This window comes from Alligator mississippiensis, chromosome 6 (genome assembly GCF_030867095.1).
Source record: "Alligator mississippiensis isolate rAllMis1 chromosome 6, rAllMis1, whole genome shotgun sequence".
Classification (NCBI taxonomy): Eukaryota; Metazoa; Chordata; order Crocodylia; family Alligatoridae; genus Alligator; species Alligator mississippiensis.
Genome location: NC_081829.1, coordinates 56,508,625 through 56,580,713, shown reverse-complemented (window position 1 = coordinate 56,580,713; position 72,089 = coordinate 56,508,625). Strand labels below are relative to the sequence as shown.

At 44.0% G+C, this 72,089-nt stretch overlaps 1 protein-coding gene across 4 annotated transcripts; it reads left to right on the top strand.

The window, feature by feature from the left end:
* The first annotated feature begins 23,606 nt into the window (after positions 1-23,606).
* CHST3 (carbohydrate sulfotransferase 3) lies at positions 23,607-70,105 on the top strand. Of its 4 annotated transcripts, none has more exons than XM_019484363.2 (3): positions 23,607-23,697; positions 55,990-56,283; positions 58,834-70,105. In XM_019484363.2, the coding sequence occupies exons 2-3, from the start codon at positions 56,147-56,149 to the stop codon at positions 60,080-60,082; spliced, it is 1,386 nt and encodes a 461-aa protein (XP_019339908.1). In that variant the 5' UTR covers positions 23,607-23,697; positions 55,990-56,146; the 3' UTR covers positions 60,083-70,105. The 4 variants fall into 4 exon arrangements, with proteins under 4 accessions (XP_019339908.1, XP_059585880.1, XP_059585879.1 ...); XM_059729897.1 differs by lacking the exon at positions 23,607-23,697 and adding an exon at positions 23,916-24,308; XM_059729896.1 differs by lacking the exon at positions 23,607-23,697 and adding an exon at positions 23,916-24,313.
* The last annotated feature ends 1,984 nt before the right edge of the window (positions 70,106-72,089 follow it).

The following is a 72,089-nucleotide window of genomic DNA, read 5'->3' as shown; positions in this document are numbered from 1 at the left end:
AGGTGATCTCTTATCCAAGCTCTAGCAAGGCCCGGGAGAGTTGAGATGAGGTAAGTGTGGGTACATTCTGTCAAGCATGGCCATTAAACCACATGTGGAGTTATTCCCTATGTGGAGTTATTCCCTCTGGACTGAGCCAACAGCAAAAACCTGAGAATCTGTTGCACTGAGAGGACATCAGGCTTCTAACTTTTCCTTGTGAAGGTGTTGCCTGGAGAAAGAAAGAAGAACCTATGGGCAGCTATAGCACAGCAACAGGAGGTTAAATTGACAGCTGGAGACATACTCTTCTGCCCCAATCTCTCTAACTGTGGGCTGCTGCCATACAGGTTACTAAGTGGAACACAGATGTGTCTGCAACACTGAAAACTCCCATGCAGACATGTGTTTGCTGGGTAACTTACCACAATGCTCTACCATAAGTAAAACATGCTAAACTAAATGCTGGCCCCAAAATATGATACAGGCCTGCAGACACACTGGAAAGCAATCCAATGTGTACAGCAAGAAGACTAAATAGCAGTGACATATAGCCATGGTGGCTGGAGTGCTGTAGCAATGATAGTGCTTCAAAGGAGGAGAGATGGAGACTGGCATACACCACTATGATGCTTTCCCAAGTATAAGAGGTGACAAAGCTGCTGGCATGGAGTCAGCGAATGGGGTATTTAAGAAAGAAACTTAGGCAGAACACAGGGGTAGGGAAGTATAAGATGAAAGGAAGGTGCAATGGTACTTACCTAGCTTTATCACCTTCAGGTTTTTCTATGCCAGCTGTGAACATTCATAAGCACTGAAGAAAGATAAAATCCCAGAAACACATAGGCCTGAGCAGAATTAGTGAAATGAGGAAGAGGTTCCAGAACAAAACAGAAAAAGACAAAGTAGGAATTATCCAGGGGTGGAGGTGACATGGTCAAGAGGCCAGGAGGCTTATCCCCAAATCCAAGAGGAGGAGGAGGCAGGAGGAGACCTGGAAAAAACAATGCAAATTTTATGTCCTATGGAGCTTGTAAGGCATCACAGGAATCAAGCTAGAGATATTGGGAATCAGGATTGATGTGAATGACTGTCTATATTTTGGGGACAAGGAGGACAAAGACAGAAAATACATTTCCCTTCTGAAAGAATTCCCTTTGGACATCATCTCTGGCAATCCTCAAATCAGCTGGCAGGTAGCACTAGAAGTAGCATTAGTCCCACTACTAGCACTTACAGCTGAACAGACTGACCTTCGTAGGCTATAAGAAATTATATTGAATGAGCTCAGGTGACAAGAGATTGTATCTTGGTCCACCAAGTTTCCCTGGATTACATGTGGCTGCAGCAGGCTAGACACTGTATTACCTGCTTGGCTGGGGGGAAGGTTCACTTTGAAGAACTTGCTTTGGAAAACAGCTGTCTCCTGACTAGCTACCATGCAGTGTTCCAGCCTCTATGATAAAAAAACACAGCCCAAGTCTTCTCCTCTTCTCCAATACTTCCAGTTCCCAGACACTGCAGATTTCTACTGGTCTGTAATACTAGGGCTGTGCAAAATGGCACTATTCCATTCCAACTTCAGTTTCGAGGTCCGGACAGAACAGTGTTTTGTGTTGAATATAATTTCAGGTCAAAACAGCCTCGCTGTTTCCCTTCATCGAAACAGTGAGGCTGTTTTGATGCTGTTTCAACCATTTCGCCAGACCATGGGGCTGGGGAAAGGAACTCAGCCCAGCTGGGCTCAGGTCCCAACCTGGGCTGACTTCCCAGATTGCGACAGGGACAGGGCAGCAGCCCAGCTGGGCTGCCTTGCCATCCCCTGCGCTAGATTGCACCAGGGTGGGAAGCCAACTCAGCTGGGCCATCCCCCATGCTAGATTACACCAGGGGCAGGGAGGATGGGCTGTATCCCTGCCCCTGGTGTGATCTAACCCCGTGCTGGATCTTGCGTGGGGGATGGGAAGTCAGCCCAGCTGGACCGACTTCCCATTCCCAGTGCTATGTTCAAAACTAGCTTCATTTTGTTTCGACTAGCCTCGTTTTGTTTTGAGGCTATTTTGATGGCCTTTGTTTCATTTTGATCTTGCTGTTTCAACCTCGAAATGAGTTGAAACAGTGTTGAAATAAAACATCTGTCGAAATTTCGCACAGCCCTATATAATACCATTGGTAACAGCTGGGCAGCCAAGTCCTCGGGTCATTATACTAAAAGAGCTTTAGACTGGCCTATATAACCCCTAGCAACTTGTCCTTAATGAACCTTGAGCCCAGTTTTAGCCACTATATCCCAAAATGTGCCTGGGGAAACAGTTGTGAGGGTTTGGGGCAAAAGGTGCTTTTTATAATGGAGAGGATACACAAGGTAGGTGTTTAAGCTCAAAACAACTGGTTTTGGCCTGAAATAAACTCTTATTAAAAAGTTTTTAAACTATAAAAATCCTAGTCTTGGGATCCTGCTAATAAACACAACATTGGTTGTTTTTAACAACTTGTGATCTAATAAAGGACAAGACACTAGAGCTGTGCAAAACACCATCATTTTGTTTTGACGTCTGTATCACCATTCCAAAGGGACAGTGTTTTGTTTCATTGTTTCATTTTGTTTCCAAGAACTGTCCTGTTTTGTTTCACTGAAACGTTCACTGTTTCGATGTGTTTCAATGTTTTGCCCATAGGCTATAATGGGGAATCAGGAAAATGCCTAAAGCTTTGTAATATCTTGTCTGATTCAGAAGAAAATTGCAGGGATGGTAGCCCCTTCTGAGGGCACAAAGCCAGCCAAGTTTCAAGGAGATAGGTGCAGAGGTTTCACAGAAACTGCACCTCAAACAGCAAAAATAAAAACTCGTGACACTTGGCAGCAGCCTCCTGCCATCTGGCGCACAGATCCAGGGGCATGTGCCCCCAGGAGGGCTGTGGGGCTGTGCCAGACTCCTCCTGAGGGTGAGGGCCCCCTGATCTGCTCTGGATGACAGGAGGCTGCCCTGCCACCTGAGACTGGAGCTGGGTGCAGCCTGCATCCAGCGCCAGGGAAGACTGATGCTGCCACTGACCCAAACAGCAGTGGCAGCCTCCTGTCATCTGGCCCAGTGGCAGGAGGCTAGGGTTGCACTCCAAGTGGCTCTGCAGCCCCATGGAGCTCAGCCTCAAGGCAGGATACAGAGTGCAGCCCTGGCTCTGCACACCTCCCACCACCGGACTGCGCTCTGTGGGGCTGGTGGAGCCAATCAGAGCTCAGCCCCGGCTCTCCCCTGCCACCACCGGGCAGCTTCAAAACTTGAAATGTTTTGAAACTTTTGAAATGTTTTGATTGCCCTCATTTCATTTCAAAGCTGTTCCAAAGCTTTTTATTTTGTTTTCATTTTGCTGTTTCAAGCTCGAAACAGCTTCAAAATGAAACACTCGGCAAAATTTTGCACAGTCCTACAAGACACCAAATCTTACATATCTCACTCACACCTAGTCAGATGATATCACTGGGACAGTTTTAGGGTTGTCAGTTCTGACAGTCTAACATAAGCCTCAGATCATAGAATCATAGGGCACTTTTACATGTTCTCTGATGGTCCAGCAGCATCTCATGTATTCAGCATCCCATGTTTCAAAATGGCAGCGGGGACACTTTAAATAAAGCTTTTTGAATGAGCTTTTAGTTAAAGCACCCCACTATCATTTTGAAATGCAGGATGCTGAATACATGAGACACTGTGGGCATTTTAATTAGAGCAGCTCTTGAGAGCCTCTCTAATTAAAATGCACCTCCCCTTCCCTGGAGCATGTGTATAGGCACCCGAAGAGAAGCTGGACTGGTAGAGGTCTCCATAGGTCATCTAGTCTAGCCCTCTGCCTGAGGCAGGATCATCCCTACCCAAACCATGCCATACAAATCCATTCTCTAACATCTTAGCAAAATGACACAGTCAACCATGACACAACACAAGACATAACATCCTAACCTGACACAGGTAAGGCAGGAGAATCACAGCTGCTAATGTCCCGCTTCTGTAAATGTTATTATATGCTCAAGAGATCCTTGGAAGAGGGCTATACCCTCTGCTACAAAGGGAGGGAAAAGCCCCTACAGTCTGTACCAATTTGACTATAGGGTAAAATTCCTTCCTGACCCCAAATAGGAGTGTATAGGTATGCTGTTTCTACTACAATATACCCCTTTACTGTTGCAGATAGGAGCAGTAGAGACATTCAGATGAGGAGATCCTTTGGTGCAAAAGAGCTACCTACTGGTGGGGATTTTTATTAATATTTATTTATTTTGGTAATATCTTTTATTGGACCAACTGTATAGTTGGGTGAAATATTAGAAAAGCTTTTGAGCCCAAAGTTATTTCTGTGATGGGCTTTGGAGCCTGCTACTTGCAACCCCTTCCTCCCCCCAACCATCCTATCCATAATACTTAACGTTTGTTGTCCTTAGGTTACTCAGCTCTTCCTAGCCAGATGGTGGGAGAGTGTGAGCTCTATGCAATAGTATGGCTTGGTATATTCTGTGGTAAATTACATTTTGGGGGAGCTGCTGGTTTTTACTCATGTATTCATTTATAACTATTTCTGCCAAAGGCCATATATGCCCTGGCAAGCACTTTTTAAATAACACATCTAAATAAAATAAGTAAATTATTTTGCTTATGAACATTAGTACTCCCTGTAATTTTTTCAGTTGCCACCTTAACTGATGTATGGCCATAGGATTGGGGAAGGAGTGTTCAGAGCAAAGAGAAGCATGCACCAAATCTATAGCAAAGGGCTACATGGGCTACATCCTTTTTTCAAAAACTATCATTCAAGAGGTGTTATGAGGCAACCCTGTATTTTTCATTGGCCACCAGAGGGCAGCAGAGCACAATTTTATTCATCTGGGACTCTTACCCTTGCAGTTGCTTGGAACAGCTACTGTTCTACTGCTAGGACAAAGATTTCTGGCTGAGTCTCTGAAGCAGTGGGAGTATCTATACACGCAATTAATGCTCCTGGGTGTGCATGTACACGTGTACCTGGGTTGGGAATAAATTGAGCCCCATAGGAGCCGGTTAGTCCAGAGCTGTTCCTGCCTTGCTCTCTCCTCTGCAGCAGCCAGGGAGAGCTCCAGACTCTAGCTGCAGCTGCCTGGGTGCCAGCCCAAGGCTGACAGAGTATGGAGGTCAGTCTCAGGTTGGCAGGGGGCACCAGGGGTCAGGCCTGGGCTTTGGAGGCTGGGGGGAGGAGCTGACCTTGGCTCTAGGAGCAGCTCCGAATGGTGCGGAGCTTGGGGTCACTCGGACCTGGCCCTGGAGCCAGGGACAGTTTGCCCCCCTGTCCTCCCTGACCCCTGGAGCTTGGGGCTAAGGCCAGAGCTCTGTGCTGCTCAAAGCTGCCCCCAGACCTGGGGACACCCCACCCTCACCTCCAGAGCTCAGTGCAAAGCCCCAAGCTCTGTACCGCTAGGAGCTGCCCCTAGAGCTGGGGACAGCTCCTCCCTCACCCCTAAGCTGAGCAGCAGTTGTGGCCCCCTGCTGCCTGGGCTGACTGGGAGCAATTTGCTCCTGGGTCAGCATTTACAAGTGCATTCTGGCACATTAATGTAAAGCACCATTGGCTAGTACCTGTATCTGTTGATAATAGCAAACCATGCTTTACATGAATTGACTGTGTGGGAATTGCTATGCACATGTAGATGGTGATGATTTACTGCACATTAGTTCAATGTACAGTAAAGTGTATGTGTAAATGAGCCCAGTCTGTCTAGTGGTGCAAGCACGGCTTGATGGTCATGATTCCAGGGTTCTATTCCAGCTCTGCCATCAGGTGTGTCAGAAAACAAACTGTGTAGTAAGAAGTCCATACAACAAGGATAGACAGCAGCAAATGGATAAAAAGGAAAAATTCCCCAAAACGCTGTAGAGCCTCTCCTGGGCTGACCTCATCTGCCTTTGCCAGGCACCCAAGTGTGCTCCATCTTTTTTGAAAGTTCAATAGAATCATAGAAGTAGGGTCGTAAGGGACCTTGTAGATCTTCAAGTCCGACCCCCTGTCTGGGCAGGAGGAAAACTGGGCTCAAATGACCCCAGCCAGGTAGGCATCAAGCCTCTTCTTAAAGACCCCCAGCGTAGGAGCCAGCACCACTTCCCTTGGAAGTTGGTTCCAGATCCTAGCTGCCCTAACTGTGAAGTAGTTCTTACAGATGTCTAATCTAAACCTACTCTCCAACAACTTGTGGCTGTTATTTCTTGTTATCCCTGGGGGTGCTAGGGGAAACAAGGTCCCCCCTAGTCAGTTTATAGATGGTCACCAGGTCCCCCCTCAGCCTTCTCTTGTGAAGGCTGAACAGGTTCAGGTCCCGTAGCCTCTCATTGTAGGGTCTGCCCTGCTGTCCCCGGATCATGCGGGTGGCCTTCCTCTGGACCCCCTCAATGTTGTCCACATTCCTCTTGAATATCTTGGAATATGCTTGAATATCTTGGAATAGCTTGGAATATGTTACTGAATTCTGTGACCCTGGATGAGTCATCACTCTTTCTTACTCATGGAGATGGTGGAACAGGTTCTCAAGGAATCTATTTCAAAGCTAAGGTTACCATACATCTAGGTCCTCCCATCTCTGTCCAGGCGCTTTTTTTAAATACCAGTAAATGTCTGAGATTTTGCTCTACCTCTGCCCCAGCAAGGAGCTGCTTGGGGCTGGGAGCAGTGGGGGAAGGTGATAGGAGACAGGGCATCACATGCTCTGCATTTGAGCCCAACAGCTGCAGGCAGGTAAGTGTGTGTGTGTGTATGTATGCATGTGTGTCCATGTCTGTGCCTGTGCATGCCTGCTGGTTGGTGCTGGAGCTGCAGCAGGGTGGTGGAATTGGGTGGCAGTTTTTCAGGGGCAGCAGGGAGCTGCATGGGCAGCAGGGCTGGGGGAGTGGGGGGGTCAGGAGTGAGGGGTATCAGCAGGGAAAGTGGGGCTGCATGTTGGGAGGGAGGAGCTCAGCATGGTCTAAGGTGCAGAGTACTGTGGGTCAGGAGTGAGGGGCAGCAGCAGGGCTGGGCAGTGGGGGCTGTGGCTTGGGAGTGAGTGGCAGGGGCAGGGCATGGGCATATCACTGCCTCCCCCCACAATCATATACCCCACCTCAAAAGAGGTGTTCTCTTTTGAAACTGAAAATATGGTAACCTTATCAAAGCATCTAGAGGAGAACAAAGTGATTAGGAACAGCCAGCATAGATTTGCCAAGAGCTAGTCATGCCTGACCAACCTGATTTCCTTCTATGGAAGGAGGGATGCAACAGGGAACCCTGGCCTTATTACTGAAGAGCAGCATGGCCCTTTTAAAGGCAGAGTCTTTGTAGCACAGCCAGCCACCAGAGCTGGGTGTTAAGGGACAGCCCTGCAGTCAGGTCAGCTGACAGGGCTGTCACATGACTGGAAGAGGACTCAGGCCCAAGCTATATAAGACCTGAGCTTGAGCCAGTTAGGGAGGCCAGCCCTGAGAGTTGTGGGGTTCCTGACAACAGCACGGTGGGGCCCTGGATCTACAGCGAGACTGGAAGGAAGCAGCTCTGCAGGCCTGGGAACAAGGAAGAGTTACCTGGGGGCAGAGAGAGGGAGACTCATTATGCAGGCAAGAGGCCTTTATTTTATGTTAATCCTGATGAGGATTTAGGTGCCTAGCAGAAGGTTGAAGTGTTTTAAGCTACTTTGGGACCAAAGGGGTGGTTTGGAGGTCCCATTAGTGTCCTAGGGGCATGTGATTAGCTTGAGTCCTGCTGGAGGCAAGCTCAAGGCAGAGCATGGGGCTGCAGAGCCCCGAGCAAAGCAGGGCAGAATGTGGGGCCACTGAGCCCTGAGCAGGGTAGAGACAGGGGGCAGGGGCCTGGCGCCTAAGAGGGCAAGACTAGGGCTGGGGCCCAGAAGTTGGGTCTAGAATGACGGGCCATGGCTACAGGACCAGCTAGAGTAGTGGGGTGGAAGCTGGGAAGGTTAAAACCCCAACAAGGGAAGGAAGGCCTGTGGTAGCCTGGAGATGTAGGGACAACTGTCCCACCATTGATGACCCAAAACACCTGTGAGGTGTGGGCTGTGGTGTAGGGTTGGAATGGAGCCATGCAACTAGCCCCTAAGGCATTGACCCCAGATGCTTGGGGATCATTGTTGCAAAAGCAGGGCAACCTCCTATACTTTAGTAATAACAATTTACATCAAGGTGTGAGAGGTGAAAGGATGGACTGCCCCAAGAACAGGGTGCAAGACATTTTCAAGGCTGCCTCTGGAAGTGGGGTCCTGTTATAGGGGGGAAACAGTCAATATGATATATCTTGACTTTAGCAAGGCTTTTTGCATAGTCTTCCACAATATTTTTGTTAACAAGATAAGGAAATACAGACTAGATGAAAGTACTGTAAGGTAGATATACATAACTGGTTGGATCATCATGCTCAGTGAATAGTTATTGATGACTCAATGTCTGCTTGGGAGGAGGTTTAAAGTGGGTTAGAATAACCAAGTACAGATTAGACAGGGATCTTCATTAATAATTTGAGTTATGGGATTGAGTGCACATGACAAGTTTGTGGATGATACCAAGTTGGGAAGAGTTGGGTAGACAATCTGGATGGTACTCTAGGATCCAGAATGAAATGGATAAACTGGAGATATGGTCCCAAATCAGTTAGATGTAATTCAGCAAGGACATGGATAAAAGTCCTGTGCTTGGAATGAAATAACTGCATACACAAATGCAGGCTGGGGAATGATTAGCTAGGCTTCAGAGAACGATCTGGGGGGTTACAGTAGACCATAAGCTGAGTGAGTCAGCAGTGTGCTTTTGTTGCAAAAAAAATGCTAACAGCACACTGGGTTGTATTAACAGGTGTGTCACTTACAAATAAAGGGAAGTGATTCTTCTGCTCTATTCAGCACTGGTGAGGCCTCACCTGACGTACTGTGTCCAGTTTGCACCTGATACCTCAAGAAAGATATGCATAGATTGAAAGAACTAGGATTCTTAACTTCAGAGAAGAGAAGACTGAGGGGAGATTTGATGAATCTTCAAATATCTGAAGGACAGTTATAAAGATGATGGAGATAGACTTTTCTTTGTAGCTATAGGGGACAGTACTTGAAGCAATTGTCTCAAATGGCAGCACAAGAAATTTAGGTTGCATATTAGGAAAAACTTTCAGACTCTGAGGGTGGTCTGGCATTGGAACAGACTACCTACAGAGGTTGTGGAACCTGTAACCCTGGAAATTTTCAAGACCAGGTTAGACAGACACCTGGTTGGGGTAATTTAGTCAGGAATGATCCTGTCTTGAGCAGAGGGCTGGACTTAGATGACCTCATGCATGAGCTTCTTTCCAGCCATACTTTCCTATGATCCTATGCTAATATTGGGATGCTAGTACTTCCCTGTCTCACAAGCTACTGTATTTTGAGGCTTCCTTCAGTACTGCCTGTAAAGCTCTTGGGGATCCTGAGATGTAAGGGGAAGGGGCTGGTAGGGATTATTGTTTTAATGCAGACAATGGGGTAGCAGCACTGGCTGTAGGGAGAGAACAGCTACTTGCTTCCAGGCAGGAGTCAACTGAAGGGGTTGTGGAGCACATTGTGGAGTGGGAGTTGGCCAGAGTCACTGTAGAGAAGGATGAAGGGATTCTGGTGTTCTGTTCATCCATTCCTTTTACATTACACATCAGGATTTGGAGGAGTGAGAGCAACAGCAGTCTCACTTTGTCCCAGCAGGAGGCAGCCCAGGCAAACACAGCCCTGCTGGCTACAGGAACTTCACAGCTGCTCCAGTCTGACTCACCGCTGTCCTATTTTTGGTACTTATTTTTCCCACCCTAACCAAGTCAGGGTGGCACAAAGATATCTCTTTGAGGAACTGCAAGTCATCATTTCCTTGTGTTCAGTCCCAAAATGTGACATTTTACAGCAGACAACCTCAACTTTCTCCCCAATGTCTAATGAAAGCTCTGTGCTGGAAGCAGCTGGGCCAGACAGAGCAGTAACTAAAGAAGCAGGCTCTGATAGCGGAGTCAGACAAGTCCAGGGGAAGCAGTGAGAGTGCCTGTATGTAGGAAGCAAGTGTCATGAATCAGAGGAGCAGTCAGGGACACAAAGTCCATGATGCTGAGACATCAGTTACCCAATTATCTGCTTTGTCATCGAGTTGCAGACACGGGTCATTGTCTGCCAAATGAAACGGTTGTTTCATGCCACTGAGGAGCTTGAGTACTGTAGTGACAGACAGGTACCCATGCAAGAGCCTGGATAGTGGCAACTAAAAGCACCATCCACCACACACCCTGAACTTTAGCAGTCCGGATAACATGAGGCCCAGATCCAAACACCTTGGGGTTGGGGGGGGTTGCAAAACCAAAATTCAAGTGATGAGCTTTTGGAAAACTAACATCTCCTGTGCTTTTGTCGTCTGTGTTTTTGCTGATATTTGTCCTCCACATTCTTCCTGCTCTTGTACAAGGGGATAATAAATATATCCATATTTTAATATATGTAGCTTACTTAAAATATTATATCACTGGCTAAATTCAGGATAGCCAAACTTGACCCTGTGGTCAACAATGTTAAATGTTATTCAGAACAAAAGATACAGATAAAATAAATATTTTCACGTGTCTCTGAGGACAAATTCTGCTCACAAGTCTCATGTGAAAGGTCCTACTGAGCTAAGCACAGTTATTAATCCACCAGGGTGAGATTCAACTTTGTTCAAAATCCAACACCAACGTGTCTCCACCACATAAGTCTCAATAAAAGGAGGTGCACTTAAAGGGGGCTGATATGAGACTTAAGCCATGTTATTGTTTACATGTTCTGTTGGATACTGCTACAGAAGGGTGAATTTCACCCCATGCAAACAAGGATGGAGGAACTGGATATCTAGTCTGAAACCAGCTAATGTGGTAATATTACAGATGGGAAAATGGGTGTGACTATTCCATTATTAGTCCACATTTCAGTTAGTAGGGTATAAACTGTTCCCATCGTGCCTGGTTTCTACTTCAAGGTGAATTGATTTAGGAACTGGCAGCTCATAGCACTGAGCACAGTACTATGACATCTAATATCCTGTCATCCTGTCACCCACACAGCTTGCACCTCCAGAACAAGGACAGGCACTTTGACAGGTCAGTGTAAGGAAACGGATGCACTGCTGCTATAGGTACTGTGCCCAAATTGAGGATGTGAAGATGACTTCATTCTCCAGGGACATCAAGCAGATACCTCTTAAGAGCAGTAAATCAGCTTACAGTTTTTAAGGGAAACTCCTCCACCTGAAACAGATTTCTTGCAACTGACTGTGGAGTCAAATGGAAGCATTTGGACACTGTTTATGTGACAGAATCTGCACTTTCTTGATTTGGGTCCCATCTGTCTGACTGGCCATAGTTTGGATGTACAGTTATTCTAATTTTACTCTCATCCCAGCTTCTTCTGATGTCTGTGATAGACCTTTATTATTCAGCCTTTACCTGCTGCCTGGGATGAAGCAATCCAAGGATATGAAGCCACATCTCATCATATAATACAGCCCTAGAGTGCCATTTTGTCAGTGAGACCTAGCCATGACTGTTCTGCTCCATGGAAATCTTTAATAGAAGACTAAAGATTTGTATGAGCTGAAGAAAAACTGGAATATAATGAAGCTGCCCTAACCAAGCATCTGAAAATTCTCCCAGTGGGGTATAAAAGCCCAGCATTGTCATATACTCCATTCTGGTCCTTTACTGTAAGGGACACAGCCAGGAAAGAGCCAAAGCCAGGGACAAAGCCAGGGCCTGGCTGGAGTGCTGCTGTAGTCTGACAATTCCCAGATGGAACATGGTCCCTTGAGACTTGGCAGCAACTGGTAAAAATTAGAGCAGCCCAGAGGCAACTGGAGATTGCATAGTGGGAGAGCAAAACAAATTGGTCTCCAGGGGGCAATGAACACAAAGATGGCCTACAGGCCCCACTAGCTTTGCCAGCCTTAACTCTATGGGATCCCAGAACTGGCCCCATGCATTAGATTTGCGTTCTACCATGATTACATAATAGATTTATTTGAGGACCACGATGAGGTCCTGTGAAAGTTTAAGTTCATATTTTTCTAGTGCATTGGCAAGTAGACGATCACTGGCAGAAAAGGCAAAATAACCATTTATGGTTATGTGGGAAAGAGAGCTTTCCAAAAGGGTTTGTCCCAGGATAATTGGGCTCATGTTTTGCATAAAGTATGAAATATGGCATTGTGCCTTGTAACCTAATAAAACTATTTTCAGATTTTTGCCTCAGTTGTACAAGCCCAGAGAGATTAATCATATTGACGGGCATAAAAAGTCTGTAGTCATCTTCCTTGGGAGTGTCAGAAAGATTATGGGCAACGGGTAAATTGGAAACATGGGCCATTCCTGTGAACAACATGGGTACTGTGTACTGTCTGCATTTGTTTTATGAACATTGTATTTGTTGGTTTGCAGTTATTGGGTTCCTGGCTAAAGTTACCACATCAAGGTACCCCCTTGTCAATGGGGATGGTCTTTCAGATAGCCTGTCTCTCTTTCTCTCTCCACTTCTAGAAACATTCATTCAAACCCCAAGGGCTTTGAATCCAATTCTCTCCTTGTCCTGGGGTCTATGTTATTTATTCTGTTTTGTAAACAGCCTCTTTCTGGCCACTTGAACACTCCTCCTAGGGGACTGAGTTGCAGTTCATTCAAGTTTCCTTTCCTTAGTTCATGAGCCCACAGCCCTTCCACTGGATGGAGTGCATAATTTAGGTGGGCTTTTTGCCACAGACATCCCCAGCCCAGGAACTCTCTCTCCAGCTCAGCCATTTTTTTTTAACCAAGCCTCTTAAACTAACTTTACTTAGAGGGTATTTCAGATGTTCTCAGCAGTTCACAAAATAAGATCACAGCCTCCTTGTAGGGCACCTGTTTAGCAACCTAATCACCCCTTCTCAGGTGACTCAAAGTAGCCCAAAGTAGTTGTGTGGTGGGCTGGGAGAAATGGGGGCCTCACCCTGTCCTTTTTATAAGGCTCCAACTCCCAGACTCTGATAAAAGCCAGGGCTTGGTTTTCCAATAACTTACTTCTTCTGGATGCAATCTGTTCCTTGGACCATCTTCCTGTCGTCCAATTTCTGCTTCAAGTATTTCAAACAAATTCACCTTCTGCAGATGTATGTAATGAGTAATAGGGCTGTGTGAAATAGCATCATTCTGTTTCAACTTCGGTTTTGCCATTTTGAAGGGACAGTGTTTCATTTTGCTGTTTTGAAGCACTGTTCCTTTTTGTCTCGTCAAATCTGTTTCGCTGTTTCGATGCTGTTTCAACACGTTTTGACATTTTGCCCATAGGCTATACTGAGGAATCACAAAAATACCTATAACTTTTTCATTTCTTTCCTGTTTTGACTGAAAACAGCAGGTAGGGAAGCCCATGCAGAGGCCACAAAGCCTGTCAGGTTTCAAGGAGATATGTACGGGGGTTTCTGGAAAACTGCACCTCAAACTGTTCAGAGCAAAACACGTATCATTTGTAAGTGTGAAGGCACAGGGGGGTGGAAACAGCAGGCATGCTAACTCCTGCTGAGGCCACAAAGCCTGCCAAGTTTTAAGGAGATAGGTGCAGGGGTTTCTGGGAAACTGCACCTCAAGCTGCTGACAAGCAAAACTTGTGACGTGTGACTGTGTGTGTGTTAAGGCGCACCCTCACTGGTGCTAGGGCCTCTACATGACACAGTAGCATGCCCCAATGAGGTCTCCTCCTCCCCTACAGCCTCAGTCCGGTCCACCACTTTAAATAACAACAGGTAAGCAGCACAGTAGCATCTCAGGCATCCAAACTGTCACAGAGCCTTTCTTTCCTTTCCTGCAGGAGCTTCTTCTCCAGCAGCTGCCAGAGAACTCTCCCTGCCAGCCCCAGCCCTGGGGCTTAGATGTGCCCAGGACCTTGCATCCTTCTGGTCAGCTGACCGGGGACAGGTGCTAGGGGTGTAGGTTGTAGCTGTGTTGCTCTAAGGACATGCCAGACAAGGTTCTTTGGGTCAATCTGATATCTTGTAGTAGACCAACTGAATAGTTGGAGAAATATACCTTAGCAAGCTTTCGGGTTGAAAACCCTCTGTCAAGCTGAGGAAGCACCTGCAGTTGGTGTGTGTGCTGTTCCTGGAAGGAAGGAATAGTAAAGAAACCAGAGGCTGGCCTGCACTGCAGGCCAGAAAGCCAGTCAGTGAAAATGGAAATGGAGGTGTCGGGGTGAGGGACCAGCTGGGGTGCAGGGAAAAGGCAGATGTAGCAGGTAAAAGTGAAGAGGTACCTGGTGAGTCAGATGTCTGGCAGGTTGTAGTGTATCAGAATTCCAATGTCTATATTGAGTCCATGAGTGTCTGTTCCTCAGAGGTACACACACACACACGAAAAATCCCAACAGTGTGGCAAAACTAGCTACAATTTAGGGTGTGTGTATGTGTATGTGCATATATAAATATATATGTGTGTGTGTGTGTGTATATATGTATAGTACAAGCTAAATACACGTGTGCGCACACACACACATGTACTTCTAATACATAGATACATAATAATATATACATATTCTTAAATGCCTCCTTTAAATGTATATTCAAATATTTAGTGTGTACAACCAATATACATATTAATTATAAAATATATTAGTTGTACATGCTAAATATTTGAATATACATTTAAAGGAGACATTTAAGAATATGTAAGAGAATATGTATTTCCACACACTGAATATAAATGACTAGACAAGGTGGACTATGAATGGCCATAGCAAGTATGGATTTAGTAGGCATTTAAAAATAAACATTATTACAGTAGCACCCATCAGTGATCAGAGCCCCAATGCACTGTGTGCTTTGCATACATGAAGTCTTTTTGTTAAACACCTTGAAATGCTTAAATAATACAGAAAAATGTAGGAGAATGGAAGTGCTATTGGTCCTCTCTGACTACTGTGGACCTGAGAGAGATTAAGTGACTTGCCTAAGGTAATGGGGGAATTCAGCAGCATAGGTAGGAATTGATCATAAAGACATCTTTTCTCTGAACTGGTAATATACATTTCAGTTGTCTGTATCCAATACTACTTTCTACTCTACTCCTATAGAATCAATTGCATCTAATCAAACAACTTACCTTTACACATATGTCTATTGTGGCTAGAAGAATTATCTGTACATATGGACTGACTCCATGCCATTAACTCTCCAGGGGTGAAGGAAAGAAAGTGAGACTAACCATGGGCATGGACAAACATATATTTTTGTTACTTTAAAAAGGGAGAAGGAGCTGTCACTGGGGAGCATTCATCAGCTGTTATGCTGTAACTATTACTTCGGCAGGATCCTGTAGCAATACAAGTTACCTAAATCACCTTAATTTTGACTCTGTGTCAAGAATGGTTAAACAGTTTTCTGCATCTGCTTTGCTACAGAATCATGCAGATGTAATGGTTGCATTGTAACAGCTTGTATTACAAGGACTCTGTGTATATGTATTCTGCATGGGTAATACAGGGTAATGAAATCACAAACTATCCCTAAGTGACAAAACGTCTACTAATGTGGGTGGAGAATTGCCATTTAGGTGTACAAAAGGTAACAGAATTTTGCCCATAGTATTTCATATCCCTAAGCATCTGCATCATACCCAGCAAGGCTGTATCACACTACTAAACCCTGGTCAGCATTCAAAGAGAGATATCAGAGTCCTGACTGACAAAAGCAGAGATCCAAGGCAGTGGACAGAACTATGCATTGATAATTTGTAACTAAGATACTTGCCATCTGAGCACACTCTAGCCATTTATATGTGGATCAGTAGTAACCAGCTCTGGGCCACTGAAATTTTGAAAATCAGTTGATATGTCTTAAGCTATTACTGAATGTCATTTCTCAGTATGTATTATTTAAAAGTCAAAAGCAAATTAGTGTATCTATAATAAATTATTCCAGCTATTCTTTTCCATTAGCAATGGAAATGATGGATTTCTCATCATTACATGATGAGGAAACTTGGGCTGTTTTTTTAACCTGTTAGTATTTCTAATGGCTGTTGTGCCAGCCATCCAGAGCTGCAGAGAGACTAATGATGTGAGAGTCTTCTACTTCCCCTGTGCAACTGCCACAAATTACACCTGTATAGATGGCACACAAGCAGCCCTATTTCTATAACTTTCATTTGTGAGATGTCCATGTAGTGTTATTTTTGCTCACCTAAATCATCAGTTTTCATCGAACCTTGTAATTTTGATTTTGATTAAGTCTTCCTCACACACAGACTCTCTACCATAGTGAGCTTTCTTCCTTCATTTGTTTTTTTTTAATTTTCCAGTGTTCCTGATTCCTGTAAATCACTCGTACAAATTAGGAGAATAAGTAGGAAGTAAAAATCTAATATACTATTTTAAATTTTTTTGTAAATTGTATTTTTAGTGAAAACAAAAGGTTGGTAGCTCTGAATCCTCTATTTATCCTGCAGACATTGACAGCGCAGGGAGTACCACATTTCTACTGTTATGAAAAGTCCTGCATGATCTTTAATTTCCCCACAATGGTGACAAAAGATCATAATGTTTTAGGTTTTTATACTAAAGCTTCTTGCATAGTAAACCAAGTGAGATCTAGAGCACCCATCTTTAATACTACTTCAACAACAATATGAAGAGGGGTCCCATAAGAATGACACAATAATCCACTCCCTCATCCATTCATTTTTAGACTTTAATGAAATAGCCAGTGACTTCACTGTGGATGGCTATCCACTAAGAATAGAGCCAACTGTTTTCAAACAGGTTACTTAGCACTAATTAAATGCAAAATAAGCTGCTGCCACTATTGATCTGTGCTGAATTTGAACCAGTCACGGATTCTCTAGCTCATCACCAATCCCCAGAGTTATCTGGTCCATACTACTTAAAACAGTTGAGAAATAAATCTTTCCTTCTGAACACCCAACTTTCTACCAAGTGTCTGCCCAGCTATGCCCTCACCTGCCAACTAAAAGTCAGAAGTGACTTTAAAGAAATCTGAAAAGTGAAAACTAACTTATTTTAACCCATCCTACATATTTATTGAATACACTATTTCCAGAGGTAGCATAATAGTCAAATATTGTCAGGTCCCACCAAAAATTCTCTAGGAAAAGTCCAAAGGGGAGTCTTTATTTGGAACATATAATTTCTTGTATTATCATGTACAATTGGTAGGCCATACAAGCGCCTCAGGACAGATTCCAGCTGTAGCTTTTAAAGTAAGGGTTGGGTAAGGGTTAATTTCAAAACAACCAGCCCTTTTTTAAATAAAATGAGGTGACGTTGCAGACACATCATCAGCTTGGACCAAAGTGCAGGTATCCAGAGCCCCAATAGATAATTAGAATCAGATGCTTTTATTCCCTAAGCCCAGGGCATTCTGGTTGCTATAGTAACTTGTTTCCCTTGCCTCTCGTCTGATGTCATTCTTGGACAGCATTGCCTAGGAATGTAGCAACAGCGGCTGGGAAAAGGAGGTGTGATGCCTGGAAATACAGCTATGTACACATGCACTGGGCTGGAGGCAATCAGGTGCCTGAATCCATGCTCCAGGAAAACAATGCCTGGAGAAACTCAAAGGGCTTCATTTTGTCACAGATGCTGAGGACAGGTCTAATAGATAGGTACCAGCTTACTTGGTGGGGAACTAGGGGTGAGGTGAGGAAAGCCATTGCAGACTAGGGAGTTAACATAATTTGGAAGAGAGCGTGATCTAGTGGGGGAGTGGAAACAAAAATACTTGGGTGCTCTTCCCATTTCTCTCACTGATTTGCTTTTTTTGGAAAGTCACTTTATATTTCTTTGCTTTGGTTTACTTATCAGTAAAATAGAGGAAATAACCATTGCACAGGAGATTGAGAGATAATATTTGTTTGTAAAGTAGATACTCTGATGAAAGGTGTTATAGACATGAGAAAACCTGCTATTATTTTTGTGAAGGAACCTTTGTGTAAGATGAAAATGAACAGGAATCATGTAGATACAGACCAGGTGCAAACATTATACGTTTACCAGTATAAGTGATTGGAAACTGGTCTATATACATGACAGAACAGAAATTTGGCACACATGGACTGGTTTAAAAATGGGGGAACCTGGTCTAAGATTTGCTCTCCCCCCTCCTCCGTCATCAGAAGTGAATGTGTATTCTGTTCACTATTGATCTAAACTACATCTCTTAAAAAAACCTATAACTTAGACTGATTCCGCCTTGGGCTTTTTGAATGTCTGTTCCTTACTTAAGATATGAAATAAAAGCAAGAGCACACATTCTTACTCAGCAGAACCTAAGCCATAAAATTAATCTGTCTTTGCTCCAGGTTTCCTAGTATATTCCTACTTCTGGATGATTAATAGGTGATCAATTATATGGTCTTTCTTCTGCATTCATTTCAACATCATAATGATTTGGAAACTATATTTTTACTGCAATCTTTTCTAACCACCATATGCAGGACACAAATATTCGTTAAGATGGAAATAAAACAGTTTGGAACATAAAGTTCCAAAAATACTGCAAGTTTAATTCTGTTTAGAAACTGCAGATCCCATGGGTGTGTGTTCAACCATTGTTTTTCATACCAGGTATCTCTAATCTCATGTGTCCATAGATGTGTGGAACGTGCTGCGATAAGCTATAATTACAGTGCCTAGAAGCAGACTCGATTAATTGAGTCTGCTGTAGCGTGCTAATTAGCACACTCCAGCCTCTTCAAGCAGCCTCAGCATCTTGTGTATTCAGCATCCCCGTGCTTCAAAATGGTGGCGGGAACACTTTAACAAAAGCCCATAGAAAAAGCTTTATTTAAAGTGCCCCTGCTGCCATTTTGAAGCATGGGATGCTGAATACATGAGACGCCGTAGGCACTTTAATTAGAGTGGCTCCCAGGAGTCGCTCTAATTAAAGCACCCTCCTCCACCCCCAGAGCACATGTAAAGATGCCCATGATCTAGAGCAGTGGTTCTCAAACTTTTTTGTACCAGAACCCATTTGTAAACATGGATGGCCAGTCTTGACCCAGTGCTCCTCACTTCTGATCCACTGCCTCCTGCCCCCAGGCCCCAGCCCCCCAGTGTGTGGGACCTGGGCTGGGTGTGCGTGGAGCATGGGGGGCCCCAAGGAGCACCAACAGCCTTGCAGGCTGGAACTCTGCCAGCTAGCAAGAGAAAAGTCACAATTTCCTACGTTTTTCTCCTTTAAAGGAGAATCCATTTTTAAAGTTTGTTTGTGACTCTTTTATATATTGTTGTGATCCACTTTTGGATCATAACCCACAGGTTGAGAAACACTGATCTAGAGCAGTGAGGGCCAACCATTTTGCCAGATGTACCACAGATTAACCCTGCATCCTCATCAAGTGCCACTCCAATCCCTTTCTTCTGCCTGATCTCATCCTTTGCTTTCTGCTCCCTGCCTTGTGCTCCCTGCCTGATCTATTGCTCTGTTTTCTGCTTCTTGTCCTATCTGCTGCTGTTGTGTCGCTCACCTCCTGGATCCATTGCATGCCACACACAGAGGCTACCCATGCCACTTTTGGGAGGGTGGCCACCACGATTTTGAAAGACTCAATCATGCAAGCCCACTGCACATGGAGTTCCTGTTGGCTTCAAATGGGGCTTCTCACATGAAGGACTTATAGGAGTAGGCCACATGTATTTTTTGTTGTTTAAATGTAAAGATATAATTAGGCTCTCTCCTGCTCTGTGCAGATACTCTGTACATGACTGTTAGCTCCTACCACATACCACAATTTCTTCTGTATTACCAGGTCTAACTGTAAAGTTAGCCTACACCAGCACTATTGCTCCACTGTGTTCACTGAGGGTGGGGGATGCAAAATAATGCAGACAGTACCAGGTTCCTTGGTCCAACAAGATGAGTATAGCCTGAATAGGAAAGCATGATGCATGCAAACAGCGCTGAGTGTGATGTAGAAATAAAGGACAATGGCCCATCTAAGAAGCAGGTGACTGTTGAAACACCTGAATGCATCTTGGTCTTCCCTCCATGGAATAAACAACCCCCTTTAATGTGTTCCACAATATCTATATGCACAAAATCACTTTCTTTATGGAAGCTGAGGGTAGTGAACTGCTAATAAAACCAGCACTGACAGATGGAGGCTACAGCTTGGCACATGCTGCCCTGAGGCTTTCATATGCACATATTCACATTTGTGTGTACACACTCACCAACTTGGCACATCACCATACTCAACCACATAAACCTTCATACATGCACAAAGAAAAACTATATAAACGTGCAAATGCTCACTATTCCTAAAGGCACACATGCTTACAATATACAACACACATGTACATATATATCCATGAATAGATTTTATTAGTATGAGTTTGGGATAGGAGTTTGGGAAGAAGTGAAGCCACTAGTGCAACGATTCTCAATCTTTTTAGACATGAAGCACCACTCATTAGACTCAAGGGACCCCTCAGAAAATGCCAGCTCTTAGTTTTCACTCATTTTTTGACCACATAAAAATAACAGAACAATTCTTCTGTTGCAAAGAACTAAGCAAGACTACAACAGGTCAGAATGGTTGTAATACTGTGGGACACCTATACACATGACTGACCTGTGCTCCAATGTGTTCTAATTAGCATGCATCAGAGTAGACTTGATTAATCAAGTCTGCTGAGGGTCTGTTGGAGTGTGCTTGTTAGCATGCTCCAGCAGCCTCCGTGTCACATGTGCTCAGCACCCCCATACTTCAAAATGGCAGCTGGGGCTCTTTAACTAAAACTTGTCAAATGAGCTTTAGGTAAAGCGCCCCTGCTGCCATTTTGAAGTGCAGGATGCTGAATACATGTGATGCTGCAGGCGCTTTAACTGGAGCAGCTTTCAGAGCTGCTCTTATTAAAATGACTCCCCTCCACCCCATAGCACATATATAGATGCTGATGGATTCCTATTTGAAATCTCTGGGTTTATCTTGTGAATAATGTTTGTACACTTAACAGTGCTAACACTATGTGTCACCCTGCAGCACCCTTGAAAGGATCTCAAGGCACCCTAAGGTACTGTGGCAGGCTGGTTGAGAATCACTATAATAGTGTATTATGATGGTCATCATAAATAAGAACCAATACAACCTTTATTCCACCCCAGAGTATGTTCTGCATATGCTATATGTTACAGAAAAACTATTTTAGGAATGTAAAGAACACTTAAACATTTGGACTCCTCTGCCTATGAAGCCAGATGCCTTAGTTACTATGAGTCCAACCATACAGGGCTCAGAGGGAGTCATAAAAGCCTCTGAATATGATTGAGAATGCAATGTTTCTCTGTATAGAAAAGGCAGCTTTAAAGCCTGGTACCTTGAAACTCTACAGGGATAGAAACAAGTGTTGTGTCCCCCAACAGGAAGTCTGGAATCTTCCTTTCCCAGTGACAGTAAGTTTCTGTTTCTAACCCTGTGGGACAATAACGTTTTTATGTACAGAAAAGCCAGCATTTGCTCGGCCTTAATCTTGCCTGCCCTGAATCTCAGGCCAGAATAACCTGAAAGCAGAGAAAACTCCTGTGGGAAACTGAGGGAAAAAAGTAATTAAAAGCTGTTGAGAATAAATCCTGGGGAAATGAATTAGTTGACAGAGAACATGAACTCAGCTGTAGGTGAATGATAACTAATTAATTTCAATGCCTGTACTGTTTAGCACCTGTACAATTCTGGTATCAATTCTGGTGGGATTATACCAAAACACACAGGTTCATCTACACAGATATCTACTTGCACAAATACAGATGCTAGATGTTAATGTACACATGAATGCATACATATATGGAATTACCATCTTACCTGAACAGACACACCCACCACTACTGCATATGCCACATAGATAGATAATCTCACTGGCAGTTGTTGCATGTGCAAAACTCTGAATCTATATAAAGTGGTGGAAACAAAATAAAGCTGAGTACACACAAATGGCCACACAACTTCTCACAATCTTATTTACAATGAGAAAAAGGACACTGCGATTCAGAAGCACTACTGTCACAGTATCTTTCATCATCCTGGCTAGCCCCTGCATTTGGGGCCCAATTTAAACAGGAGCCAGGAAGTGGCTATCCTGACCCCTTGGTGGAGCAGTTTTCTATGTGTCTAATTGATTTGAAGCCCTCACTTCATTGTGAGTCTAGCTGGCAGCATCAAACTTGCAGCAAGGGTAACGCTGAAAGATGAATGGCAACAAGTTTAAAAGCTCTGAAATGTTTATACAGCAAAACATGAGAATCTGAGGACCCTGAGCGTGCTGAATCATTTGGACATATCTGTCAGTCCAAAAATATCTGATGTGGTGCAACGTCGTCATGAATGACGCGTGCCCCTGGCGGCTGGGGCATGTCAGCAGCTGGAGCAGGGTGGCTGGCAATAAGTGGGAGGTCCTGCAGATGCTGCCAGCACTGTCGGCAGTGGGGGAGGGAAGGGTGGTGAGCGCTGACCAGGGGGCGGCAAACACCCACAGATGCTGCTGCTGGCGGCCATTGGGGATCACTGACTGCCCGCGGACACCACCAACTGTTGGTGGTGCCTTTTTGTAGGGGGTGCACCGCCACGCTCAGGGGGTGCATGTGCACCCGAGTGCACCCCCTATGTGTTGCCGCTGGATGTTGTATAAAGAAAGTCTAGCTCACTGTTGCTGGTGTCCTGAAAGCAGCTTTGGAGCTTTATAATGTAATCTGAATACTCAGTTCTTATTAAAGCCATGTATACATAGCAGTGTATTGATATTATCTTTTTCATAAATGGGATGTGTAGATATCTTATACAAATAGTGCTTTTAACATGACATGATGGCCTCAGGTGTCGTCAACTGCTACTAAATACCATACAAGTAATTGCTGAAACTAGGCCTGACTCTTAGGCCCCATCTCCACACACCTCTGAACTTCAGGACATTTGAGATATGGAGCTATGTACAAATACCTGCTTGAGGTCTGCTGTGCTCCATACATGTTTGACAAAGAACTCCAGGACACTGGCTTGTGGTCTCCTGGGCATCTGATGACCTGAGATCAATACCCTATCATAGAATCACAAAAAATTAGAGTCGGAAGGGACTTCAGGAGGCCATCTAGTCCAACCCCCTGCTCAAAGCAGGACCATCCCCAACTAGATTACTCAGCCAAGACTTTGTTTAGCTGGGTCTTAACCTCCAAGGATGGAGAGGACACCACCTCTCTAGGTAACCTGTTCCAGTGCTTTACTACCCTCCTAGTGAGAAAGTTCTTCCTCATATCTAACCTGAACTTCTCTGCTGCAACTTGAGACCATTGCTCCTTGTTCTGTCATCTGCCACCACTGAGAAAAGTCTAGTTCTGTCCTCTTCCCAACCCTTCTTCACCTAGTTGAAGTCTGTTATCAAATCCCTCCTGACACTTCTCTTCTCCAGATTAAATGACCCCAGTTCCCTCTGCCTCTCCTCAGAAGTCCTGTGGCCCAGCCCCCGAAACATATTTTTCCCCAGCAGACTCCTCTGCTGGAGGAAAAAAGGGAATAAATGTGCAGGACACTATTCAGAGCCTCACACGCAGAGGCGGGGGACGTGCAGGGGACGTGTTCTGAGCTGCTGAAAGCTGAGACAAGAGGACTAGAAATGAAACCAGGCCAGTATTAACGGGAGGGCTGGAAGGAAGAGGAAGGGTAAGAAAGACGGTGACCCCAACCCCTGTTCTCAGTGCTCAGCCACAAGGGCCCGGGCCTTTCGGCATGGCAACCCACAGACGAGGCGGGGGCGGGGGAGAGCTCTTCCTCCCCTCGGCCGGGGCCACGCACGCAGCGGCCCGGGAGGGAGCTGCAAGCGCTCAAGTGCGGCGGGTCTCAGGGACTGGCGACTCCCTCGCGAAGTTTAGGCGGGCTCGGCGGTGACACGTGGCCGCCCCCTGCCGCTCGGCGGGGCTTGCAGCCTCCTCTCCCCGTAGGCGCGGGGTGCGTGGCGAGGCCGGGCGGCGGCTCGGAGGAGGCGGCGCGGCTGCGAGCGGCGCCTCGAACAAAGCCAACAGAAGGGTCCTTGTGCGGCCGGCGGGGCGGGGCGGTGTTGTGCTGCCTCCCCTCCCGGGCCGGGGCAAGCAGCCTGCAGGCGGGGAGGACCGGACCCGACCCGACCCGACCCGACCCGGCGGCTCTGGCGCTGGCGCTGGCGCTGGGCAGCCCCGTCCCGTGCAGCCCGGGATGCGCGCGCGGCGGCGGCAGCCCCCAGCCCGGGCGGCTCGGAGCGGAGCGGGCACGGCGGCGGCGGCGGGAGCCCGGAGCGCGTAAGGTGCCCCTTCCTCTTCCCCTTCCCCGGCCGGGGGCGGGAGGCATCGGGGAAGCCTTTCCCCTTGCCCTCCACGTCCTCCTCCTCGGCCGACTTGGGAGCGGGGCTGAGGGAAGTTGCGGGCGCGGAGGAGGTGGGAGCCCCGCAGCGGGGTACTCTGCGGGTCCGGGTCTCAGCTGCGACCAGCGCAGCGCGGGCCCTTCCAGCCTGAGCGGGTTGGGAGAGGCAGGAGCTTTCCCAGCGCTTCCCGGGCTCCGGGCCGCGAGCTGTGCCAAGTGATGGGGCGCAGAGGCCGGTCGTGTCTGCGTCCCAGCCTTCCCTTCAGTTCTCAAAGCTGCTCTTTCTTTGAGTTCTCCGTCTCCTTTGTTTGCCCACCCAACTCTGCCAGGTGGCAGAAGGCGGGCCGCGATGCAGCCCTTCTGCCCCCCTTTTCACCCAGCTCTGAAACCAAGCCCCGCAGGCCTGACCCACAGCACCTTCGCTTGTTCTTCCTGGACATCTCTGTGCCAGGGCCTGTCAGCTGCCCTAAACTGTTGGTGGTGTTGCAGACAGCAGCCTGCCCCGAACTCCAGTTCAGACCGACTCCAGATCTGAAACTGGTTCTTCAGGAGGGAAAGTTGAATTAGTGCGTGGAGTTGCAGCACCAGCAAACTTCCTTTAATTACTTTGTTAAAAAAGGACAGGCCATCTACCTCTAACAGTGAGCATCTGTCCAAAAACTGAATATTTCTGGCTCTGGGACAGGAGCCTTACTCAACATTAGTATCCTGGACTTGCACAATCCTTCATGTCATAGGTGGAAAGTTCTCATCACCTTCTTCCCTTTCTCCATAAGAAATTAGTGGTGCAGACAGGAGCTTAGCATCGTTCCCTAGCTGAAAGGCCCTTCTAGAAAGTGCCTTAGGTACAGGTCTGGAATTAGCAGGTCCCCTGTAAATCTTCTTAGTTCCCCTGTCTTGGACTTCAGCCAAGGTGATCCAAAGCACTGACTTCTGTTGACTTAGCTAATTGCTGTTGCCAGACTCCAAGGTGGAGAAAGACACATGGTTTTATTCTTCTGCCACAGAATGTGAGGATCTCTGTGGATAATTTCTGTTAGTATTCAGAGGAGTTATCCATGTAAATTCATAAATGGGAGAAAATATATAAAGTGTGTGTGTGTGTGTGAGAGCAATAAGAATTCAACAGGATTTCACCCTAAGATACTCTAGGGCAGTGGTTCTCTACCTTTTTTGTACCAGGACCCATTTGTAAGCATTGGGTAGTCCTGACCCAGTGCCCCTCGCTCCTGATCCCATACCCTTGCTCCCAGGCGCCAGCCCCGCAGTGTGTGGGGCATGGAGGACCCAAGGAGACCCTTGCAGGCTGGAATTCTGTCAGCTTGCAAGGGAAAAGCCACAGTTTCCCACATTTTTCTCTATCAAAGGAGAATGTATTTTTCAAGTTTGTTTGCGACCCTTTCATATATTCTTGTGACCCACTTTTGGGTTGCGACCCACAGATTGAGAAACACTGCTTTAGGGAAAGGAGGTAGTTCACCATTAGTATCACTTGTCTTTTCTTGCCGTTTATGGTGGTGATTTATGGATCTAGGGCAGTGATTCTCAACCAAGATGTCTCAAGATCCTTTCAAGGGTGTTGCGGGTTGCCTATGCAGTAGTAACACTGTTAGGTATGAGCACATGATTGACAAATAACAAGATAAACCCATGGATTTCAAATAGAAATTCATCATTTTAAAAGCATTCCGACCTGCTGTGGTCTTTCTGAGTTACTTGCTAGAGAAGAATTGTTCTATTATTTTTTGTAGTTCAAAAAACAAGTGAAAACTAGGAGTTGACAATTTCTGAGGTATACCTTGAGTCTAACAAGGGTTGCCTTGGGGTTTAAAAAGGTTGAAAACCACTGGTCCAGAGCAAAATGACAAAAAGCTGATGATTTTTTTTCTCAATAATATATATGTTGTGTAATATTGACAAGGTGCTTGGAGGGGAACCAGGTTTCCTGGAGATGTGCTTTCTGCACTCACATGCATTCTGGGATATTCATTCACAAATCCCCAGGAGCACAACAAATTTATTTACGGGCAGGAATTCTCGTACTTCTTAACACTGGTTCTTACCTCCTGTTCTCTCTACAGGAGTCTGGATGGTAGGATGAGGCTAAACAAGCTGCTTCATTTACAGAGTAAAAGTGGAGCAAATACAGGTCTCAGGCCCTAAAGAACAGGCACAATGGCAAGCAGTGTCTCTTGTTCTCTCAGTGTTGTGATGGGTCAAGGAATTTTGAGCAACTGAAAGGGACAATCCATGCTTTGGAAACTGGGCAACAATCTTGAATGGCATTTTCCCAGAGTAGGAGAGAAGGAGCATGGCTTGTGGTGGGTGGATTTGAAAGCAATAAACAAAATATGTAGCACAGAGAAAGAGCTTATTGAGACGCAGATATATGCTTGTGGTTCCAAACCTGCCATGGGGCAAGGCAGGGAAGAGTGCACATACAGCATCCAACATTGTATTTTCTGCTATAGGGGAAACAGCAGCAGCCAGGCTCACCTCGTTCCCTTTAATTGCAGGAATACTTGGGTGTAAACCAGCAGTTCTCAGGCTGAGTTGTGGCTCTGCAATGGCCCTCTCAGCCCTTCCTGGTGGTCTGCAAAATGAAATGTTTTGATAAACAAGCTGTGGGTGTTTGAAGAGTGGGGAGGGGAAGAGATACCTCCTTATTAAGTATTCATGAAACCACTAATGCATTCTGCGCTGTACTTCTCTTTCCCTTTATATCATTCCACTTCAGAGAGATACCTGGATAATTTCTTCAGGGGCATGTGTGTTCCCAAAGGTATTCTTCAGGTCCAATACCTGCTCAGGAGAAGCAGCTTCCATCTACCCCTTCTTTCTGACTTGTGAAAGAACAGAAAGTCATCAAGACGCCCCACCAGTTCTTTCTCATTGCCAGCCTATTTCTTTTGCTCTGTGTGCCCTATGAAGACATCCATAGGCGATGTGTAGGAGGGGCACTGGGGGGGGGCATGTGCCCCACCTGAGATTGGCTGCCGCCACTACCACCAGTGGCTGTGGGCGATCCCCACTCGCTGCTCGCCACCACTGATATCTGCGGGTGGTGTCCGCCCGCCACTGCTACCGCCGCATGCTGCTGTCACTGATGCTTACAAATGGTGCCCTCCCAGTCTCAGGAGGCACCAGTTGCTCATGAAGACATCATTATTATAAGGAACAATCTGTCAGAGGGTTAATTCTGGGAGATTTGTTACCCTGCTTAAAAGTTGTCTGAGTGATGACAGGTCTCTGGTACATGTCTAGAACTTGGTGGGCACTGGGTAGAGAGAGCTAAGACAGGTCTTTCATATCGGTAAAAAGAGGAAGAACTGGAAGTATAAACCTTCACTGTTCTTCATATCATGTTTTGTCTCAGCTGTCTTTAGTCCCCTAATCAGTGGACTGGACTTGATAGCCCAGGAGACCCTTTCCAATTCCTGTTGCTTATGTTCTTGCTATTCCTTTGGCATAGAAAGTTTCTTGAACAAGAATTATGTCTTTTGTAGAGTTTGCACTTTTATAACATAAAATGGCAGAGCCTGGGGGTTGGCAGCCTTTTGCTGGCATGGGCTAGACTCTGCAACCTGGCCTCTGCTGCAAGGCACAAGTCTTTGCCCCCAGGAATTGCCCACTGCCAGCACTTACCCTTACCTCACCACCATCCCCTATGCAGTGAAGGTAAGTGCAAAGTCTGTGGAGGACCAGGACAAAACAGGTCCTTGCCGCCTTCATAGGCTGAAACAAACCTCTCGCCCATATGCCATAGGTTGTCAACCCCTGACATAGCCTGCATATGTCATAATGAGCTGCGCTGGGTTTAGTTTTTTATTTATTCAGGAGGGGAGTTGGAGTGTTTCAGCCAGACTCCAGCACAGTTGTAGGGTTTTAGTTTCGTTTTCCAGAGCCTCCTTAACACAAGGCGCCACTTGACCACCACATTTTTGTTGCACTAAAAGCCAGGTTACAGTATAGCAACACATGGTGTCTGTGCGCTACCATATTTTTTTCACTCCAGTTAATCAAATGCTTGTTAACTAGCACTCTAGTACCTGCTAATCTGGGCACTCTGCAAACCTTTGTTTCAGCACTGTTCTAGTATAATTCATAGACATTTGTGGTATCCAGACTAATTTATACAGACATATTAGATCAATCAAATTAACTGGTAATCACCTAACTGTGATGAAGACTAAACATCAGAGTGTGGCCAATGGAGTGTGGTGTTTTGTCCTGTAGAGACTCCCTTTGGAAAGCATTGACAGAGCCTTCAGTTGAGTAGAGAACTGAAGAACCATTATCTAATTTCTTGCCAAAAAAAAATTGGTGCCTAATATCAACATCTTCCCCTGACCAGTCCTGCATTAGTAGTTTTGGAGACACCAAAGACATCCAGGGAAGCACGTTTCACTTATAGTCACATTCAAGCTCTTAATATTTGTCATTCTAAAAACCATAATATAAAATAAGACCACCAGGCTTTCCTAGGGAAAAGCCCAGTGGAAGCAACCAGAAAGGGTAGTCAGATGACAAACCAAGCTGTCATGTTAAAGGCAACATTACTAGAGGAAAAAAGCTTAGACATTTTGTCTTCCCTGGTGGGCACTGATTGCAAGTCATGCTATCAAGAGAGAAAAGCCAGCATCCAGACACAGGCCAGCACCTTACAACAACTGGGTGACTCCATTATAGAGGGAAGAGACAAAATAGTGTCCCACTGCCTACACAGTCGTGACTGCAGAACTGCTATCAACCATGTGGTATTCAGTGCCAGCAATGTCTACATCACTGCTTGGTAGAGCAATTTAGGATTCTGTGGCTGCATCTACATGAGACACTGACTGCACGGTTGTTTCTGTGCAGCCATTTAGGACTTGTGTATACACAAAGTTTGCTCTGTGTGCCCTATGAAGACATCCATAGGTGACGTGTAGGAGGGGCACTGTCTACATCCATAGACATTCTTTTGCTCTGGTTCTTCAGTTCATGGTTCTTCAGTTCTCTTCTCAACTGTTCAATGGTTCTTCAGTTCTCTACTCAACTGAAGGCTCTGTCAGTGCTTTTCAAAGGGAGTCTCTACAGGACAAAACACCATACTCCATTGGCCACACTCTGATGTTTAGTCTTCATCACAGTTAGGTGATTACCAGTTAATTTGATTGATCTAATATGTCTGTATAAATTAGTCTGGATACCACAAATGTCTATGAATTATACTAGAACAGTGCTGAAACAAAGGTTTGCAGAGTGCCCAGATTAGCAGGTACTAGAGTGCTAGTTAACAAGCACTAAATGACTTTGAAGTAACTGGGGTTACTGCGCAATAGCTTCGCCGAACCGCTTTTAGGTGACTTTGTTATGCAGCGCTACTGCACAGTAGTAACAAGCTACTGCACAGTCAGGGTCTCATGTAGACACAGCCTGTGTGTATGGAAAACACAATGAAAGCAAATTCAATTTTGGTTAACAAGGCACTCTTAGTGCTCATTTCAAGGCAGATATGATACAATAGTAATTAAAAGGTAAAGAAAGTCCAGGTTTATCTCAAGTTTTTAACTGTGGAATTAAAAAATTATATATCAGTTTATATATCAATTCCACTAACTTATACCAACATCCATTTCAGTTTCTCAGTCTGTATTGGGGTAGAGAGCCCAAATACCTCCTATCTGACAGGCTCTTATGTGCATTTTTCTTTCCATAATGGGTGATGTACTCAGGATACTTAGGGTTGATGTGCTGTAGCTGTGATGCTCCAAAGAAGATATGGTAAGCAAGGGAGGGGGTTTCAGCGTCTCTCATTGACCCAAGCGGATGGGTGGGAGAGATGTTAGACAAGTTTTTGGATGCAAAGTGTTCTTCCTCAGGTCTGAGAAAGAAGCAAGGAGCTTCTCATTTTATCTGAGTAAAGTAGTTAGCTGCATTAGTCTGAAGTCAGGCAGAAGGCAGTGGCACCTCAAGAGACTCATTCATAAATGTACAGGCTGTTTAATGGGGCTGTGGAAAACTTATCAAGAAAGGTTTGGAGAACTCCTACTGTAGGATTCAAAGGAAGAATGGGGAAAGTAAATAAGCAAGTCTCCAGCTTGACCTCCTGTGAACTCCAGTGAGTAAACAGATTGAGAAAAAAAAACCCTTACACCTTAGTTACAAATTTATTTTGATGCTTGCTGCCAGTAGCTCACATCTTTTCTAGACCCACCTGGAATTCTCTATCTCTCTGTCACACCTCTGCCCCACAAAACATATACACCCTCACACCCACCCACCCATCCTAATGTACTTACTTAGTTACCAAAGTCAGTGGAAGGTCTGTGCTAGGACAAAATGGAGAGTTTCTTATTTATAATGCTCTGCAGTCAGATTAAAAAAATAATTTGCAAGGGAGGTCAATATCATTATCTTTGTTTTACAAAGGGAAAACTGAGGCAGAAAGAGGACAACATGCCATTGGCCAAGTCAGGATTAGAGCCCAGATCTGCCAAATCTCAGCCAAGACATCTATCCATGATCTTGGCATGTCTGACAAAAATGAAAAAAGTTCCTTCACTTCTCTCATTAAGCTCATCTGTGTCAGATGCTACAGACGGAAGGGAAAAAGTGGGAAAAGGGGTGACTCAGTTTGCCCGTGCACCACAGTCCATCATGTCAACTGCAAGAAGACAGGTAATGCTGTAGAGTCTGTGTGCTTTGTGGTTTTATTTTTGAGCTTTGTTTCATGGTATAGGTAAGAGTGAAGTTGGTTTATTCTAGCTCTGAGAAGCCTCAGAATGAGTGATCACTTTCCCAGTGGAGTCATCAAACAGCAGTTATTGGGCGTTAAGAGTTTAAATTAGACAGGGAAAAAATATCGTATTTTATTTTCTTCTTTGGAGCCTGACAAATCTCTGTCTTTCCAGTCTTTTTGGTAGGAGATTTCCATGCCTAAATTATAGCTCCTTAGAGTAGATTTTGTAATTTTCTCATCTTCCTTTTGCTAACTTTTCCCATAGGGATTTAAAATGCCAGCAGCCTCAGGGACTAGGGACAGAAATTATACATAAACCTGTGTAAGTGGTTGGAAACTGGTTCAAATCTGTAAGACAACAGAAGTTCAGTGCACATAAACCACTTTCAAAATGGCCAAAACTGGTTTAAGATGAACCTGGATGGCTGTAGTATCAGACTTAACTGATTTAGGTTTAATTGGTTTATTGAACTTCTGTCCCAGATCTCCTCTAGAATCAAGTTAACTCACAGTCTTCCAATATCCCAGGATGCTTTGTACCTCACCCACAAACCTCCCCCACCCCTGAGTGGGCAGACTAGCCTTGGCCATAACTGTCTGCTCCAGCTGAGCAGGAAGGTGTGCTTTAGTGCCCCCCTGGCTTCTGGCCTGAGCCACTGCAGGCATGTAGCTACATTCCTATAATCAAAAGTGAATGTCTGCTCACTTGCTTATCCATTCAGTCTACGCAGTTTAGACTAACCTGTGAAGATTGAGTTGATTCAGCCCCAGGCTTTTTAACTCTTTGTACTTAGACTGAAGGGGGAAGAGAAAGTGGGTATAGGAATTTTGCTAGGGAAGGGGAATGGATGATGTCACCTGGTGGGATGGCTGCCAGGGTCATTAACACTAACCCTGACAGGAAGAAATGAAGACTCCAGCAGTGCCTGTCCTCTTTGGCCCATACTGGCCAAAGGCCAAAGAGGACAGGCATTGCTGGAGTTAGTGGGGATGGAAGCCTGTAGCAATGAGGTGAGTGAAGAGCTCTGGCAAGACCATAACTGGTGAGGGTGAAGAGTCTAGGAGGCTGGACACCTTTGCCTTCATGCAGAGTTCTTAGTGAAGCAACCTCTCTTTGGAAGACTATCTCTACTCACAAGAGTATTTGTAAAAATAAAGCAAGCATGATTATGCCAGTCAGCTGATAGCCCTGTAAATCATCAGAGCCCAACATGCCAAGGCAAGGTCTGTGATTTTTTCCAGTGAACAGCATCCAAATTTGCCTTTTATTCATTCAGATTTGTCCTAATCTTCTAAATGTGCCTCTTTTTTGCTTCAGATCTTGCCCACGTCTTCTGAATGTGCCTCTTTTGAAGCTTCTGAGAAAAGCTATTTCTGAAATTAGGTGTGGCAGAGAGAAAGCATTAAGAAGGATTTAAAAACATGCAACAAGCATTTATATTTTCAGTTTCGTGCCTTAAAAGTAGCTTGCACAGATGTATGGGCAAAAAAAAAAACTTGTCTGTTGGCAACAGACCGTGACCAAGATATTGGAAGTAAAATCACTGCCATGTTGTTGTAAATCAAATAATCAGCACAAATTGATATAAGAAGAAAGACTTGGATATTGCACTGGGTTAGGACTCAGGAAGTCAGTCACTGTTTAGCCCCCAGTATTGCAACACACTTCCTGTGTGTCCTTGGACAAATCATAATCTCTGTGCCTCACTGCTTGTCTGTAAAATAGGAATAACAAAACTTCCTGTCCCCCACATTTTGGCTCTGATTTAATTAATCTGTAAGCTCTTTGGGGGTATGACTGTCCCTTGCTGGTATACAGACCTTAGCTCAAGGGGGCTCTTGTCTCTACAGGAATCTCCAAGTGATACCGTAGTAATATTTAGTCTGGCATAATAAGGAAACAAATATTAAAAGAAAAAAAACTGTTAACATGTTGTAGTTAATAGAAAAATGAGCAATATGAAGAATGAGTTTTGAAAGGGCAAACAATATAAAAGAATTAATAACATTTTTGTATAAATCAGATTACAAAAAATAACCAGCAAAGGGACTTTGTGAGAGAACAAAGAGGAAGCCACGTTTTGCTCTCTTGTGGCCTTGTGTGGACAGCTTTTGTTTGAAACCAAAACAGGGAAGAAAATTAAACTGTCCCACAGGACAGAGAACCCAGAACTCAGAATAAAATTTTAAGCTTTGAGAAAATTAGCAGCATACAGAGAGGGATGGACACAGGGGTGGAGAAGTCAGGAAGGGGTGAAAAACTTTGAAAGACTTAGTTTCTTTTTCTGAACTTGTTAAAAACAAACCAGATGTGGTAAAAACCTGCCTGTATCAGCCATGGGCCACTTCTCAGTGCTAGAGTGCATCTGTTCTAGTGAGAATGCATTTGATCTTTCTTTATGTGAGTTCATTGCTATGTGGCCACATCCTGGCAACATTTACATTCTCACACAATTCCATCCCATCCCCCACAGGCATTTTCCCACTTCTGCGCTCCTTCCCTCTAATCCTCTGCTACTCAGCCACATTACCATTCAGGCCTCTAAATGGTATGCAGTTAGGGTGATCCAAATTTAATTCATGCAAAGTCTGGACCAAGACACAGGGGATAGTGAGAGCGTGGAGGCCATTCAACTTGGACTTACTGACTCTCTGCTAACAGGAAACTGTGTAGGAGAATTAGTAGATTGTTGTTTGCTTGCTCACAGGGCAGAGGATGTGATCAGTCCAACTAGCATCTCTGCATCAAAAACAAGCAGGACAGAGAGTGAAAATTCTCATAATGTACTGACCTTGAGCTACAGAGACCTGGGACCTTTCAACAGATCTTACTTTAAAAATGGCTGATAATCAGTTGCTTGTGTCCATGCAAAAGTTAAAGATTGAGCATCATTTAAACACACATTTGTTCCAAACTTTCTCCTCTGACTGATTCTTTCCAGGGAAACACTGGCTACTTTCAGTGGGAGCTGGGGCTAATTCAGGAAACTATAAATAACTTGGGCGGCAACTCTCTTTACTCTCATGCATGCCGTGTTTTCCTTTTTAAAATAAAATACTGCTCAGCCATCATCTTAAACAAATCAAATGATGTAGTCAGGCAAGACCTACTAATTCACCCTATGACCAAGTCTCATTGCTCCCATCTTCAAGTTGCTTCCTGTTATGCAGATACTAATGGAACCCTGTGCTGCACAGCAGCTGTGCTCCCAGCTTAACTCTTTTGCAATCTCTTGCAGTCGAGGATGATTGTTTTCCATGACTGTCTTTTCTGAGTCTCTGAAGATGGCTGATGAGGCCTATCCAGGATGGTCAGACTCTACTGCAGCTCAGACATGTGTTTCCATGTGGGGTGGTTGGCACTGGATTCTTGATTATGACACTATTTCTGCCACTCCTGCTTTTCCATCTTATGTGTTGTCATGAGATTTCAAAGTATTGAGATCCCTGCAGCAGACTCTTCCTCCATTTGGGACAGTTGCAGGCAGTAGTCTCTCACAAACTGACTTTGACGTCGCATTTGTTTAACTTGGCCTTGAGGATGTCCCTGAAGAGCTTTCTGTGCCCTCCTCTTGAAACATACACCTTGATTGAGCTGTGAAAATAAAGCTTGCCAGTTGGACATCCAGATGACATGGCTGGCCCAGCAAAGCTGATGATCAACTTCATTGGGCCATCTTAAATAGCCAGGTAGTGAGTACAGCTTCAGAAGAGATGTTACTTCAGGGTAGATTTTCAGCGTGACATTGAGATTGCATCTGTGTATTTCTTTTCACCGAGACAGTCCTCTCTATCTGACCTGCCTATTTTCAGCTGTGTGTTGTTCCTACATGATTAAAATGCCTTAGCCAAGCTGTCCCCTTTCTGGAAGTATTTTGAAAACAAGCTATGCAATCCATCCAACTTTATCTTTACCTAAGTATTATAATAACTTGAGGAAATCCAGAGGCAGCATCAAGTGAGATGAACTGTAACAGATTTGTCATGTTTCCCAAGGCAGGCTTCAGGATCTGAACAGACACTGAAGTGGTTAATACAGTACGGTAAAAAAGGGAGTCAGGTTAGAAGTAACTTGTGGGCTTCAAGGTTTTTTTAAGGTTGTGGGAAAAAAAGTACCAGTAACCACAGCTAAGACTATTTTTCTTCTCTCTTTGCTATTCCTAACAGCATGATTGTACTATTTTGCCCTTGGCTGGTTTTTTTTTTTTTTTTTTTTTTTTTCAATTTAGTAAAATGAAAAGATGCAATACATTTATAAAAGACAGCTAAAACCAGGGTATTACAATGGAGGATATTGGGCAACGGGAACTACATATGGCTGTACCTCTGCCACTTAAATAGCAAGGAATTAGAAATCTCACCTGTCAAGAATAGTAAAGTATCTTTGTTTAGATAATTGTTCCATCTAGTTCTGTTCCTAATGAAAATAAGAATCAATAGGACAGTGAGTTAATACGCTAAACCTTCTTTTGACAACAAACATTTTAATCCTTTTTTAAGTAGGTCTGCAAAAAAGCTGAGTTTGTGTGGTTTCGCCATGTGTTTGATCACATCACACAACCACCGCTCAGTTTAGCTCTCTGTGCATTGAGTTGGTAGAAGCCCTGCAAAGAAATACTGCAAACAGTGGTTGAGTCCAGGGCACAAACTTGCATTCTGTATGGCTCTAACTGTTTTTGTAGGTCCTGAAATCCAGTTCATAGCAGCCATTTAAAAATTTGCATGCAGAAGGCAGCATCTGTGAGCTATGGCACCAACTCCCTTTATGACTGTGTGTGGGTGCATCTATACATGTGCTTTAATGTGCAGTAGCCTATTAAAGCATCACAGCAAAAACAGTGCTAGTATGCAAATGTACAGTAGATTCTACTGTGTATTAAATGTCCCTAAAAAGGCATTCACTTTTACTACGGCACATTAGGGCAGCCTAATGCGCCTTTATGTAGTACCTTGTATTAGAGGTACTAAATTTAACGTACAGTAGCAAAAGTGCAATAATGTACATGTAGACACACCCTGTGTATCCCAATAAAACCCAGTATACTGCTGTTTGAAGTTATTCTTGCTCCAGGTTTCCATTATAGGCAGTGAATCACAGGCAGTCCTCACAAATATAAATAGTTCACAGCCAGTGCCTCCATTAAGTGGACTCTTCTTTTGCTATTTATGGTATCAGCAGAACCTCTCGCTTGAACTGTGCTCTTGCAGTGACTCCAGGCTGCCCATTACTTTCATAGTGTAGACATTTGTAGGAGATGTAGCAGCAGTTCTGGTCTGACTGATGGAGGAAATTAATAGTTGGTTCCAGCAGTCTGCAATGTCACTGACATTGCACCCTTTTATTCAGATCTGAACTTGGCCCATGATGTTTCCAGTCATCCAATTGAGTTCTATGCCTTAACTGTGCTGCAAAATGTCACCAGCTATTTAGCCACCCAAGGCAGCTGATATCCGGAGCATGTGCATGAGGCAAGCTGAAGAGAGGACACAGACTCCCTTCAGCATGAACAAAGAGAAACCAGTTCACCATTTCTTGTACAGACATTTCTACTTGAAGGGTATAGATGGGTCCGGAGGAGGCATTGTATCGATATTGACTGATACTTATGCAAGTTGTTACAATACAGCTGTTACATCTGCATGATTCTGTAGCAACACATTTGCAGCAAATCAACTTCAGCTGTAATTGCTTGTTCACTGCTAAAGTTGGGATGATTTAGCTCACTGCTAACTACAGGATTCTGCAGATGTAGGCTGCAAATAACAGCTCTCTTTCTAAGCAGCTGAAACAGCCATATTCCATACCCTCATCAGATAATCATCTTCCTGTGTGACAGCAAAGCAGACCCTGTTACGCTGGGACAAGAGAAGCCCTCTCCCATTGGGCACTGGGGCTGACTCTTATTCCAGATCATTCACACTCTAGTGAAACATTAACTGGTGGCATCATGCTTACGTGCAAAAAAGTTACAACAGGGCACTAGAGAGAAGTGATTGGTGCTATACATTAATTTCTACCAGGTTTTGATTCTTCCTTGAGTTCAGCCACACAAATGGGTTGGAGGTGAAAGGGAGGACAGATTAATAAAGAAATCTCAGAGAGAAGGGGAGGTGACCCAGAACTAGACTTGCACAGTTCATGCTCTAGGAGCTCTTTTGCTGCCTGTTGAGTCATTTGGGGAAAATGTGACTTCATGTATTCACACCTTTCTCGGGTTTCCCCTGGTAATCTGAACTGTTAAATGTATTTCCCCTCCTGTGTGATGTCTCCCATCTATTGCTGCTCAGAGGCTGCAACACTGAGGAAGGGAGGACATGAGTAAACAGGCTTTGAGCTCAGCAGGCAGCTGGCCCACCCACTCTCCCTGTCCATGCTTCTCGTCTCCTTGACACCCTCACTTCCCACCCCTTCCCTACAGAAGCCAGCGATTCCATCTGTGCTTTTTTTTCCTATGAAGATTGCAAGCCGTGCCAGTACATAATTATGCTCAATTAGGTGGGATGAGTTTCAGGAAAGAAAGAATTAATTCCTCTTAGTGGTAGTTGTTGGTGAAACAATTTGCAAATCTTTCAGTCAGAAGCATGGCATATGGGCCTAGATGGAGATTGCTCCTTTGAACTGTTAGAGAATCAGGGAGAACCCACCCCTACTCTCACAGTTCTGAGGTTTCATTTATTCTTGTAAATTCTTTGTTCTGTGGTGCTTGGAACAACCCTGGAGGCTCCCACTTAGCAGACACTTCTTGCTGGATAGGGTCTATTACAGGGGTAGTTAATCCCTAGCACAGGTGCCAGAGCATAGTACCTGAAGGCATTTTGCTTGACACATGTGCCTCGAGGTGGATGGTGGGAAAGGGGCTGGGGTTGCGTTGCCACAAAAAGGATCAATCCCCTTGTAGCACCCCCACTGTCTGCCCTTGGCATGCCAACATCTTACAGATTGAGGTTGTAGGAGTTTTTGGCACTCTGTCCTAAAATGTTGCAGACCCCTGGTTTATTAGCTGGCATCGAAACAATGACAGCAAGCACATCTACCAAACAGGAAGGGGGACAAGGGGAAGGGGGAGCACCACTTGGAAAAGAAGGCAAAAAATTCTGTCTGACCCACTACTGCATTTCCTATTCTATCCCCCTCAAACTCTGTGTTCTTTTATTCTAGACTGCTGGAATTGCAGTTCTGGCCATCCCTGCTCAATTCTGTCAGTGTATCTCAGTCTTGACCTGCAACATGCATTGCAGTGTTTAATGTTCAAGGCAGTATGTCAGCTTTTGCTGATATATAACGATGGTTGCTGTTGGCAACTATCATTTCATGATGCCCAGATTGAAAGAGGTGATCTAGAAAGCAATATTTTGGTGTGTCAATTTTCCCTTAGATGTGCCTAGCACTAGAGACCCGGGTTTTTTGTTATCATTGGTATTATGTGCATTGTCAGCTCTGGCAGGGAGAATTTTCTAATCCCCAGGAACTATGGAAAGTCATATACTTTGGAGGATGGTGCAGTCCTTGTCATGCCAATACCACCCTTCTACTAACCCATTGTGTAGGGCTAGCTTTGGCAACAGTGCCACCAATCTCCCCATAATGCCACTGTAGCGGAGCTTCCTTTGTGATCGAGGGTTAAGTTAACCTTCAGACAGCTATGTGATCAGCTATGCAGCTTTGCTTGTAAAAACTGTTTCTTTAACTAGTACTAATTAACTCTTTCTTGTCTGTTGACTTATCAAGTCTCATCTTCTTGGAAGTGTAAACTGTAACAACCCTGGCTGTGACTAAAAACCATGTCCAGTTCCAATTATGGGGAAAGTAGCAGTCATTAAATGGATCAAGGAGAAAACCATCACAGAGGCAGAAGAAAGTCCAAGCAGTCCACATGTGCGTGGCATTAGGGCTTACAGTATTCATCCTGAGCTTGTTGCAGATTCTTTAGGTTTGCCCTGTGATGCTTGGAATAATATTGTATGTAAAAAAAAAAAAAAAAAAAAAAAGTAAGCTACTGAAGGGTGCATATTGGTGGTTACTGAAATAGAGACCTTCCAGTATTGTGTAGGTGATGTGATAGAAGTGTTAAATAAGAATAGACAAAATCCAGTATTTCTGCTACTTGCCAAGAGGTGTGTATACACCTTTATTTCTGCATTTCAAGTGTGTAACATTCCTGTGATCTGCCTGTACAAAATACAGAGGCCATGGACAGTTTGTTGCCTCAGGCCTTTTTACACTCCCTCCTCTCCCTGACTACAGGGTCAAACATAAGGTGAAGAAATGGGTGTGTTTGTGAGTACCTGGATGAAAAACTTATCCTGGAGGCACAAACTCAAAGTTCATCTTCCAGTTTGCTAGCATAGTCTCTGAGCCCAAGAAACAAAAGATGAGTGGCTCCTCTTCCCATACAGTCAGACAATAACAACTTCTCATACACTTTTGTTATTGCAGTTAACAAAAGTGCTTTCCAGGCTTTTGGGAGGTAACAAGAATGGTTTAGAAACTGATTCTGACATGATTAATCTGTATATGTACCCTGGAAGAGATTAGAAGTGCGAATACATTTAATTAACCTCTGGAATCTTGGGCACAATTTGACAGCATTCAGACAGGTGTGGTTCAGATCAGAGGTGTTTAATTGGGTTAGTTAGCCTTTTTGATGGCCACTGCTTTACTTTCTCTGTGATTCTGAGCTGGCCAGCCCCTGGGGTTGACACATTGCATCCACCTCAGTCTTAGGCCCTGCAGAGTCTGCCATTCCCTTCCTTACTACCCCACAACATCCTAATCCCCAAACCTATGTTAACCACAGCAGCTGGCTTTTATGTGCAAGACAATGCAATAAGCCCCTTCCCTCCACCCAGAAGACTTAAATCTCAGCTAAAACTTAGCTGAATTAGGAGACTCAGCGTCAGCTGGGAGTAGCTTATCCAAAAAGGGAAGTATTAAATGGTGCACAGAGACCCTCTCTGTTTTAGCTAACAATGGGCCATTTATGACTTAATTCTGCATCACCCAGCCTGCAGGAAAACAGACTCAGGATTTACTTCTAATGCTAAAGGAGAAAACAGGAAAAAGAGATGGACAGAGCTGGGCTTTGCATTCACTAGCCAGGATGACCTGGAGGGAGACCAGTGGTTCCAATTTTCTCAGCAAGTTACCGTGCTCCCAGCCACTCCTCCTCTGGTCCTCACTGTCTCATGTAATTAGGTCTGAATACGCCAGCAAGGAGTGCTTTTACTCAGTTTACACCTAGCTGTGGAGTCAGATTTGTATTCTCCTTTGTCTTTCTGTTGTATACTGTCCCATTTAGGGATTTTCCCTGGGCTGATCAGTGTAAGGGAGTAAGAGGGCTAACTTATCCTTCCAGCCCTCACAATGGGACAGCAAGGCCCCCACCCTGCAGGGATTAACTGTGTGGCATGGGGGTGCTGACTGCTCAGTGCCCTGTGGCAGTGAAGGCAGTTCTTGTGGTTAGAGGTGGAAATGACCAATTCTTCATCCTAGGCAGGGGTAGCACACAATGCAGGGGCAGCAACCAGAAATTCAGTGCTGCACAGGGAAGATGTCACCTCCCTATGCTGCCACCAAAATACAGGTCAAGCAGCCATTTAAACATTGATTTTCATCTGCAAGTGTTAGCCCTCTCTGACACCTCACTCCTGTTCCCCCACTCTGCCCCCAGCCACTCCCCCTGCAACACTGCTACCTAGGCATTGTCAACCTTGTCACTGCTGCTCTGCCCTCACCAGAGCTGGAGCTGCTGCACGGAAGGTGCAGAATACAGGGGGAGGGGAGGACAAGAGGAGGAGGTGTCCCCAGCTCCATTCTACTGCCCCTCCCCCTGCTCCTCAGGCAGCACCTGGGGGTCAAACCCTGCTTGCCCACCCATTGCTGCACTACTGCTTATAGCCACTGGTGGTAAGGTTCTTTTCGTGTGTATCAGGTCTTTTATTAAAGCCCGTGTGCTCCAAGTAAGCAGGTCCTTCAAGTCCAGGCAAGGTGTTGTCCTTGGCACAGGAACTTGGGGTGAAAGATGTTTCTAAGCCACTTTTTCATTCTTCTAATCTGAGTCTAGCCATGGCTAATTAGCACCTAGTGTAGCTCATGGACTATTCTGCCAGCTGGAAATCTCCTGGCCACAAGGCTTTCTTTCCTGCTTCCCACCTCCTACTGTCTATATGCTGCCTAGTCCACAGGGCCTGGGAGCAGGAACTGACAAGTTAGCTATGCTCTCTTTATGTCTCCCAGGATTCCCATACATTAGTATAACTCACAGCTGCCCACATCTGCTATGCTGTGTGATAGCACACCTTTGGTAGGAAGTTATGTATATATTGCAGGCAGGAGGCACACTTGCATATGCTATCTGTCCCCCAACTCAGTATTCCAATGTCATGCCATCCAAATCTATGAAAAGCCCCAAGAAAAGGATTCTGGGGAAGCTTTTCTTTAAACTGGGAAAAAGCACATGAGCAAATTCACTTTCAAGACGTTAACAGAAAACAAGGCCTTAAAGCTGTTTTCAAACACATTCTGAGATGTGATACTTCCTTTTTTTGCAGGTTCTGTCACGTAATAATCATTTCTAACACAGACAGAGAACATGACTTAGTCTAACTTCCACACTCGCAGCCAATGGAAGCAACAGTAAATGCAGAGGGCTGTTTTTCATGGCACAATTTTTAGAGTAGGGACTAAAAAAGAATACTATATTCTACATGAAACTGGAGGGAGACCTTATCCTCTATTTGTGGGGAAAGTGCTGTGGGATTTGCGTGAATACAAGTAGCACAACCCCCTTTTACATCTCACCTAGGTTAATGAGCGATACTTGCTGTTTTCTGAAATTCAGCATACACAAAATACAGAATGCCAACATGACCATCACATGACTAAGAGTATGCTATCAGTAACTGCATGCACGAGATCATTGGTCTGTCCAAATGTGTGTCTCATCTCTAATAGTGGGCAATTATCTGATATTTCAGGATTCATAATGCATTATAGTGCATTTGGCCTGCTGCGTATGGCAAGATGGGGAGTTGGGTGTATGCATTTTTTTCTCAATACAAACACAGTGCGCTTGGAATTACTCAGTTGGCTGCAGATTTCAGAGACTGTCCAAAGATTGTAGCAAAATCTCTTTTAAAGCAAACACAGAATAGGAAAGACTCAAAACTTCCAGAGCAAGAAGAGATGGTCTTTGATCCTTAGGTTGTCTCTCAATGGGGCAACTTTTCTCTGCTGTAAAACCTGCTTTCTTAATCTCTTCATGCAGAATTACCCTCCTGCAAACTTAGCATCATCCTGCCCTATAGACTTGGTGATTTTTTTATAATACAATTTATTCACTGAATTTTGCTTCTTTTCAGTTTGTGAATTGACTCTGAATAGCACATTTTTTTTAGTCACTTTTTGAAATAATTCCTTGAATGATTTCAGTAAATGACTTCTCACAGCAAAGTAACTGGATCAGTATTAGAAATAGGAAAAGTATCAGTTAGTTTTGACTGAACAGAGGGGGACATTTATTTTTCATTTCCCTAAAGGAATGAGTTTTGACCCTGCAGATCAGTGTTTAGGTTCCAGATACCTGTGATGGCAAATTTGAAATTAATTTTTCTTTAAATGATTTCTGGTAATCACCTAAAATTCACTTTCTGTTGCCATCCTCTACCATTAAGTTCATTTGTTGGAATAGCCTTCAAAAGCAAATACAAAAACAGTGTGGACCTAGTAAAAAAGAATTTGGTTATTTTATTTCAGCAAATATTTGCAAGGAGGGAAAAAACAGCCCTCTCACATATTTGCTCAGCTCTACTGACATGGTTCTCCTAACTCATCTCTTAGACTACTTGCCCAAGTCCACACCAGCAAAGCAAAAGAATAAAGCACAATGCAATTTGGTCCTTTTTTCTTGACTGTGCTTTGGGCCTCTTAACAACTTATTTTTTTAATAAAGTAATGGAATAAAAAACAAATTCCTCTCACAACAAAGAGGCCAGAGGATCAGAAGAGATGCTTAAGTCTTATGAAATTTAGGAACAGGAATGGTGTTGAGGGGATGTGGGGATATGTTGTGGGGGAATCTGTATATTTTGTTTCTTTTTCCATTGCTCAAATATTCTGACAAGTTCTGTCATCATGTAGACATGGAGCAGAACACTGAAAGCTTTACTGTCTGGGTGAAAATTGATTGGTGGCAACCCTGGAGTCTAGTAAACTAAAAGGCAGCTGTCTCAAACACACGTTCCATATGAATGGTTTGCTGACAAATTAAACTAACAACAGCTTTAAATATACAAACTGGTGCAGAACTCTTTCAGTACTAAGGACTACAAAGGTAAGGCACCAAAAGATTTCAGAAACCATGTGGCCGATATGTATTGAGCTGTTGAGCCTTCCTTCTCTGCAATAGACTGCTTTGTACACCTGCAGGGAAGTTAATTGACACCTCACAATGTTTGGAGCCAGTTGAGCTCAATTGATTTGTATGACCTCTCATAGCTGTCTCTGCTGCTATTATTAAATGAAACACTTGTTGACATGGTCAGGAATTTCATTTGACTGAGAGCTGTGGGTTTATTATTGGGTATTGATGCTATTGTTTGATGTCTGAAAACCTAAACAAGACTTCCAATGATCATTTGAGTGCATGGAAGTCTCATCCAATGTCTAATGAGTACCAAAAACCTAGGTGCTAGAGCCATGAAAGGAAAATTTGCATAACAAAGGGAAGTAGTGGAATTGAGCTACGATCATCAATGGAAATTATTAGGTTTTTTGCCAGTCAAAGTATAAACTTTCCATAAATACAGGCAGTCCTTGACTTGCAATGTTTTGAGTTACAATGTTTTGCACACACCAGCTGCTGAAACTTCCTTAGCCTGACGAAGGGTTTTTGAACTCGAAAGCTTGCTTAATAACTATTCTCCAACTATTTGGGTTGGTCTAATAAAAGATATCGAATTCTCCCAAGGAACCTTGCCTGCCTGTGTCCTTAGACCAACACGGCTACAACCTACACCCCTGCAATGTTTTGCACTTGTCACATTTATAAATTGACACACTGTTTCAACTTTCTGACATCAGTTTTGATTTTACAACGCTTGCTCTGATGTGATGCCATGCCAACGAACAAGTTCGCTGTGTTGCCCATCTCCCTGGAGAACATCTGTCCAAACTTCCTTGGACACGTTCTTTAAGAAAGCAAATAAGATTCCAGAAAAACCTGCAGCCAAGACTCCTGAGAAGACTCTAGCCAAGAACCCTTCAAAAAGTCCAGCAAAGTCACCTCAAAGAAGTCCTTCCAAATCAATATGATTGCTATTTACAATGTAAATACATTAATGTAGCTATATTACTTGTCTGTAATTGATTGAGTATATAAAATTCTGGGTTATTTTTGGTGAAAATAGGATATCGGGCCTTGGTTCCCCTGTTTATAACATTCCCCCATTTATAACATTGTTTCCTATGGGAAAATCAGTTCCAAGTTACAACGTTTTGACTTAAGACACGGTTTTCAGGAACCAATTATGTCGTAAGCCTGTATACACACATCAGTGTGAAGTTTGCAAATATCACAGAACATCTTTAAAATGGGTCAAAAGGAAAGGCAAAATGTAGTGTTTCATGCTCACAAAATTAATAAAACCTAATTATAGCTCCAATGCACAGCAAAAGTTCCCAAATGCTCTCAAATATTGTCAACATGCAGATCTAGAGGTGCAATTGCAGAACTCTACATTGACAGCAAACTTGTATTGTTAAGATTAGGGTAAAAGTAAAAGCAGTTAACTTCCTTAGAGCCCACAGATATTTTTGTGCTTTCTCAGACCAGGAGGGTATAAAAAGGCTTCCATAAACACAGTTAACTTCCCCAAAGTTATTTGGCAGAATTTTCTTTTTGCATAATGGAAAACACCAGCTTTGCTTTGCTAACCATCACAACTCCAATTTCAGAAAAAAAGTATTTCCCCCAGGGTGGGTTATCTGATCTCAGATGTTCCCCCCCAGTAAAATACAAATAGATTATTATTACATGAGTCTTCCTAGCTCAGACTTTTCTACAACAAATTATATTTTGAGTGAAAAATCTCAGTATAGTTTTGTTTTCTATTTTGCTTTGCACCATTGGTTTTCTGTTTGCTTCATTACTAATTTGGGTGCTGCTTCTCCTACTCATTTAAGAGTAAAACTCCCACTGGCTTCCCTCACACTGGACCAAACTTCATTAAACACAGTCAGTCTTCATCTTATCTGTCTTTGAAGATTCATTTGCAGAGTGTATTCAATCTCTGCTGCTATGGAGATCTGCAATTGATGAAGGAATCCTCATTCCTTCCCTGTTCAAACAGGCATGTTCAGCTGAGTATTTATCTTTCTATGGACTTAGTGTAAATAGCTCCTAGTTCTTTTCTGTGTGTTCCTTGCCTCCGTCAGTTTAGTTCCTCTCTTTGCCCTTCTCTCTTTAGTCTCTCAATTGTTTTCTTTTTCTGGGTTGCTTCTTCATTGCAGGAAGGATGTATAGCAAGCGACAGCTGACACACAACACCAAAAATGTATTTTTTGGCTTTAAGACCAAGTTCAGAAGTGTTCTTGCCTGATGCAATGTCTGGCAAGGTTCCTCTAGTTTGCATTCTGCTGTGGGACACAGTCAAACAATAACTATTAAAGAGTCTTGCTTCTACCAGACACAGAGAGATTAATCTACAGCCAATTGTACTGCTTCAAGGCTGTGTTTTATCAGTGTCGGCATTAAAAACCACAAGGGTGAAGCTGGAGTCACTGGAACTTTGTGTTGGAACTGCAGCCATGTTCTATGCAGTTTATATTTGTGGGTAACATAGTATTTAGCTGCAAGCAAAAAAAAAAAAAAAAAAAAAACTGAAGGAAAAAGTATGATTTTTTTTATTATTATTTAGAGAATTTAAAGGAAGATTTTGAAAGAGATTTAAGAAGTTAGGAGTACAAGGCCTATGAAAAATCAGTCTGGTGTGGTAAACGCCTTAAAGTCCTTTTGAAAATTCTACTTTTATACACAAAAGTATTTACATGTATTTCAACATCCAGACATACTTTCTCCCACCACTTTCTACCTTCCTCCTCTAAAGAAAAGTGCTAAATTTGAATCATTGTAGAGCTTTTATAGCAACAACTAATAGCATAATATTGTGCATGTATACATTGCACATATACCCATCACTTTTCTTCTGCCAGATCCTAGAGCACTTTACACAAACTGTAAATATAGCATCACTGAACTTCATTTGTTTCTGTGGATGGAAGGTCATTTTGCTGCAGTAGTCACTGATAATAATAATAGTTAATATTTCAAGGAAAAAATCTATTACTTGTGATGTTAAAAGTCTACACAGTCATTAATGCACTTTAGGTAATGTGCATTAAATTTAGTACCTCTGGGCATTTTTACATATGCTGTTGTTGGCTTAGAAATGGTATTTAAAGGCCTATTTTTTTGGAAATTGGCTTATAGGTATAGTTATATGCATTATAAAGGGTCAGGATGGGCAGCAGGAGTTAAATGAATTTCTAAAGTGCTTGGGAGATGCACACACAGCTTCTCATAGCCCTGAAAGCAGGTGGGCTGTCTAGCACAACAAGGCCAGCAGATGGACACAGCTTGAGAATGAAGTGGGGCATGCCATAACATGAGATCGCAGCCTTTAAGGCAGACGGGTTGTCTAACACAACAAGGGGGGACAGCCTGGGAACCAAGCAAGTATATACTGTACTATCCCCTAACACAAGATAAGTGACACCAGCTACAAAGCCCCAGAGCAGCAGGGGGGCTGAGTCCCAGTTTTAGGGGAACAGACCAAATTAGGAGAAGGCCCGGAAGGCTACGTGGACATGTGACCACAGAGAGACAGCCAACCAGAGATAGCCATGAGGAGAGGCTGAGGGATTTGGGACTCTTCAGTCTGGAAAAGAAGGCTCAGGGGGGACTTGGGAGCAGCCTACAATTATATAAGAGGGGTACATCAGGACATGGGAGAACAGCTGTTCACTAGAGCTTCCCAAGGGATAACAAGGTCTAACAGCCATAAACTGCAAGCACCTACTTTGGACTCTTTCAAAAAACATCTGGATATTTTTCTTGCTGGGATCACTTGATCCCAGCTGACTTCCTGCCTATGGCAGGGGGGCTGGACTCATGATCTCATGAGGTCTCTTCCAGCCCCTAATGTCTATGAAATCTATGAAGCCATCAGGAGTCATCAAGGGGGAAGGAGAATACAAAAGCAGAGACTTGAGATTAACAAAGGGTCCCTCCCTGTTCCTTCTCGTCCCCCCCTGCCCCCCTCTGTTTCTCCTGGTCCCTCCCTTTGTCCCATCCTTCCCATCTCTCCTTCTAGGGTCCCCATCCCTGTCCCTGTCCCCTGGGAAGGGTCTCTGAGGCCACCATGGACTGATGGCATACCAGTAGCTCATCTCATGCACCCCACTGGAGGGGGGTTGTGGGCCTTGGCATTCCATCTCCAGACTGCCGACACCTAAGAGAGAGAACCTCAAAGTGGGGCCTGCATCCTGACTAGTTGTACTTTGACCCTAGAATTGGTAGATATAGAATTGTTTGTATTGTTGCATTTTTGTTATCATTCTGTATCAATAAATTTGCCTATTATCAACTGACAGGTGTGGTCGAGCTGAGGGTTGTGCTCGCCTGGAACAAAGGTGTATAAGGGCTGGGTCCAAATCCAGTGCCAACACTCCGGGCTACCATCTGGGCGGCACCAGGTGCTTCAGTTAGCAAGCCATGCAAATTAAAAGCATCCATGCATCACGTGTATCAGTGTCCCTGTGCTGAAAAAATGGCAGCAGGGTGCTTTGAACTAAAGCTCATTGAACACATTTTATTTCAAAGCACACCACCACCATTTTTTTCAGCATGGGGATGCTGATACACATGATGCAGAAGGTTGTGGAGCGTGTCAATTTCTGTGCTCCAGCAGACTCAATCAAGTCTGCTTCAATGCACTGGATTTCCAGCACATTGGAGCAGGCTCCACACGTGTAGAGGAGCCCTACATTGTGAGGTACTAGAAAAAGGTGTGTTAACTTATTTTAAGGCACATTAATTAGAGAACACTTTTTTGTGACACTTTAACATGCATTAAAATAGGTTAATGCACCTTAAAGCACATATGTAGATGCGTCCAGTAAGACATATATGGTAAGGAAGGCTCTTGTCTTTGAAACGTCTGAACTTGATCCATTTTGTAGAATTTCTAATCCTTACATACAAGATTGTACAGAATTGCATTAAGTGCTAATTGTGATGTCATTTTTCTGTCATTTGTGATGACAGGCTGTAAGGGCATCATTTAAATAACTCTGGTGATATAGCTACAGATCTGATCCTGTGTTTTTATAGTCAAAGAAACATGTTTCTTGGAGATGTGCAGGTTTTCACACTGTGCTGTTTTGCTGAAGACAGCTGAAGTCACATGTAATAGATCAGGCCCTTGTCTTTTGCTATAACAGCTGTTTTCCTTCGCACATTCCTTTTTCTTGATTTTCAGCTGAAACTGGCCCACCTGGCAGCTGCTGGAGCTGCTCCTCTTCAGCAGGGTCAGAATGCAATACAGGAAGTCATGGTTATTCAGGGGGTGGTGCAGAAAGAGACAGCCTCCTTGGCATGCTAAGGAAGCAGTGACAAGGAGCTGGAGAATCTGTGTACAGAATGCTCCAGGATGGGAACAGTTCTGTTCAGCATCTTGGGAGCACCAATGTGAGGGCTCCCCTGGGGCTGAATGAACAGGAAGAATTCATCTCACTCCGTGGCTGAGGGTGGCTACTGAATTGTGGAGTCCTTGGCTAGGTCAGCATGAAGAAGCTTTAAGTATCTTGGGCGGGGACTGGAATTTGCCTACCGGGGAACATGGGAATGCTGCCTCCTGAGCTGTTGGCAAGGCTACTGGGAATGTTTGGCAGCTGCTGCTCCCCTCTGGGTCAAAGATTCAATGGGGCTAAGCTACTGCAGTTTACCATTCATCTAGCATAAGATAAGACCATGCACATAGGGAGTTGCCATAAAATGGCCAACATGTAGTAAACCTCTGCCTCCTTTTACTTCACAGTAACTAGTTCACCTACCTATACTTTTAAAGTACTTTCAGAGGAAAGCGTGACCCAAGGAACAAGCAAGCAAGTGACCTGGTTACTTGCGCAGAACTCCCCACTGGGAAAAATGAGGATCCCAAATCAAAGCATTAGATTAAGCTGCCTCAGATGGTGTTGGACTGTTAGCCACTGCAAAATTTAATAGTTCTTAGGAAAGTTTGGGAGAAGTGATATGTTAATAAGAGGTCTGTCGTTAGAGGTCAGCATGGCTACTTATCTATGAAATTCTCTTGGACCTGCAGACTGGGCCAGGAAAATATAGGAGTAGAGGAACAATACCAGTTCAAAAGGTTTTCAAGGGATGGGATATGCACTCCCTTCTCTGAGTGCAGTAACTTGCTTCTGAACTGCAGATTTCCCAGCTAACTCCTGCTTGTACTTTTCAAAGCTGAGGAGGAGATTTGCCACTACTGTATTATTACTGTGAAGGGAACCAGAGTTTGAAATTAATTTTCTATCCTTAGTTCTGTTTTATCTGCTACCTGAACAAGACATGTTCTGGCAAGATTGTGAATGAAATAAAACACAGGGCTTTTGCTGATCTGTTTATGTTACATCCCAAGTGCTGTTCTTCTGAATCAAAGGAGCAGCTCAGAATTAATTAAGATTGAACCCACCATAAACAACCTGTCTCACCTTAAACTTGTCCTCATGTCAGCTGTTTCACACTGTGAGTTAAGCACTTGCCTTTGAGGGGAATTCTGTCGTCATTTTCTCCTAGTCCTAAAGTTCTACAACATCTCTTCATCACTGGACCCCAGCTGTACCAATGGAGATTTGATCCTAACACTAACATATCCCTTAATCTCTCATGGTAGCAGTGTAGAATCTACTGTACAAGCCAGTGCCTGTTAAACACTGTGAGTTGAGCCTGCCCTGCCACTCTTTCCATCACAAAACTATTCCCTCTAAAAATCAAGTGTACAGTGAATGTGTTATTTTGCAGGTTTTCTTACTCTCTTTTTTGAACTTGATTGCAATAAATCCATTTGTCACGTCATGGTTGGGATTCAGGAACTACAATATCTTCATTGATGTGTTAGATATTTTCTACTGAACTCAGACAGCATTGGGGAAGTGAGTGATTATATCTGCATGTGTGAGCCTGAGCACGTGTGTGCATGTGGAAGCTAGGGAGCTAGTGAACTTGCCTTCTATATTTCTAGAATAAAGAGGAGACCATACCAGGGGGTGAAGCAACAGGGAGCATAATGCACTCAGTGATAACCCAAAATAAGAAATGTAACACTTAAATCTCTTTCTCTCATTTTTAAATGACTATTTGTGGGTGACCTACCTCAGAGACAACAATACAAAAAAGAAAGTCCAACCCACCAAGACAGGATGCTGAACTTGGGGTTGCTATGCTACTTTATACATGCTTGACTAATATGTTTCAAAAACTACATTTTTTCAAAGACTAAAGATCAACCTATGAGAGGGAATGCAAGAACTATTTACAACAACAGGTTTCTTACTGTAACAAATAGGAAGGAAAGAAGACATAAGGCCCATTTGTAGGGTGAGAATTGTAAGCATAAGGCTCACTGTCGGTATGGAAAAGGGATTGGATTTTTTTTTTGTTGGCTATGACAACATTGAATTTAAGGGAGAAAGGGGGTTAAAAGGTAAAGACCTCTTTATAGCCCATTCAGATATGTGCTCTTATTGGTCTAACTTTTCTCTTTGAATTTTAGGTATGAAATTATACTATATGTTTCTGATTCCACAGACTGGATGGGTTTAATTCCCACCATGGGTGTCACTCGGGTTGTTGTTTTTTGGGGGTTTTTTTGCATTTTCCTCAGGATACCAGAAATACTTGGAATTAAGTATATGCAAAATATAGCTACTGAGACTTTAATGTTGAGATTTTAGCTGCACAACAGGCAAGGTAGTCGGAGTTCTGGTTGGAAAAGTATCTGGTACTTGCTTGTCTACCTACATGTGATCTATTGTGTGTTAGTGATAATATATGGTACTGTCTCTAAATGTAATTATGCTGCCTGCCTCTATAACGTGTTCTTTGCAACAGGATCTTTTGCTACTGGAATTATGTTATAAAAACAATACAGATGACTAATAGAAAGGCTGAAAGTTGGTTTCAAAACTTAAAGCCTTGCTTACAAGAATTGGAAGGACCTATAGGCTAACCCCCACCAAGTACCTTAATTGTAGACTGCAGATGAATTTTATGCCTCTACCTCTGTGCTGTGGCTGAGGGGTGGACTGGAATAATGCAGCTCTGATTATATCTGAGGCAGGAGTTCAGAATGTACCCAAGAGCAGATGGGCAGCGCCCCGGCTGCAAATAACTGTGTGGTGTAAGAAAGGGATATGCAGGGCTGCTTTAAACAATGGAAACTGCAGCCCATAGGTAAATTTCTAAGGAAGTTACGGGTGACTGCCAATCAAGGACTTATAACAGAAGTGCCACTGATTTCATAAATGTAGCACAGCCACCTCTAATAGCAAGCAAAGCACTGACTTACCAGCTGCATCAGAAATAATCCTGTAGTCATGTCTACCACTCCAGAATTTCAGAATTATATAGCCTGACCCTTTGTCCTGATTCAAATTCCTCCACCTTTTAAGTGAACCAGTCCTAGCCCTTTCTCACGTGGAGTTCAACTCTAAGTGCTACACAGTTTAATAGGTATAACATAAATAGTGTTATAAAGAATTTAATAGAGAATCACATCCTTCCCATACATTTTTAAAGTATCCTTTACCTTTTATAGACAGTGATATATATTCCTATTTAGTGATACATGACAGTTCCCAAAGCCTTCAGAAAGGTTATCATTCAATATTACATTTCACAGTTTTCCCTACAGGAAACACACATGAGAAACCATTACCAAAAATATCTGAAAAAGGTTTTGCTGTACACCCTCAAACCAAACTGACTAAAAAGTATCTTCATTATGGATTGCGCTTTCTCACTATAATCCTGATTTTTGTACCCTCCTTTCTGCATTTAGCTCATATAAGTTTGTCAACTCTAGCTGATGCAGTCAGAAGGGATTTCCATATTATCTAGTCTCATTTCTATACTATTTAGTTCCCATACTTCCTGGACAAGTGAACCATGGTCAACCTTCAAAATTTCTTGAAAGCCTTTATGCATTCTTCTCATGAAACTTTTAATTGGAGAGTCAAATCAGATCACTTACCATGGCCTCATAGACCATAGCATGGGAAACACTGATTTCTAATCTAGCTCCCTGCTTCAGATAGGAAGACCCATGTAACACCTCTTCCAACAGATACCCTTCTTTAAAAAGATCTAGTTATGGCGTGCTCAGGCCAATTCTGCAGTATGGACATACAGTTATAATGCTTTAAATCAGTGTGGGGGAAGACCTAGAGTGCATCAGCTGATCTATTGTACAGTAATTGTTTATTCTGTCCATTCCAGTTCCACAGTAAATGGAGCTAAACCACAGAAGTGTAATCTTTCATTCAAGTATAAACCACCTCAGTTTAACTTCCGCTAACTACAGGATAGGACTGGACAGATAAAACAGAGTTGATTAATGAGAACCAAGGTTCTGATTCTCTTCACCTTCCTATTGCAGTAGTGTAATTCTTCATCTGAATACCATGATACACAGCCTTTTATTTTAGTTTTAACCACTGAGAATATGATTCTCAGTTGTCGTGAACCTTGATTATTAATTTTTACTAGTGCAGAGAGGGTGTAAAAGGAATCTATTTTGGTCTGGTAGTGTTTTATACCTACCATGTATGCCTAGGGCCCTGATAGAAATGACTGAACAAGATATGAGTCAATGAATAATAAAACCTAAAAACATATTAACACTAAGTGAAGGTACCTATGGTTTTGCCACCTGCTGACAGCAGCAGTTGTATTTATTGTTTGTAGAATGTAAAAGGAGCCTGAAATTTATTATGAAATAAACAATGCCGACCAAATGTACTAGTACCATCAGAGTCTGAACCCTGCCCCCAGCCACAAGAAAACAAAGTGTCTTTACCTTTTGACATTAGTCAAAACTGAAACATTTCCTATGATAGAGAAAATCATCATAACCACATAGCTTAGAAATTAAAATGAAGCTACAACATACATGAAGAAGGGGGGCGGGGGGCTGGGGGACTGGTCTGCAGCCAGTCCAGAATAGAAAGTCTTTGCTCATTAGTAATTTGGAAGAAAACTAGTAATGAAGAACAAGACTACCCACTTGCCAACCCTCCCCCCCCCCCAAAAAAAAAACCCAAACCCCAAAACCCCCCAACAAAAACCACACCCAGCCAAGCAGAATGATTTTCAGAGTTTAGCAACAAAACAAAAATCTTTGTAAAACAGCAACTGCAGGGGGTTTCATGTTCTCTTCTGTAGAGGAGTGGGCCCTTAAGCACATTTTTGGACCACTGCTTTACTAGCCTCTTCTCCTCTGTCACCCAACACAGACTAGGATCAAATTAGACACCCTGGCCCTTCTAAAACAAAAAACAAAGAGAAAATGCCCAGACATCCTTTAATCTTCACTAAGAAAAAGTAAACTCTGGAGAGGACCTTGTTCATTCAACTGTCAAAGAGTTGCTGAAATTTCACAGGATATGAAGATGGTGGGTTGGAAATCAAGAGAAGGATTTGAACCCAGACTTTTATTGTCATTCTCTTCGTTTCATTGTAGTGGTTGTATTTGTAAAACTTCCTTTAAAAATAATTGCCCACAAAGATGGATCCGGGGAACAAACTAATCATCACAGGCAGGAATAATGAATAATCTAAAGGAATTTCATTAGCCCCACATGTATGCAGAGTATCGGTAATGACAGCTAGTCATGGCAGACAGGTGTGAAGAGTTCAGGGCCTGCACATGAATACTGAATTTGTTGGATCTGGTGCTCTTCCATCAAATCATACAGTAAAGAAAATAGCCTGTCCTCTTAGTTTCCTTCCAGAGAGGTGATAACTGCAGGACATTGGCAAGATGAAAGGGGACACAGCTTCCTTCCCTTGCTGATTTCATCTGGCATGATGTTGTCAGGGCATCCTGCCCCATTGCTCCACCACCTTATTGGCAGTTCAGTAGGGAAGCTTTTGGGAGAGTGCAAATGAGCAGCTGTTGGGATGGCAAGCTGTGCTCATAAAATGTAGAAGATTGTATTTCAGAGCTGGGAACAGAGACTCTGGAGAGGGGGAGGGAGGGGAAGGAAGCCAGCCAGAGGGGAAGTGCAGCAAGGGGTCTCTTTTAAAAGATTTATTTTGGGAACAGGGAGATACGAGGGGCAGAGGTTGACGGATACTCTCAACAGCTGTTCTTCCTGGGCAGGATGGAGGTTATAAAGAGAAGGGACCCCCCTGCATCTTTATTACTCTAAGTTACTTGAAATTTCATTCATACAGTAAGAGAATCATCTTCAGGCCTTTGATGTAGACACCAGCTCTCCAGATGTTGATAGCAGAAGATGTTTCCCCAATTGTTGAAGGAGCACTCTCCAGGGACCACAGAGAGAGCCGTGTGTTCACAACAGAGCAAGTTCTGAAGTGCTTGACTCAGTTTAAGGGAAGGATCACATACACAAATTCCTTCCCACCTCTGCTGTTACTGCATCGCAGCAGTTGTTGTCAGATGACAGGAAGCACACTCGATGCACTGCAGCACTGTCTCTCCTTCTCCTTCCCTAGGTTGTTCATTTCCCTCTTCTTGTCTAGGGCCTTTGCTTTGTTCCATTCTACTGGAATAACACAAAGCAGTTGAACCAAACCATCCCTCTGTTTCAGTGTGTAGGTACATCAGGCCTGAAACTGGCCACTTGAATTTAAGATCTGAAATGACAGAAAGACCAGAAAGGCCATAGGGAAATGCTGAGGATTCTCCCACAAGTGCACCTGATAAAAGCCCATTTGGGAAAGGAAGGTAAGTTTCCTATTGGGAACATGCACTACAGTGAAAACAAGGCCTCCAGCATTCTAGTGTGCCTCAAAACTAACCTGACAGGCTGAGAAAGTGGTTAGAGGGCCAGTTATTGGCCCTCCTTGTCCTCTCCACAGAAAAAGTGTGGAAGTTTGTTACTTATTCCCAGTTGTGGCTTGTGGCACAATATGCTCATTCTCTGAACTATATTATAATAGTCCATTGACTTCAGTTGAATTACTCCTGATTTGCAGTACTAAGTAAAAGCAGAACCAGACCTGCAGTTCTTATCTTAAGATGCACAGAGTCTAAACAGCCTGGCCAAACAAGGGATGGTTTACAGTCCACTTTTTTAAACATGTTTAGTAAGCAGTGTGTGACAGTAGTTTTGGTTGCCATGGATAGCATTTGTGGACATGGCAGAAGGAATGAGTCTATTAAATTGTGAATTGGCAGTTGTAAGCATCAGCATTAGCCAAAATGCTTTTCCTACAGTGCAAGGGAATTGTTTTCAGGGACTTGATGTAGCCCGTACACTCTTGGCAATTCGCTTGAGAGTGAAGAGATGCTTTATTGACTGTGGGTCATCAAAGGGCAAAAAGGAGGGAAGAATGCTTTGTGCTTGTGTGGTATAGCCCATTTTAGATTTCTGTGCAGATACTGGAGGAAATGACAATGATTAGATGGATTCAATCTCAGTGGATATTTCCTTGGATCAACATTTTGTATAATCTTGGAATCTAATTAAAACTCCTACCATATGAAAAATACTGACCTATCAAAAGTCAGTCTTAGTTTGGTTTATTTCAAACTACCAGTATTCTAATTGTCAACCCTTACACTTCTTATTTTTGTCTCTCTGCAAGGTAAAGCATCACCCACATGATAAGGAAACACTGGAAGATTGGAACATACACTCTCTCAATAGCTGCAGAGCACCAGAGGCTGAAGAAGACCTTCTTTATTCTCCTTCAAAGGGGAGGGCCTTTCTGATGACAGTCTTGGACTCTTCCATTACTCCTCATGGATAAAGGGCACGCTTTACCCCAGGATTTCCGGGATCTGTTACATTGTTTGAGAATGAGGAGCAAGTATGCCATTCTACTCGTGTTTGTGGTAGCTCTTGTCATTATTGAGAAGGAAAATAATATCATATCAAGGTAGGCAAAAGGGAGAGCAAAGTATTCCTCTGGTGGGAGAGGATTTCTTTTCATCCTTGATATAGCTTTCAGGCTGTCTTCATGTCTATCCTGCCTATCACCTCCCAGCTTGCAGGCACCATCATTCCAGAACTGGGTACTGAACTCTCTGAATCCCAAATTCAAGAGGTTAGCCTGGTAGGGTTTTGTAAGCCTATTACTACAAGCTTTAAGTGCTTGATTTACTTTAACTAAAGAAGCACATCTGTAAATTCCTTCCCACCTCTACTGTTATGGTAACAAAGCAGTCATTGGCAGGCTGCTGTGATGGAGGGGCATGATAGCAGTAGCACTACTGTTTTAATTGAGGTCTTTTCTACAAGATTTTCTAATGAGATTTTCCGTTTCTTTAAATCTATCCTTTCTCTTACTGCCCTTGTTCTACTTTATTTCCATTCCCTCTCTGACTTCACGGTAGTACCATATTACCTTCTTCTTTTTTTTTTTTCTTTTTTTTTTAACACTCCCTGCCTGTCTAGACAGACACTTACAATAAAAGTCCCACAACCTAGTAAAATTAAGCTTTGATTATAAATTAATCTTTTTACCTGTCATCCCTTTCCCTGTTTCATTATACAGCCTACCTACTCCTCAGATCTTCCTGTTCCATCAGTCTTAACACTGTCATGCCTTGATTTCCTACTTACTTCTAACCATCCTCCATCCCCACACCAGACAGCAGGACTATGTATGTCTCACACTTTGAGAATGCACATGCTGAATACTATGGTGAGGAGAACCAAAGAAGTACTTAAAATAACCAAATAGATGGACAAGTGAGACAATTTCATGATGCAGAGCTGAAATTGCAAACTGGCCCACAGTCAGAGGGAACCACTCTTAAAAAAATTCATGGATAAATGTTAGTGACTGTGAAAATGAAGAGTTACTAGAGCAGGCACATGCTGCAGAAATGTTCCATAAACAAGGGCTGTCCAACTGGTGACCCATGAGCCACATGCAGCCCCCTCCCCCCAAGAGATTAAATTGTGGTTCCCAGGGTCCCACCTGGCTGCTATTCCCCCCCCCTCCTCCTTTGCTGTAGCTGAAGAAGCAGATGCGGTTCCTGGGCTCCCCCTCCTTCTGGCTTTTCCTTCCACACCCGAAGGGATGTGGTAGTGCAGCATGGTATACCTCACAGGGCTGGGGGAGCCCAAGGCCTGTGGTGCCAGGGAGCTTAAAGTGAGGTGGGGCACCTGGGCGTGCAGTGCACTGGGGGGAGAAGGGGATTTTGGGGCTTGCAGTGCAGTGGGGAGATATACGATGTAGTGGAGGGGCACATGGTGTTTGTCCCTGGAGGGTGTATGGACCACTGGTGTAACCCCTGCTAGTGCAGCCCATGGAGTGTGCAGCCCATGGCCACTTAGAAACCAGACAGCCCTGCCATAAGCAGATCCTTGAAAACATCTCAGTCCTGACCCACAGCATCTATTGCTATTTCAATCCTAGGGAGAAAGGAAGAAAGGGAGAAAGGAATCCTAGGCAGTTCTTTCTAGGGAGAAAGAACTGCCATCATACCTATAGGCTATGGGGCAACCTTCTCAGCACCACTGAGGCAGAAAGATATCTTGGAGTCACTGTTGACTCCAGGATGAATGTGAGTCATCAATGTGATGAAGTAGTTGGCAGAGCCAATCGCACCTTGTGCATCCGTAGGTGCTTAACAAACAGGTGATTTTCCCTTTCTATGCGGCACTGGTCAGGCCGCAGCTGGAGTACTGTGTCCAATTCTGGATGCTGCAGTTCAAGCAGGATGCGGACAACCTGGAGGGGGTTCAGAGAAGAGCCACTCATCTGATCAGAGGCCTGCAGGGAAGGCCCTATGAGGAAAGGCTAAGGGACCTTAACCTCTTCAGCCTCTCCAAGGGAAGGCTGAGAGGGGACCTCGCGGCAACATACAAATTCATAAGGGGAGAGCAACATGAAGTAGGCAATGATCTGTTTACCAGGGCACCCCCTGGAACAACAAGGAACAATGGCCATAAGCTACTGGAGAGAAGGTTTAGACTGGACATTAGAAAAAAAATTCTTCATGGTCAGGGTGGTCAGGATCTGGAATGGGCTTCCAAGGGAGGTGGTGCTCGCCCCATCCTTGGGGGTCTTCAAGAGGAGACTGGACAGGTACCTGGCTGGGTTCACATGACCCCAGGTTTGGTGACCCTTTTTTTGCCTGCCAGGGGCAGGGGGTCAGACTAGATAGCCCACTGAGCTCCTTTCTGACCCTAGAATCTATGAATCCTGACTTCTCTTAGGGCTCTCAACCCATTTTCACCTGCAACACCCAGTTACTAATTCCTAGGAGTATGAATGATTCTTGTGTGAACGTCTGCTGGGTTTGTGACATAGGCAAATGGGCACAAAGGAATAGGACAAAATTACTGAATCCTTCAGGCCTGAGGTAAAGTAAGGCATACCCTCAGCTACTTAGAGGGGAAAGCCTAAACAATGCCCCTCTTGGTCATTTCAGTCACTGCTTCCATGTTTGTCTTGATGCTTTTGTTTTTTTTGCAGAGTATCAGACAAGCTGAAGCAAACCCCACAATCACTGATGGAGGCAAACAGCACAGACCCTGGCTTAGTGCTAGCAGAAAATGGGTCCCTCTTATCCCTCAGTGAGCTGGACTCTGCCTTCTCTCAGATCAGAAACCGGCTTCTGAATGTTACCCTGCAGCTAGGAGGGAACAGGGAGCTTGCTGTGGCCCCTGCCAAGGGGCCCCGGAGACATGTACTGCTCATGGCCACCACCCGCACAGGCTCCTCCTTTGTGGGTGAGTTCTTCAACCAACAAGGCAACATTTTCTACCTCTTCGAGCCACTCTGGCACATCGAGAGGACAGTGTCCTTTGAACCTGGTGGTGCAAATGCTGTGGGGTCGGCCCTTGTCTACAGAGATGTCTTGAAGCAGCTGTTTCTCTGTGACCTCTACATCCTGGAGAACTTCATCAGCCCACTCCCTGAGGATCACCTGACACAGTATATGTTCCGGCGAGGCTCAAGCCGCTCATTGTGCGAAGAGCCTGTATGCACCCCTTATGTCAAGAAGGTCTTCGAGAAGTACCACTGCAAGAACCGTCAGTGCGGCCCCCTGAATGTGACCCTTGCAGCGGAGGCCTGCCTACGCAAGGACCACATGGCTCTCAAAGCTGTGCGAATACGGCAGCTGGAGTTCTTACAGCCATTGGTTGAAGATCCTCGCCTAGACATGAGGATCATCCAGCTGGTGCGAGACCCACGGGCGGTGCTGGCTTCACGCATGGTTGCCTTCTCGGGCAAGTATGAGACCTGGAAGAAGTGGGCTTCAGAAGGAGCAGCTCCCCTCAATGAGGATGAGGTGCAGCGACTGCGAGGGAACTGTGAGAATATCCGTCTCTCAGCTGAACTTGGCCTGAGGCAGCCTGCATGGCTGCGGGGCCGCTACATGCTGATTCGCTATGAGGACATTGCCCGGTCCCCCCTCCAAAAGGCCAAAGAAATGTACAAGTTTGCAGATATCAGCATCACACCACAGGTGGAGGAGTGGATATTGAAGAACACGCAGGCACCTCAGGACAGCAGTGGCATCTACTCCACCCAGAAAAACTCCTCAGAACAGTTTGAGAAGTGGCGCTTCAGCATCCCATTCAAGTTGGCCCAGGTGGTGCAGAATGTCTGTGGCCCAGCCATGAGTCTGTTTGGCTACAAAGTAGCCAGCAATCCTGAGACCCTGACAAACCGATCCATCAGCTTGTTAGAGGAAAGGAGGACCTTCTGGATCACGTAAGATCCTCTGTTGCTGGTTTTCTAAAAAGAAGTATATTGTTAAACTGACAAAAATAGAAATAGAACATGGGAACAGCTGAGGAAGCAGGAACAGGGGCACCATGCCCTGCTGACCTGTATCACACCCTCATCTCTAAAGCTTGTGTTTAACACATGCTCCTTGTTCATTCTAAGTGCTTTCTATTTCTCCAGAGGACAAGAGGGCATTTAGCCACAACCAAAATTTCAGCTCTCTAGATGGAGACTGTAATGTGGCAACCCTCTGAACTAAGCAGAGCTCAAATGCTGGCAGTGGGAAGGACCAAAGCAATAGGTGCCAGCTTCCATACCTCAGCACTTAGCTTTCTTCCCAGTGCAGGCGCCACCCTTTGCTGAAAGGGCATTTCTGCACTAAACATCCAAAGAGAGAATCCTATTTTTTTTTAACTGTACACTTTAGAGTCCCTTATCCTGCTGAGTACCAGAGGAGGTGGGAAAAGCCAAGGAGTGCTCTGATATTACCTGAGGCAGACCTGGCTGTTGTGGTTTTCTTGTTGGATGGAAATGCCAAGAGGGACTTGTTTCAGGTTTGTTGTCCATAGATTGCTTAGTAATTCCCCAACAATGGGGAGGTAGGGGAACAAGCACCCTAGTGACTGCTGGTAAACATTCAAACCCAGGATATTGTATGGGTGGTCTTCAGACCCTGAAATAAACAGTTGTTCAAATTTGAAGAGACATGAGTGGGTCCTGCAAGGACCAGCAAACTATCCCCAACTCTGCTCTTTGAAGAGCAGAAAGCCACGGATACAGGGCAGACATGCAGCAAAGTCAGCTACAGCTGTACCACATTAGAGATTATTGGCCCAGGTGCAGGATTCCTCATGTTGGCTGCTTTTTGTCTTGCTATCAAATGCACCAAAGCCAGCAGCTGAGAGATTTCATAGATTTCATAGATTTCATAGACATTAGGGCTGGAAGGGACCTCGGAAGATCATCGAGTCCAGCCCTCCGCCCAAAGGGCAGGACGTCAGCTGGGGTCATAGGATCCCAGCAAGATAAGCATCCAGTTTCATCTTGATGGTAGAGAGACAATGGGAAAGCTATTTAAAAAAAGAGCAAGAGAAAGCAATCTTCCCTATCCCTGGGGACCGGACTTGCCTTCCTAAGTGGCATCAACTGTTTTGTCTTCTACTCCCCCATAAAAAAAATCTGCAAGCTGGTTTCCTCAGTGATCCCTTGATAGTAGCTGGTGTCTACTGAACGACAATGAATGCTTTTTTGCCTGGTTGTGGTAGGGCATTGCTGTACTTGTATTTGTGTCTTCTTGTTGCTTTTGTTTCTCTGGAAGTGCTGGTTGGAGGTTGGCAGTAACCCTCTAGCCCAAAGCAGAGGGAAATTGTTTGTCCAATTAGTTTTCTTGGTGGGGAGGGAGAGAGGGGAGGGGAGTGGAAGACTGGGATGTGGGAAAGTGGGACCTTGTCCAAAGTTGGGCAATAGAAATAGTTTCTCTAACAGGAAGACATGGGGGAAGATTGCAACAGACCAATTTCTAGCATGTGCTGCTCCTTCTCCACCTCTGCATTTAAGCTTGGTTTTGGTTCGTGGGAGACTAGTCTCTCCCCTTAGCCAAGTCTGGAAAGGATTATTGGACTCCCCTGCTCACCCTTAAATTATCTTCAGGGCAGAAACATCAAAATAACATGCTGGCTAAAAGTGACTTTTTTTAATGTTATTTTTCAAGGGGCAGTATTAGGTTCACTTTAATTACATTTAAAGGGATTCTGTCAACAGATAACACATTCCTTCCTGGAACATGTCTTGACTTAGTGTTGTCCCAAATAACACTACAGATTATGCTAAATTCACATATTGCAAGGAAAATGTTTTTTCTCTGTTCTTAAGCACATTTGCTTTGTGCACTTGCAACTGTGCCCCAAATCATGGCTTCTACTGTGCCCTTCTGTGCTGATGGCTGGTTTCACTTCATAATCTCATGCACCAACATGAGATGGCATTAGAATTGTCATGCACAAGGGTAATGGGAAGTACAGCTGGGTAGCAGAGAAGGGGGAAAGCTGGTTTTATTTCCTTTGGACACAACCTGGGAGCGCTGAGGAAGCTGGAGCTAGTGAGTAAGTAGAGTAACAAGGTAAAAGCTAATCAAGAGATGATCCAGACAAATTTTTGTTTAAGGCCTCTGTCGGGCCTTGCTAGTGCAGCCCACATAAACATCAGCAAGATTGAACAGAAACATGCAAGAAATACAGGCAAGATATGCTGGCCAGAACCCTCAAATCACAAAGCACTTTAAGACAAACGGGTAGTCACTTAATCTAAAAGAAAATTAAGTTGAGACATACCCTGGCAAAGATAGCAACACCACACCTTTCCTTCTAAAAGATACCACACAGTCTTACTAATGAATCATACATTGTTAAAATTGTAATCCTTCTAAGGATCAAAGTTTGCTTTTCAGTAATCATGCAATGCTTTCATTTTCTGCATCTCCAACAGTTTGGACAACCAAAACAGAGGTGAGACAGTTCTTCTTTGCAGCTCACCTGTGTTAACACAATACAGCAGCGTTCGGGTTGCAAGCACTGCAAGAAAATATTGAGCAAAAAACCTGGAAACTGCTTCCACTGACATTAGAAAAATAATCTTGAAAACATTTATTAATTTGGCAGGTCTTGTAAGCCCCTTAGTTTTTTAAAACCTACATTTCCAGCCTAACTCCCTTTATATTTTTTGCTTTCCCAGAGAACTATTCGTGGCTGAATAAAGTTTGTAAAAGTGGAAAGAAATAGATAAAATACCCACAAGCTTCAAAGGAGGCTCTTCCATGTGTACTTTTTGTGACAGATTCTGTAGTTTTCATAATCAAACTCAGCACCCACCAAAGTACATATTTTAAAATACTGTTCCCAGGTTTTTGAACCACAAGGACCAGTGAACAGCTGTCAACAACCTTTCTTTACATGTAGTCATTCATTTGTTATTTTTTCCCTGGTGCAGATAAACATAAGCCAGTATACATTAAATACACAGGTTCTATCTTGGAGACATTTACATGTTCCCAAAACAATCTCACCTGTCAGCCAAAGATAATATGGCCAGCCTCTACAAAAATAGAGCATCAAGGTGGAGGTAGAGATTTGTAATGGTCTTGGTTCACTTACCATGCCCCAGGACAACCTGCATTTTCAGGACCTTTGAGAGGTGGTGGTTTTATCTTTGGACAAGTAGCAGGAAAGCACATATACCCCTATGCAACTTCACACTCCTCTTAAAGATAAGCACATGAGTAAGTGCTATCTTGGACTGGTGAGCTTCCATGAATCAGGCCTTTAATGCATATTGCAGCATTTCATTGGAATATTTAAGACAAGAGCAATGCATACAGAGTACAGAACTAGTGAAAACTCCACCTACCAGAAAACTGTACTGGTCTGCATCAGTGCAGATAGTTGTAAAACCTGCCAGCATAAAAATGGACAAATGTATACCTACACAAGGGCCATGTTCTAAGGCCCATTTAAAGCAGTGGAAAGGCCCTTATTGGCTTTACTGGATCGGGCCCAAGGCAGAGGTCAGTAGTGAACTGGACTCACAGTCCCTTGCTGACTAGAGTTTTTGACCAGATCCAGTAGCAACCTGCAATGGAAACTGTCCTGGAAATGTTCCTGGAGAGGCAGGGGCAGTAAATGCAGCTCCAACCAGCACTTTGGTTATGCTGAAATGAGGTGATCATGATGGGGGTTTTTTTAAATTTTTGTTGTGCTTTTTTTAGTGTGTGTGTGTGTGTGTGTGTGTGTGTGTGTGTGTGTGTGTGTGTACACAAGGGCTGCAGCCTTGCAGGGACCAAACTGTCACTTGGCATAGGTAAAACTGTTTAGAGAATGGAGGTTTTACCATTATAAACTGCAAGGGGATTAATTTATTTATTATATGAAAAAGAGGGGAGAATATTTTATTAGCAGTGAGTCAGAGCTATACCCAAAACAGACAGTCAAAAGAGACCATAGGAAATGGGAAGTGGAGAGATAGTTGTACCAGGAGCGGCTCAATTTTGATTTCAAACAAAATGCTGTTTAATTTTGAGAAATCCTTTCAGTTTCTCTCTTTAGCATCTGGATACAAACAATAAAACAAAAATTACACAGATAGAAACTGCTATCACAGCAGGTAACACCTCTACTCTTTCTAAACGAATCTGACTAAAAATACATGGTTGTATTTTCTCAGGCTATCTATTTTGTGCATTGACAATATGTTTTGCACTGTTATCTATTATGTGAGAGGGATTTTCACATCCTAACAGGAGTTGATAATATGATAAGAGAAAACATGGTGGTAACATCTCCAAAAACTGGCATGGCATTATACCTGTACCTGCTTTGCACTCATTTTTTTAAATGACTGCTTTTCAAGTAACAGTATCCTCCTAACCTTTTGGGAACCACAGTAAAATTACAAAAAGACAAACAGTAAGTACAGAATGCCAATCCCTTATGACACAGAAAAGCACAGAAATCCATAGAAGTGAAATGGCACATGGCATAAAGGACGGGCTAATGACCTTTGGGATCATACCTTTGTCTACTAAGAAGTAAGCATAGGGACTTCATTTCTGCATAGTTTGGAACTGATGCCAGGTCTCTGTTGAACATGGGGAGGAAAAAAAACCCAATTAGAGCTTGAGGCAGTTTGGTAGGTAAGCACAAGATACGCCCAGGAATTAAAGGCCAAATTCAACTATAATATACACCTTTGGCAATCTCATTTCACTTCAGTGGGGTTTAAGTCACAGCAGGATTTGGCCCAGACACTGGAATCCTGTCTCATTCCTGGAATAGTCCCTCAAGTCAGAGCTGCATTCATTAGCAGTTTGGGGAATCGCACTACATGGCTACCTCCTATATACACAGACTGGGAGAGACAGAGGGATTCAGTTCTCTACTTAGTCAGTCACTTGACCTTCCCAAGCACAAGAGAGTCATTCAGCACTTATTTATTTAAGGGATTTTTTCCCCTCACTTGATGAACACATCTTCAGTCTGAAAGAGAGAGAGACTCTGACCTTCGTAAATAAAAGGGAATATTCTTCTGCATTTCAGTTACTGAAAAAGGAAAGGCAGGTTTCTAACAACTTAACCCTCTTCTACCAGGTTCTCTAGGTGTGTACCTCTTCTCATTCTTCCCTGCATTTCATGAGAAATGGGCCAGGCCCAGGTGCTGATAGAAAGCTCCACTTGCCATCTGCCTGTTGTGCCCTCCTGAACCCAGCTTCCTTGCTCATGCCTCATAACCTCCAGTTAACAGACTGGCTGTGAGAGCTTTGTCTCAGGGGGGAGACCCCGTCACTGAAGAGGTGTGGAGGAAGAGAAGGAGCAGGCAGCAGGATCTGAATGGAAACTTTTTATTTGCTGCTGTACTGCATGTCATCACCGTGGGCCAGGGAGAAAGGCTCTCAGCTGCTGTCAGGGCTCCAGGACTCTTTAAGATGAGCAGCTTCATTATTTCAGCTCTTTCTTCCTCTTCTCAATTGTCTGTTGATTTTCAACTCAAAGACAGAAATCTCAGGTGTTCACCCCTCTTAATGGCTGATACTGTGCTGCCCAGAACAGCTGTTCTTTTTGTTTAAAATCAAAATACCCGCATCCAGGATTTGAAGCAGACCTTGTAACTTTAACTGCAGGGGTTCTCCCCACTGAGGAAAATCTAAGGGGAAAGGAGGCGAGGTGGAGCAAACACAGCACAAGGCAGACTTTAAAGGAAAAGGCACTGACTTAGCTTCATTGGGCAGCAGGAAATGTGCAGCTGAGGGAGTCAAACATCCTCTTGTTTATTTTTCTGGATGGGGAGAATTCTGCACTACTAGCTGGGAGTTTTTGGAAAAATAAACTTGCAGCTATGCCAATATACATGCATTTTATTACTGGCCCCATGTTGAGGTTCTAACTTAAAGGCTCACCTAACTCTGCAGCAGTGCTGTGACAGGCTTTTCTAACTGGCTGTGCCCACTGTGGTCTGCTTGCCAGTGGAAGCTCTCGACAGACCTGTCCCCTGAAGAGAATAGTCAGTGCTCCGGTCTGAATCAGCCTTGCGGATTCACAGAAATGAATGTGAACCTTGTGACCTGTTAGAAGATGGCTGACTTGTCTTATTTAATTAAAAAAAAAATCACAGTGGAGGAGAATCCAAAACATTGCTTGTCTCTCTAATGTTTATTCCCTTGTTATTTTTGGCAGTGAGAAAAATGTAGGTATTAAACAGCAGCAGGTATAACAGGTAAGATGGTGTAAAATGCATCCCTCCCCCTGGCCCCCCAAGCAAAGACTTGCTTTCTTTGTGGAACAGCAACAAGGGTTCAGAGAACTAAGAAAGTAGAAGAGACTCAGGAAAATAACACCTGGAAATGACAACAAGAAATCCAGCAGCAGATTGTGTGCACAAGAGCAAGTCTCCAGTTTAATGGGTGTTCTCCTTGTGGGGGACTGAGCACTCAGGACTCCCGTTCATTCATACAGAAATTACAAGTGCTTATTTCCCTCAGAACCAGTCCTCTAACATGCCATTCACCTGCTGTGTCAAACGTTGGTTATAGAGTTGTGTGCAAAAGGGCTGGTCCTACTGCCAAAATGCATAGGTGGACTGAAACCAGAGAGAAAAATGTTGGTTTCAAATCCATCAGAACACAGGAGGAAAGGCTAACCAGATGCCCAGAGGAAAAGAACAGGCTAAACAGAAAACTGGAAATTACCTGCAGGTCTCTAACAGGGCTTTATTCCCATGCCCTGGAGGTTTATGCCTCAATGTAGCAGTCAACCACTCTTACACACCCCTACTTCAGTGGCAAGGGGAATCAGTAGCAGGAGTGGCAGCAGCGGCTGAAGTAGGGGACACAGGAGCAACTCAAGTGGAGGGCACCAGTGATTGCTGCCATGATTTGTGTGTGCCCCCTTGGAATCCTTTGTACTTCTACCAAGCAGCCATCCCCCACAGTGTGCGAAATGTTGCCACAGAGAATTATAAACCTACTGAACTGCACTCTAATTCCCTTCACCTACCCTAGTCTGGCACCAGTAATGGCAAGGCAGGTGGGACTCACCATAAGCTAGGGAGAGTTGTAGTCAAAAGGCAACTAGTTGCTATGCTGAGGACATGAAAGTGGCAGGAAGGAGCTGACCGGTGGTTAGGTCTTGCTTTGCTCGGGACTCCACATACTTGGAGAACTGGCATAGGAAGACTGAGGTAAAACATGTCATGAAATTATGCCAAAGGCTTCAATCCTTTAGCTCTTAATTTTAATTTCAGTTTCAGAAGTGTCCTGCCCAAGAGTCCACTCAGATGCCTAGAGCTCCTTTACTGCCAAAATCTCAGGACTAAGTGACCACGTGGCAACAGGTAGAGATCTCGGTGCACACTAGCTCCAGAACACATCACTACAGCTATGTTAGGTTAAGCTATATTTGGGCTAATCAGCTTTGTGTAAAGTAGGGCCTATAAGCCCATGTACAGTGCTATTCTAGCATAGCCCACTTAATTCAAATTATGGAGCTAGTATGTACAAAGGCAGCCTAAGTATCACCACAAATTTTAGCATCTAGGATTAATACTATTTCCGGGTATCTCAGCATAGCAGAGCCTGGCTCTATGTAGGCTCGTGATACATGAGCTAGCACTTTTGTAGCTTTGCAGAACACTGAATGCCCTTAGTGGTTACCAACCATTTTAGACTCAAGACAGTCCCTGCTAGACTCAAGGTACACTTCAGAAAATGCCAGCTCTTCGTTTTCACTTATAGTTTGACTAGAAAAAATAAAAGCAATTCTTCTGTTGCAAAGAACTCAGAAAGACCACAGCAGAGCAGAATGTTTTTGACACTGGATTCCTATTTGAAATCTCTGGGATAATCTTGTGACTTGTGTAGGTGTTCATACATCTAACAGTGCTAATATTGAAAAGCCCTTAAAAGGATCTCACAGTACCCCAGCTGAGAATCATTGCCCTAATGTGTTGTCTCTCTAGCTGGGCTCCATGCTGCTTGACAAAATAAACTTGGGGGCCTGGGACCTCAGATTTAGGCATCCTTCAGCTGCAAATTTCTCAACATAAAAAAGTAAATTGGGGTTCAGTAATAATGGCACTGGGAGCTCATCCCCAGAGCACTTCACCATAGCAAACACTATTCCAGCCAGATCCTGGGCTACAGCATAGCCTCTTTGTACTATTCCATTTATAAAGGAGGCCTTCAACATAGCTCTATGGCTGCTTTCCACAGAGGGGGCAGTTAAGTATTTCCCAGGCATGGGGGAATCCCTGACTGGCACAGAGCCAAAGTAACCAGGTCTGAATCACTACCTACAGCCTCTCACCATAGGGGAGTGAGGAGGGAGATTTTGTGAGCATTCTAGATGTCTTCAGCACAGCCCATAGGGGCCCACTGCAACTGGGAAGATTTAAAGCAACCAACTTCTTAGAAGCAAAACCTGGGACACAGGCCTACACACTCCACAACTTTCTAGAACCAGCCATGCTCTACATCCCTTCTGATTAATACCACCACCCTAGTGCAACATGCAGGGTAAGTAATTCACTGCTATAATGTAGAGCTATTTAACCAGAACAGCATTGTGTGAAAGCAGCTGTGCTACACTGTGATTTAGGAGATAACCTGTAGCTAATTAGGGACTAATTTCCAGCCCCCCCCAAACTTAGGATAAAAGTCCCATTTCAGGGACTCTGGGGACCCCACACATCCCCAGAATTCTGGATTGTCCCAGCAAATTCAAGATGACCAATCATTTTATATGGATTTAAACTATGGTTGGAGTTTAACTTTTGAAAACTGCCTTGGCTACCTTTTCCACAGCTGTGCTGAGTGGAGGTCTTATGGCTGCTTATTTGGGCCCTGAGTTTACCAAATCAGTATCTTCCTTGGGTGTCTCAAGCAGAGAAAAATCACACAGCAAGGGCAGGTGGAGACCCCTCTACAACATGACTACACTCTGCTGGTCACCTGAACAGGCACTTAAATGAGCTATGGATATATCCTAAACATTTTGAAAAGGCACAAAATCCTGTAATTGTTCTAAAGGGCTCTCAAATACCCCTTCTCCCCTTGCCTCCCCTGCAGCCATGCCCAGATGTGTCTATGAATTCTGTACTAACCCTTCACTGGGGGAAGCAGGGTCTCTGAAGAGCTCAATCTCATGGAAGTAATTATATTTTAAGAATTCTATTTAATTGCTTGAAGTGTATAACATTTTCTAATGTCCAAAGCTGCTTAAAATGTATGGGCTTTAACCTTTTTCTACAAAATTAAAATGGTGGAGAACTTTTATGTAAGAAAGGTCAATATGGTCTGCAGATCTACTGGAACAATCCCATTTCTGAGTGAAAGTAGACTGATTTTTCAGTCAAAAACCCAACAGAAGTGGGCTGAGTTTTTGAGAGAGGGTGATTTTGCATGGAAAATGAGAAAATTCAAGCCATGAGATATTTCCAATGTTTAAAAAACATTTTAGAAAAAACTGAGCAAAAAAAGAAGAGAAAGTGAAAATAGTAAAGATATTTGTGCCAAATTCTGTGAAGTAATATTTGTGAATATCATACAAATCCCTGAATAAACTTGTATTTGAGCAGAGCATAGGCTCAAGCATAGCTAGACAGAGGCTACAAATAATAAACTGATCCCCTGGAGGTGCAATCATTTAATAGCTAGTAAAAAAAACTTGCTAAATGCAACCCTGCAGTTTATTGCAAAAACAGGCAGGTAGTAAAAGCTCAGCAGGACAGGGTTTACCCAAACAATCAGAGCTGAGTGGGGAAGGACTAGTAGGAAGGAACAGGAATGGGTCTCTTTATTGGTACAGCTGAATCAGGAATGGCTATGAAGTACTGCACTCAGAAGAAAAGGAAGGTACGGCTTTGCTAGCACTGCTTTCAGATGCATATATGCACATTTGTGTCTAATGTATGCAGTACCTACCTGTATGTGTCTATGAATACTTGAATAAAAGTAAGCAGATGTATATCAGCATGTCCACAAACATACATATCCATGAATGGGTGCATATGCACACACAAGATATCATTGGTATATCTGTATGTGTGTGCATAATGGGTACATCATGGGCTCTGGCAAAAGAAACGGACACACCATCTACAGCAGTCACACATATTCTATAAACTGCTGCTCTGCGGATTCCTTCCACCAAAGGAAAGGAAGTTGTTTGCTATACAGGCATATGATCCAAGATCTTGAAATCATAAATCAATTTGCTGGCCTTGTCACCACTGCCTGGGAACTCCACAGCTATGATTTGTCATGTGGCCCACAATGCTGCAGAAAATTGGTATTAGCAGGCCAAATGTCAGAGTAAAGGGCAAGTCATTTTCTCTGCTGATGAGAAAGAGGCAGCAATGAGCAGCTGACGGTTGTTGAGAAGATGTTTGTGATGTCACATGGGGACTATGCGATTCACAACAGGAAATAAATAGTAGGGCTGTTGTTCCTGTGTTGTCACTTCTGCCCCTTTCTCAGTTCCTGTTATTTCCTTAGACTGAGTTCGGCTTCACTTCATACAGCAAATGAATCCTGTCTGCCCCAGCATCTCTATCATATTTCTGTTCCAGTGCATTCCTTGAAATAATAAGCGTTTCCCTAAATCCACGTCACTTCCAATATTTCAGTGAACAACCCATCTGTAATAGTAAATTAGCATAGAAAATTCTTCCTCAGAAAGAATTCTTCCTCATCAGAATCTCTCTGGTGCCCAGAAACTGTAGAACAATTTCCACAGAGTAATTATTATGCCTCAAAATCATGGAAACTTGGCAATGAACAGCTTCACCCCTGTTATATTATCTTTCATTCTTCAAACTTGGTCTACACACAAAGTTGTCTTGACTTAAAGATGTGATTTTATATCAGTTAACCAATGCATCATGGCATGGATTCAGCCAGATTTAAGCCTATTCATACTGGTTTAACTGACAGCTGCAGACTGAACCGATGAAGCTGGACTTTTAAACCCACATCAGAAAGTCCAAACAAGCATTTGCATAACTTCAATGCAAACTGGTTTTCAGTTAAGCCAGAGAAACTTCTGAGTATAGACAAGTCTGTATTATCACTTCATGTCAGTGACAGCTCCTCACCCAGCCTTTCTGGACTAGGATTCAGATGTGGAATTGTGCTGATCATGATCTGTCTTTGTCTATACTTGCAGCTGTGTAGGGTTCACCAGTACCAGGACAGCCGTACCCATGGATCATGAGTGACTGGTAGTGCCTTAGGGGGGGCATGTGCCCCCCAGCAGCCAGTCAGCAGCTGGGGGTGGGGTGGTCCCTCCGTGGCTGATCACACTGACCAGGGCTCCCACTCCTGGCTGGTGCTCTCGGTGGGGGTACTGGTGCTCCTGCCTGCCCCTCCCCACACACTGCCTGAGCAGGGAGTGTGGCCTGTCAGAGGGTGCACGGGCACTCTCAGGGAGTGCGCGTGCACCCCCATGCACCCTCTACGTGATGCCACTGCTATGGCTGAGGGCTCTTTTTTATTGGGTAGACAAGATTCAAGCTTTCAAGCAACACTGTCCCTTTCATTTCTTTTCAGCTGGGTTTGCTGTAGGGAAGAGAAGGGTAATTCCAGGGAACTCAATGAATAAAAGGTCTTTTTGCCCAGGTTCATTCTAAAGTCCTAGTATTGCCACAGAGGTCATTACAGGATCATGTTTTAAATCTGATCTCATGTGCTAGCAGGGTTACCAATAAAATCTCTTGGAAGGGAGTGTTGCCAATTCAAATGGACATGATATGCAATGAAACCACTAGATCAGTGGAGCTCAACATTTTGGCCCCACAGGCCAGGTAAGTGGCACAGGACCAGTCTGTGGGCCACACTGGACCCTGCCCACCATTATCAGGCATCAGGGTCCCACACTGCTCCTGCATGCTGAGACTGGGCTCCTGAGGTCCCATGCTGCCCACACCCAGCTCCATGGATTGGGATTGGGCCCCAT

Bases quoted from the DNA above. Each gene is read 5' to 3' on its own strand.
- CHST3 (XM_019484363.2), top strand. From the start codon at position 56,147: ATGGATAAAGGGCACGCTTTACCCCAGGATTTCCGGGATCTGTTACAT. The intron at 56,284-58,833 runs GTAGGCAAAAGG...TTTTTTTTGCAG, and splicing joins GAAAATAATATCATATCAAG to AGTATCAGACAAGCTGAAGC.